This window comes from Zalophus californianus, chromosome 9 (genome assembly GCF_009762305.2).
Source record: "Zalophus californianus isolate mZalCal1 chromosome 9, mZalCal1.pri.v2, whole genome shotgun sequence".
Classification (NCBI taxonomy): domain Eukaryota; kingdom Metazoa; phylum Chordata; class Mammalia; order Carnivora; family Otariidae; genus Zalophus; species Zalophus californianus.
The window spans coordinates 58,097,664-58,164,292 of NC_045603.1; the positions used below are offsets into that span (position 1 = coordinate 58,097,664).

General features: G+C 50.2%; 6 protein-coding genes across 17 annotated transcripts in view; 3 read left to right on the forward strand and 3 right to left on the reverse strand.

Moving 5' to 3' along the window:
* Positions 1 to 231: 231 nt before the first annotated feature.
* CS (citrate synthase) lies at positions 232 to 25,349 on the forward strand. Of its 2 annotated transcripts, XM_027594090.2 has the most exons (12): positions 287 to 450; positions 12,772 to 12,857; positions 13,271 to 13,321; positions 14,514 to 14,621; positions 15,564 to 15,629; positions 15,988 to 16,119; positions 16,375 to 16,563; positions 21,903 to 22,102; positions 22,556 to 22,685; positions 22,804 to 22,905; positions 23,244 to 23,453; positions 23,768 to 25,349. In XM_027594090.2, the coding sequence occupies exons 4-12, from the start codon at positions 14,619 to 14,621 to the stop codon at positions 23,936 to 23,938; spliced, it is 1,203 nt and encodes a 400-aa protein (XP_027449891.1). In that variant the 5' UTR covers positions 287 to 450; positions 12,772 to 12,857; positions 13,271 to 13,321; positions 14,514 to 14,618; the 3' UTR covers positions 23,939 to 25,349. The 2 variants fall into 2 exon arrangements, with proteins under 2 accessions (XP_027449890.1, XP_027449891.1); XM_027594089.1 differs by lacking the exon at positions 12,772 to 12,857 and having other exon boundaries at positions 232 to 450.
* A 733-nt stretch (positions 25,350 to 26,082) lies between these two features.
* Positions 26,083 to 29,938, reverse strand: COQ10A (coenzyme Q10A). Of its 2 annotated transcripts, none has more exons than XM_027594091.2 (5): positions 29,593 to 29,938; positions 28,891 to 29,037; positions 27,905 to 28,097; positions 27,185 to 27,286; positions 26,083 to 26,888 (listed from the first exon to the last, which is right to left on the reverse strand). In XM_027594091.2, the coding sequence occupies exons 1-5, from the start codon at positions 29,724 to 29,726 to the stop codon at positions 26,721 to 26,723; spliced, it is 744 nt and encodes a 247-aa protein (XP_027449892.1). In that variant the 5' UTR covers positions 29,727 to 29,938; the 3' UTR covers positions 26,083 to 26,720. The 2 variants fall into 2 exon arrangements, with proteins under 2 accessions (XP_027449892.1, XP_027449894.1); XM_027594093.1 differs by lacking the exon at positions 29,593 to 29,938 and adding an exon at positions 29,458 to 29,574 and having other exon boundaries at positions 26,353 to 26,888.
* Positions 29,939 to 35,245: 5,307 nt separating this feature from the next.
* On the forward strand, positions 35,246 to 47,445 carry ANKRD52 (ankyrin repeat domain 52). Of its 4 annotated transcripts, none has more exons than XM_027593077.2 (28): positions 35,246 to 35,371; positions 35,696 to 35,779; positions 36,266 to 36,344; positions 36,555 to 36,625; positions 37,670 to 37,870; positions 38,420 to 38,507; positions 38,645 to 38,787; positions 39,067 to 39,279; positions 39,555 to 39,633; positions 39,936 to 40,050; positions 40,235 to 40,317; positions 40,426 to 40,543; positions 40,750 to 40,818; positions 40,959 to 41,099; positions 41,181 to 41,261; positions 42,827 to 42,938; positions 43,141 to 43,212; positions 43,500 to 43,701; positions 43,967 to 44,054; positions 44,131 to 44,248; positions 44,847 to 45,066; positions 45,271 to 45,358; positions 45,470 to 45,553; positions 45,666 to 45,811; positions 46,038 to 46,120; positions 46,290 to 46,411; positions 46,593 to 46,684; positions 47,159 to 47,445. In XM_027593077.2, exons 1-28 carry the CDS (start codon positions 35,345 to 35,347, stop codon positions 47,407 to 47,409), a joined length of 3,270 nt encoding a protein of 1,089 aa, XP_027448878.1. In that variant the 5' UTR covers positions 35,246 to 35,344; the 3' UTR covers positions 47,410 to 47,445. The 4 variants fall into 4 exon arrangements, with proteins under 4 accessions (XP_027448878.1, XP_027448879.1, XP_027448881.1 ...); XM_027593078.2 differs by having other exon boundaries at positions 46,329 to 46,411; XM_027593080.1 differs by having other exon boundaries at positions 46,593 to 46,746; positions 47,159 to 47,359.
* An 81-nt stretch (positions 47,446 to 47,526) lies between these two features.
* On the reverse strand, positions 47,527 to 58,836 carry SLC39A5 (solute carrier family 39 member 5). 2 transcript variants are annotated; one of them, XM_027593081.2, is made up of 12 exons: positions 58,777 to 58,836; positions 57,999 to 58,067; positions 57,337 to 57,698; positions 56,437 to 56,620; positions 55,278 to 55,440; positions 54,937 to 55,106; positions 54,538 to 54,681; positions 54,048 to 54,144; positions 53,786 to 53,956; positions 53,569 to 53,649; positions 53,262 to 53,452; positions 47,527 to 53,000 (listed from the first exon to the last, which is right to left on the reverse strand). In XM_027593081.2, the coding sequence occupies exons 3-12, from the start codon at positions 57,621 to 57,623 to the stop codon at positions 52,857 to 52,859; spliced, it is 1,632 nt and encodes a 543-aa protein (XP_027448882.1). In that variant the 5' UTR covers positions 57,624 to 57,698; positions 57,999 to 58,067; positions 58,777 to 58,836; the 3' UTR covers positions 47,527 to 52,856. The 2 variants fall into 2 exon arrangements, with proteins under 2 accessions (XP_027448882.1, XP_027448883.1); XM_027593082.2 differs by having other exon boundaries at positions 58,709 to 58,836.
* A 198-nt stretch (positions 58,837 to 59,034) lies between these two features.
* The window catches only part of NABP2 (nucleic acid binding protein 2), an 8,620-nt gene continuing 1,025 nt past the window's right edge, over positions 59,035 to 66,629 (reverse strand). Inside the window, exons 1-8 of one of the 5 annotated variants that reach the window (XM_027593556.1) lie at positions 64,305 to 64,889; positions 63,004 to 63,184; positions 62,824 to 62,925; positions 62,332 to 62,470; positions 62,138 to 62,209; positions 61,881 to 61,962; positions 61,723 to 61,786; positions 59,035 to 59,572 (exon numbers count right to left, since the gene is read on the reverse strand). In XM_027593556.1, coding sequence (XP_027449357.1) covers positions 59,373 to 59,572; positions 61,723 to 61,786; positions 61,881 to 61,962; positions 62,138 to 62,209; positions 62,332 to 62,470; positions 62,824 to 62,902 — 636 coding nt within the window. In that variant the 5' untranslated portion in view covers positions 62,903 to 62,925; positions 63,004 to 63,184; positions 64,305 to 64,889 and the 3' untranslated portion in view covers positions 59,035 to 59,372. Of the gene's footprint in view, positions 59,573 to 61,722; positions 61,787 to 61,880; positions 61,963 to 62,137; positions 62,210 to 62,331; positions 62,471 to 62,823; positions 62,926 to 63,003; positions 63,185 to 63,330; positions 63,451 to 64,304; positions 64,890 to 66,629 lie in introns of those variants that run through there. The other 4 variants (XM_027593558.1, XM_027593557.2, XM_027593560.1 and 1 more) reach the window with 4 other exon arrangements.
* Positions 65,026 to 66,629, forward strand: part of RNF41 (ring finger protein 41) — a 34,108-nt gene continuing 32,504 nt past the window's right edge. Inside the window, exon 1 of one of the 2 annotated variants that reach the window (XM_027593553.1) lies at positions 65,026 to 65,198. The gene's annotated coding sequence lies outside the window, so the exon portion shown is untranslated. Of the gene's footprint in view, positions 65,199 to 65,237; positions 65,366 to 66,629 lie in introns of those variants that run through there. The other variant, XM_027593554.1, reaches the window with a different exon arrangement.

Genomic DNA, 66,629 nt, shown 5'->3' on the forward strand with positions numbered 1-66,629 from the left:
AGAAGGGAAGCCTAAGAAGGAAGTTAACTGAGTTATCAGGCACATATTTAGTCACCTACACGTCCCCCCCATCCGCCCATCCTTAATTAGCCTAACCCAGGCGATCCAATCCCGCCCTCCACAACTGCTGTCAACGGCTCAGGTCCCGCCCCCACATACACCGGACCAATGGCCGAGCCCGAGGCGGGTCCCCTGAGAGGGGCAGGAACGGTTCGGGCAGTGGGCGGGTCCTCACTGAGGACCCCGGGCTGGGCGCCGCCGCCGGTTTGTCTACCCAGTCCCTCAGCCACCTCCTTTCAACCTTGTCCACCCGTCGGCGCGGCCTTTGGTGCAGCGGCGGCGGCTCCCGTTCCTGCCGCAGCTTTCTCCCCTCCTTCCCTCCCCACCAGATCCCCGAGTTCGCCCGTCATGGCTTTACTCACTGCGGCCGCCCGGTTCTTCGGAGCCAAGGTGAGCAACTCTGGGAGGGAGCGCGCGGCCCCAGGGTGGGGCCGAGGCGACTGCAGGCCCTCCAGCGCCAGGGTCTCCCTCCCATACCCATACGCACCCCCGTGAGCCTTAAAGGGGCCCTGCGCTTGGCTGGCCGCCAGCTCTCTGTGGGACTCTCAGGACCATGTGCTACGCTGGCCTTCTGCCCCTGTGGGTGAAGAGAGCGCTGCCCGCCCCCGGCATGCGATCTTGGGCGGGTGGAGAGCTCGGACCCTACTGTCACCCGCATGTCTAGGGTGGAAGAACCCTGGAAGAAGGAGCTGCCAGTGGAGAACATAGGTGTTGTGTTCCATTGGAGTTACGGAAGAGGCCTGTTTGGAGGAGGGGGTGCGGGGGGTAGGAGAAGTGGCAGGGGTGAGTAGATGTGCTCACCGTCCCAGGGCCAGAGCCGGAGCGCTGGCTAATTTCGGCTTCTGCTTTGTAGGGAAGGCCTTGTTGGTTCCTAAATTGCCTTTTCCATTTCACCAACCCAATTTTTGAAGCTTTTAGTGACCGAGCTTTAGCAGTTCCTGCTGGTGGAGTGGGACTCAGGTCCTCTTTGTCCTTGGGACTCTTGCACTTACTCTTCATATAGGAGGAGCTTGGGTGGGGTGGAGCCCTCTGTAAAACCTTCTGCATGATTATCAAATATGATTGGAGAAAGAACCAGAAAGGTTGTTCTTCCAAACTGCAGGCCAGTTCTGCCAAAGTCACATGACCAACCCTAGTACTTGCTCACTTAGGTTTAGCTACTGCTCTTAAGTCTACCCAGGAGAGAGTCCTCTCATTCTTTGAGGCCCTAATTTACTTGAATTTTGTTGCCTTTGGATCATAGGAATCTTGTTGCAGTAATGGTGCTTTCAATTTAAAATTGCCAGGACATTTGTCTCTGGGTAACTTAGCTCTTTAAATAGAGAAACTGCTGTGTTGGGGGGGGGTCCCAGTCCTCTGATCCAGGCAGGGACAGTCCCACAAGTGACCTTGACTTCTGCAAAGAATTTATACTTTCTCTTCTGCAGATTAAAGCTGCTGGCACCTGAAGGAAAGGAAAATCTTAGGATGGTTTTGCTGTGTTATCTTGCATGGTTGGCAGATGAGGTGAAGCCTGTAGAATTTACACTCAGGTTCTTCCAGGTACCCAGCAGCAAGGTGGAGGCTGATCATTTGGGAGGCACTTGTCTTGACTGTTGTTTCTTCTGCTGCCAGGGAACAGGGTAAGGAAGCCTCTTGGGAAATGAAGCAAGTTCTAGATAGTGTTTTGGCAGAATAGGGGACAGGACACTATAATTAGCTCATTCCAGAGCTCCTAACCCGGACCAGATAAATAATCTAACCCTCAGTGAATTTGAAAAAGCTTTTAGAATTTACCCTTTGAATTTATTTTGTCTTTTAAGCCTCTGGGGAAGCCCAGAAAGCTTTTGGGATGACAGTGCCTCATAATTGTAGAATCATTGTTTTGTTTACTTTACTGTCAGGAATGAACCTGAGGATCCCAGAAACCTGTAACTTGGAAGTGATTTGAAGGCTTTTGACCCTTAAAACTAGCAAAGCCCAAGAAACGCGGGAGTGGAAATTTCCTGAGATCTAAGTAGAATGACCAGGATACCAGGAAGCCTGCTCAGTTTGTCCTCATTGCTAGCACCTGCCTAAATTTTCCAGATTAGCCTGCAGCTTAACTGGTACTCAGTTGTACTTTTGCTATTAAGGTAGGGTTTAAAAGGCAAAAATAGTTTTCTGATTTGGGAAAACTGACCCCTACCACTTTGATTCTCAAGGTCAGATGTAGTTTCACTTTTCTCAGAAGAGATTTTTTTTTTTAACCTTGCTAGGTGACACAAATGCCAGTCATTGTTGTATTGTTCCACCTTACCCACTTTCAGGTAATTTAATGAACACCTGAGTTGGAGAGAGTTGAATTCGGAGCCTCCAGATTATTTGACTTCTTGTTTACCCTGATGAACTTAACACTAAGCAGTGGCCTTAGTATCAGTTGTGGGTGCCTTAGCTTTGTGATGTATTATCTTTTCACTTGTGATCTGGGTCTGGGTTCGGGTTGGAAGTTAGGGTATGGCCACCGATTCACTTCTTGACTATTAACACCAAGTGTGACTTAACAAATCCTAGTTACTTCTTGTACCATTGAGAGTTGCTCTTCCAAGCTAGGATGTTCAATGACTTTGAGAAAATCAAGCCAAAAGTGTTTTTTTTTATGTTATTTCTAGACCTTTCAGGACATTTAAATGAATACCCATAATTCCTTTACAGTAGACCTACACCACTGAACATCTTTATAAATCCTAGTCTGAAATTGGGTTCAACAAAACTAAGTCAGTTTTTTCGGTGCAATATTACTTAGGCTTACAGCCCAGAACTTTTATTTTTATTTTTTTAAACATTTTTTTAAGTTTATTTATTCAGGTAATCTCTACACCCAACATAGGGCTTGAACCCACGACTCCAAGAGTCACATGCTCTTCCAGCTGAGCCAGCCAGGCACCCTTTATAGCCTAGAACTTTTAGAGGCAAGTGCCCAAATCTATGTGCCTTCACTTTATCAGCCTACCCAAAGTGATGTCAGTTCCTCATTGCTTACTAGGTGGGCTAAAGATGAAAAATGGAAAGCAAAGCCTCCTCATGTGCTAATAGTGGGATGACTGCATTTGTCCTTCCTAGTGGCCTTTAAATTGGTAACAGATGAATGCATGGGTGTGAGGAAGCAGTGAGGTGAGCAGTGCTAAAGTGGATCATTAGAAGGGAAGGCTGGTATTCCTTTCTTAGAATCTAAGTGGGCGGGGGCACCTGGGTGGCTCAGTCAGTTAAGCGTCTGCCTTCGGCTCAGGTCATGATCCCAGGGTCCTGGGATCGAGCCCCGCATTGGGCTCCCTGCTCAGCAGGAAGCCTGCTTCACCCTCTCCCACTCTCCCTGCTTGTGTTTCCTCTCTCGCTGTTTCTCTCTCTCTCAAATAAATAAATAAAATCTTAAAAAAAAAAAAAAAACCAAGTGGGCAGAAGGCAGGAAGACAGATGTGGTGGATCTCTCTAAAGCTACACCGTAATCCTTTCTGCCCTGTTTCAATGCTTTAGGTGATAAGAGTTGAGTAGGGCATGAAATTTCAAACAGTAGTGAAGCAAAGCTAGCAATAGGTCTTTCTGAGTATTTGACTTTCAGTTTTTCCCTCAACTGCCCAAATTCCTTTTTTTTTTAAGATTTTATTTATTTGTCAGAGAGAGAGCACAAGCAGGGGGAAGCGGCAGGCAGAGGAAGAGGGGGAAGCAGACTCCCCGCTGAGCAGGGAGCCCGATGTGGGACTCGATCCCGGGACTCCAGGATCATGACCCGAGCCGAAGGTAGACGCTTAACCTACTGAGCCACCCAGGCGTCCCACCTTTTTTTTTTTAAAGATTTTGTTTTTAGGAAATCTCTGCACCCAACATGGGGCTTGAACTCATGACCCCAAGATCAAGAGTCGCATGCCCTCGACTGAGCCAGTGCTCCTGAACTGCCCAGATTCTTTAGGTCCTTGTCTTTCTTTCTCTTTCTTTCTTTTTCTTTCTGTCTTTCTTTCTCTTTCTTTCTTTCTTTCTTTCTTTCTTTCTTTCTTTCTTTCTTTCTTTCTTTCTTTTTAAGATTTTATTTATTTGAGAGAGAGAGCTTGAGAGAGCAGGGTGAGGGGCAGAGGGAGAAGCAGACTCCCCGCTGAGCAAAGAGCCCAATGTGGGGCCCAATCAGGGACTCCAGGATCATGACTGGAGCTGAAGGCAGGCGCCCAACCAACTGAGCCACCCAGGTGCCCCTAGGTCCCTGTATTTCTTTCTTTCTTTCTTTAAGATTTTATTTATTTATTTGAGAGACAGAGAGAGAGAACACATGAGGGGGGGAGGGTCAGAGGGAGAAGCCGACTCCCTGCTGAGCAGGGAGCCTGTTGGGGGACCCCATCCTGGGACTCCAGGATCATGATCTGAGCCAAAGGCGGTCGCTTAACCAACTGAGCCACCCAGGCACCCTGTATTTCTTTTAACACGTTATTTTGAAAAGTTCTTGGGGTGCCTGGGTGGCTCAGTTGTTTAAGCATCTGACTCTTGATTTTGGCTCAGGTCATGATCTCAGAATTGTGAGATTAAGTCCCGAGTTGGGCTCAGTGCTGGGCATGGAGCCTGGTTGAGATTCTCTCCCTCTCTCTCTCCTTCTGCCCATCCACCCCTAAAAAAAAGAAATGAAAAATAATAAATAGGGGCACCTGGGTGGCTCAGTTGGTTGAGAGTCTCCCTTGGGCTCAGGTCATGATCCTGGGATCCCAGAATTGAGCCCTGCGTTGGGCTCCCTGCTCAGCGGGGAGTCTGCTTCTCCCTCTGCCCTTCATCCTGCTCATGCTCTCTCTCTCTCTCTGTCCCTCTCTCAAATACATTGAAAAATCTAAAAAATATATATTTAAAAATGAAAAATAATAAATAATAAAAAATGTAAGTTCACAGTGGGCATCATCATGTGGGTTGCTTGTTCACATTGCACATTCATGAATCCTGTCTTCAGATTCTGATTCAGCAAAGGTGGGATGGGATCTGGAAACTTGTTTTGTTTTTTGTTTTTTAAAGATTTTATTTATTTGACAGAGAGAGACACAACAAGAGAGGGAACACAAGCAGGGGGAGTGGGAGAGGGAGAAGCAGGCTTCCCATGGAGCAGGGAGCCCGATGCGCGGGGCTCGATCCCAGGACCCTGGGATCCTGACCTGAGCCGAAGGCAGACGCTTAACGACTGAGCCACCCAGGTGCCCCTGGAAACTTGTTTTGTTTTTTTTAAGATTTATTTATTTATTTGAAACAGAAAGATGGAGAGAGCAAGCACAAGCAGGGGGAATGGCAGGCAGGGGAGAAGCAAGCTCCCCTCTGAGCAAGGAGTCCAACATGGGACACCATCCCAGGACCCCAGGACCATGACCTGAGCCGAAGGCAGACACTTAACCAACTGAGCCACCCAGGCACCCCAGGAAACTTGTTTTTCTTTTTTTTTTCCAAGTACTTCTGTTGACTGATGATGCCTGGTGGTCCCTTTCTGTTGGGCCAGTAAAGCTACATGTAGGTCTTTTTATTCACAACTTTATTGAATGTATATATGAAATTTTTGAGTATTTGGGTTTTGTTTTTTTTTTTTAGTGATTATTTTAAAAATGGACTTCAAGTGACTGTTCTAAGCAATAGTTCATTTAGGCTATTTTCTCTAGGTTTGTCTTCCTAGGCCTTTTTTTCAAATGCCTTTAGAAAAGTTTCTTGGGGGGGTGCCTGGGTGGCTCAGTTGTTAAGCATCTGCCTTTGGCTCAGGTCAAGATCTCAGGGTCCTGGGATCGAGCCCCGCATCGGGCTCCCTGCTCCTCGGGAAGCCTGCTTCTCCCTCTTCCACTCCCCCTGCTTGTGTTCCCTCTCTCTCTGTCAAATAAATAAATAAAATCTTAAAAAAAAAAAAAAAAAAAGTTTCTTGGGACACCTGGATGGCTCAGTCAGTTCATGTCCGACTCGGGTCATGATCCCAGAGTCCTGGGATCGAGTCCCGCATCAGGCTCCTTGCTCATCGAAGAGCCCTGCTTCTCTCTCTGCCTGCCACTCCCCCTGCTTGTGCGCTCTCTTTCTCATAAATACTAAAAAAAAAAAAAAAGTTTTTTGTAAATTTCTGGACCAAAGTGTTAGGCACTAAAACTTGTAAGTACTCCTAGTGGAAGTGAGAGCAGTTTCTAGTTCCCCAAAACTAGTAGGACAGCAGATCCTTTATACTTTATTCACTAGTGTACACGTAATGTGTATAGAGTAAGTAGGTATTCAGAAAATACTTGTTAAAGAACTGTAAGGATTTCTATTGAAAGGAAAATTAGGACTCTTGATTCTTTTCTGAGGTCTTTGGTGGTCTTCCTTGGAGTGAATCTTTAGGGAAGAAAAGACTGTTAGAAAATGACAATTAGGTAGAATTATTAAGGAAACTCCTATGAGTATGGAGGGCGTCAAAATAGGAAATCTGAAGATTACTGTGCTCAGGCTATTAAGTGGCCTGACCACGTGGTGCAGGCCGGCTTCCAATACCACCATTGTGAAACACCGATGTTAAAAGGCTTTTAGTTCTCTGACCTGGTTTTGGGGAGAGAGAAGTCTTTGTCTTATGCGTGTTCTTTTCCCCTTAATGCAAGTTGTTCCTTCTGCATTGGAAGCCTTTGCAACACAAGATTTTTCCTACCAGTTATTAGTGCATTATGTTTGCTTCATCAACTAAGCCAGTTCTGCTGGCTTGGCAAGCTCTGATCTTTTTTTGATGAAGGACAAGGCCTCTTAAAATCAGGAGCATCTCTCTCAGGCTTTTAATATTCGAGCTCTTGGATATGTTGCAGGACATGTTCTAAATGTGCCTGGGATGGAAGATCAAAGAAAATTTGGCTTTTCCCCTTTGGAGTATAGGTCCTAGGTGTGGATCAATGATGATAATAGGCTAAGAGAAGTAAGAAGGAAAGAACCACTTTTTTAAGTGCTTATTCACATAGGATTCTTTTGTTCGTAGAATTTTAGGGAAGAGGGAGTAGTTTCAGATGATTTTTGGTGATTCGGCCAATACCCTATTCCAAAAAGTATTATAGGCAAGGCAAATCTTTGGCATGGCAGAATTTCCTGCATGTACTATTAGTCCTTTTCCTCTCTCGGCCCTTTAAGGTAATGGTTCTTTTAATTATATTTTTCTCTTCTAGCACATTTGAGAACTACAGTGCACTTTCATCAATAATAGCAAACTCACTAGGAGAGTTCTTGCAAGGGATGGCAGCGTTTGAGGTTTGAAAGAGCCTCTTAGTGATTGTAATACCCCCACCCCCACCCTGCAGAGAATCCCAAGCTGTCAGAAACGTTGAGCCAGGCCTTTGTCTTTGGAAGCAGCTCTCCATCTCTCCCCTTGAAGGAGCTGACCTGTTGAATGAGGTAACTCCCTGATTCACCTGACAGCTACTGTTCCAGTAGGGTGACTCTACACGTGGCATGCTACCAGAAGGCAAAAGCTTACTTGCCACACCTCGGGAGTTAGGGGGAGGAGCTGGTGGGTGAAATGATCTCAGGGTCATCTCAGGGATGACTCAGAGGTTTGTAATCTGCCTGTCCCATCAGTGAGTGTGTAGTCTGAACGTACTGTACAAAGCTATTCAGCAGGTTTCTTTGGCAGCTAGGAGGTAGGTGAACTGAGCTGTATAGCCTTATGTATGATAGTCCTCCAGTATCTCCTTCTAGTCCCATGTTCTGCTGGGTAGTCAAATTTGTTTCCTCTGCTTGAGACGCCTCCCCTCTTGATTGGGAGGCCCTAAAAACGGAAATCAGGGCTTTATTTCCTGTTCTACCAGTAGAGGGAATTATCCGTTCACCCGTTCCTCAGGCTTGACTGCCTCTTTCCTGGAATCCAACTCCAGGAGAGAGCAGTGACACTTGACATGGTAGGTAATAGGCCAACACTTTCTAAGAAACACATTTATTGAACTCACTTACGTAGAAGGCACTGTTCTAGATGCTTTCATGCAGATATTTTGTGCAGTCTACTTGTCTATACCCCAAAGTTGGCTTTATTATTATCTATTTAGAGATATGAAACCTGAGACTTAGAAGTTATTTCATATAGCCAAGGTAACAGAGCAAGATAGTGGCAGAATCTGGACTTAAGACTTGATTCTTAATAATTGTACATCCCAGGGTCTACATTCTATCCTTCTGTTCCCTTGCTTAACACTTTAGACCATGTATGTGTCTCAAACTTTATTCTTCAAACAAGCTAGTGAGCTTGTTAAACTGCAGATTTGAATGCAGTAGGTCTGAGGTGTGGCCCAGGATTCTGCATTTCTGACAAGCTCCAAATAATGCGAATGCTGCTGGCTAGGCAGTTATATTTTAAATAGCAAGGCTTTTGAATACCTTTACATATGTCCTTATTAGAGTTACCAGACTTGGAACTAAGTAGCTTGAGTGTTATCCTAAACATGGAGAAGGAAAGGGAAACAATACAGTTGACCCTTGAGCAACATAGTTTGAACTGTACTGGTCCACTTATATGTGAGTTTTTTATGTTACTGTACTGCAAATATATTTTCTTTTCCTTAGGATTTTCTTAGTAACATTTTCTCTAGCTTTTTTGTAAGAATACAGTATGTAATATATATGACATACAAGGATAGGAATGAATAGACTTAATGTTATCAGTAAAGCTTCTGGTCAACAATAGGTTATTAGTAGTTAAGTTTTGGGAGAGCCAAGAGTTATATCCAGATTTTTGACTGCATTGGGGGAGGGGGATCCTGCATCCCTAATTCCTGTATTGTTCAAGAGTTCAGCTGTAGTTAGTTGTTTTGCTTTGGATGTCTGTTATTTACTGATGGAGCTGGGGCTAGAACCCAGATTTCCTTTCCAAATTCCAAGTTATGTGCTCTGTCTTCTACATCATTAGGTAAAATTGTTCTAACTTGAATTTTTCCTATTCTACCCTTTCGAGTGGTTATATCAATGAATTGCTGCCTTTAAAATCCTTCTGATGGGGCACCTGGGTGGCTCAGTGGTTAAGTGTCTGCCTTCGGCTCAGGTCATGATCCCAGGGTTCTGGGATCGAGCCCCGCATTGGGCTCCCATCTCTGCGGGAAGCCTGCTTCTCCCTCTCCCACTCCCCCCGCTTGTGTTCCCTCTCTCTCTGTCTGTCTCTGTCAAAAAGAAAAAAAATCTTAAATAAATAAATAAATAAATAAAATCCTTCTGATTTCTTCAGTCATCTTTTAAGCTTCAGGGTTAGCCAAAAATATGACTAATCCTGATGCTGAAGGGTATGAGAAAATGGCTATACTGTTTAATTTTATATATTTATTATATAGCAAATGCAAAGTATTTGCTTTAGGCCAGACGTCATTTTAAGTGCTTTGAAAGTGTTGACTTAATTAATCCTCCCAGCAATCCTTTGAAATAGGTACTATTGTTCCCATTTTCAAGGCATAGAAACATTAAATGACTTGGCTGGAATCACACAGGTGATAAGTGGCAAACAAGAGCAGTAGAAACAGAATATACTAGCTTTATCATATAGCTACTTAGCTATGCTGTCCACAAACTAGTGTTGCTTTGCAAATTGGAGATCTGGCTAAGAAGTGTTGCTGATGGAGATCAGGGACAGTTGAGATCAGCCCTCTAAGTTACTCCTGAGGCTCCTCTCATGAAATGGCAAAGATGCTCAGTACAAAGTTAATGAAGACTTCGCTGACGTCGGAAGTGGGGTGATAGTTTAGTTCTAAGTTTCTCTTCCTATGCATGCTCTTAAAGTAGTAGTCATGTAAATAGATCTGAGAAATGATTATAACAAAGCAGCAGTTATGACCCATCTGATTCCTCTAAGTGATGTCTCAGTCTCACATCCCTATTAGCTGTTCAGTCATCCTTTTCATTCTGATTTCTCCTCTTTTTGGTTGTGTTTTGTCTTATTTTGAAGTAAAAGAAGAGGGCAGCTCGTTAATTCTAGCAGTTCCCTCTCACAATGAGGAAAGAAGCTATTTGTTTTGTTTTGTTTTATGGTCATATTTGTGGAAGAAAGGCCTCCAACCTGAGGGAATTCCATTTTCATCTTTTTTTTTTTTTAAGATTTTATTTGAGAGAGAGAGAGCCTGAGCAGGGGGGAGGGGCAGAGGGAGAGGGACAAGCTGACTCCCCGCTGAGCGCAGAGTCCAATGTGGGGCTCAATCCCAGGACCCTGAGATCATGACCTGAGCTGAAGTCAGACACTTAATGCCCGAGCCACCCAGGCGCCCCTCCATTTTCATCTTCATTAAGATCTGGACACTCACTCTTTGTTGAGCTTGGATAGATTTTTTTTTTTCCTGTAAGATTTAACCTTAAACTACAGCCAGCCATTGTAGAAACTTTTTTTTTTTTTTAAAGATTTTATCTTTGGGGCGCCTGGGTGGCTCAGTGGTTAAGCGTCTACCTTCAGCTCAGGTCATGATCCCAGGGTCCTGGGATTGAGCCCTGCATCAGGCTCTGCGCTCAGCCGGGAGTCTGCTTGTCCCTCTCCCACTCCCCTTGTGTTCCCTCTCTCCCTGTGTCTCTCTGTGTCAAATAAATAAATAAAATCTTTAAAAAAAAAGATTTTATTTTTAAGTAATCTCTACACCCAACGTGGGGCTTGAACTTACAACCCCAAGATCAAGCGTTGCATGCTCTTCTGACTAAGCCAGCAGGGTCCCCCTGCCATTATAGAAACTTAAAGATGATTTAAAAGTGGAAAAATGATCATTATGAAGAGATTTTAACATCTTTTTGACATCTTTCTTCTCTCAGATGATATGCTCCCCTATAGCCTTTTTAGAAACCAAACTGCCACAACAACCAACCACCCACAATTAAAAGGTCTGCTGCGGGGCTGATGTAGTCTCTGGGAGGTGGCCTTTCTGTAACGGGATTGGTGGGATCATGGAGCATGGAATAGAGCTTATTCTCTTGTTTTCTCTTGTTCACTTTTTGGTGACTAGTAAGAAAAGGTAAAATTATTTCTTAGGTGCTAGGTCAAGTTCCCATTTGCCTCATGTAGGGTGAAGAGACTAAAGGCCTGTTTGTGCTACCTACTTTTGCCCAAATGTTCCTCATTGAGCCAGAAGAGACTCTTTAGAAAGTTAGTGAAAGGAGTTAAAGACAGTCCTGGTTAACAAGCAGAGGCAGTACCCCTTTGCTTTAAGGACATAGTAGCTTACCTTGTACTATCTGAATTTAGCTTTGAATTGATTTTTTTTTTAAGGTTTTATTTATTTGACAGAGAGAGACACAGCGAGAGAGAGAGGGAACACAAGCAGGGGGAGTGGGAGAGGGAGAAGCAGGCCCCCTGCCAAGCAGGGAGCCCGATGCGGGGCTCCATCCCAGGACCCTGGGATCATGACCGGAGCCGAAGGCAGACGCTTAATGACTGAGCCATCCAGGCGCCCCTGAATTGATTTTTTTTTAAATTTTTTTAATCTTTTTAGTTTTTAAAGATTTTATTTATTTTATTTATTTTTTTAAAGATTTTATTTATTTGACAGAGACACAGCAAGAGAGTGAACACAAGCAGGGAGAGTGGGAGAGGGAGAAGCAGGCTCCCTGCTCTGCAGGGAGCCCAATGTGGGGCTCGATCCCAGGACACTGGGATCATGACCTGAGCCAAAGGCAGACGCTTAACAACTGAGCCACCCAGGAGCCCCCAGATTTTATTTATTTTAGAGAGAGTGTGTGTGCGTGCACATGGGAGATGGGAGGGGACAGAGGGAGAGACAGAATCTCAAGCAGTCTCCACACTTAATTTTGGATCAGGTCATGATTTCAGGGTCATGGGATCAAGCCCCAGTTGACTCTGTGCTTGGCGCAGAACCTCAAGATTCTCTCTCCCTCTCCCATTGCCCCTCCCCCTTCTATAAAAAACAACAACAAAAAAACCTTTTCTGAAGTATCTCTTCCCTTTTCAGTTCTCCCTGATGCCCCACCAGAAGGAGTACGAAATTTTAAAAAATCTCCAGCCTTACTGAACTGTCACCTTAGGCATGTAGTGTTTTGGAATTTATACAGTACTGCTTCAAAGGATTTTCAGTGCAATCAGACAGCAATGCAGTAGTTACAAGAAAAGGTGTATCTGGCCTTTTGGCAAAAAGAGGAAAGGTTTGGTCTTGCTCCTGGATTAGTTTGTGTGTATATGTAATCTTTTTAGTTTGCAGAGTGCTTTCACATCATTGTGATTTATCACAAGGCAACCTGTGAGATATGCGGTGGGTATTTAACACCAGTTTTATAGGTGAGAAAAATGAGGCTTACTTTGACTATCTCATTTTATCTTCAAAATAATCTTGTGCAGAAAAGTTAAACTTGTTCAAAAGTCAAAAAGTTCAAAGGCAGTGTTGAACTTTCTGTTGCAACTCAGCAGTCTTTTCATAGAAAGTAGCTTTTCTCTCTAAACATAGAAAACATAGAAAACATAGGCTAATTACACTATTCATCTTTGTAGTGAAGAATAGCCTTGAATCTCAAACTTGTCTTTATAGTTCTGAAGTATATCTTTAAAAATTCCTTTAGTACAGTTGTGTTGGTGATAAACTCAGCTTTTGTTTATCTGAAATGTCTTTATTTCACCCCCTTTGTGAAGACTTTTTCCTCACCTGGTTATACAACTTTAGCTTAATAATTATTTTCTCTCAGCCCTTGAAAGGTAATTTTCCAGTTTTCTAGTTTCCCAATGCTGTTGTTGAGTAGTCTCTCAGTTGTTACATTGTAGGTATTCTGTCTTCTCTGTGCTTTTTCCAGGAACCTTTGAAGTAGTGTGGTGAAAGGCTGCCTCTGCCTGTGGGCTCTCCTAGACGGGAGAGGTTGAAGTGCTGCCAAAAGACTAGGTGCTGGAGAGATCTTACCAGCAGGGTTAAGTAGTTGATCGGTTTCCTCACTTGCTTTTCCAAGGGCCACTCAGAACTATTACAGCTAGATGGGGATGGTCTGGGTACTCTAACAACTGCCTTTCTGACCTTTTCTGTGCCTAACAAAGCCCAGCCCTGAAACCCAGATGATGGGATAGAGCCTCTCCTCAGGGAATGCTATTAAAGCTCTTGGATGCAAGACACAGAGTTAAATCTGCTATTGCCTCCAGACTGGGAATGCCTTCAAAGCTGTTCAGGGCCTTCGACAGCTTTTTTATGTCAGACTGTCTTTGGAGGCTAAGGTGGAGACAAAGAGGATGAGTCACTGTAACTCCTTGTTAATATATAGAAGGGAAGAGTAACTGTTGAATAAGGTTTTGTTTTCTTTGCAGAATGCATCTTGTCTAGTTCTTGCTGCTCGGCATGCCAGTGCTTCCCCTACGGTAAGGTTTGGAAAAGAGGGCTGAGAATCACTGAGGCAGTTTGATCCTGGGATTGTAGGGTGGGGAGCAGTGGTTGGTTACCACTAGCTAGCCTCTCATCATTATCCTAAGTAACTCCGAGAGGTGTCCATTGTATCAATATTAAAATAGTATTACTATTCTTTTAAGAAATAATTCAATAATGTAGTGAGATGGGAATATCAAATATTTTTTTTAAAGATTTTATTTATTTATTTGACAGAGAAAGACACAGCGAGAGAGGGAACACAAGCAGGGGGAGTGGGAGAGGGAGAAGCAGGCTTCCCGCCGAGCAGGGAGCCCGATGCGGGGCTCGATCCCAGGACCCTGGGATCATGACCTGAGCTGAAGGCAGACGCTTAACGACTGAGCCACCCAGGCACCCCGAGAGTATCAAATATTTTTGCCTAATTTTTAAAGTTGTGGTAAAATATGCATAACATAAAATTTTCCATCTTAACGTGTATAGTTTGGTGACAGTAAATACATTCACATTATACAACTATCACCACTATCCATCTCCAACTTTTTTATCTTCCCAAATTGAAACTTTGTACCTATTAATAATAATAATAATATTAATAAATAATCCATTCCCCTCCCTCTCTGCCTAATTCTTTTACCCTCATCTGTGCAGAGTAGTTGACCAATTTCTCTGGCAGATAGAGAAAGCCAAATTTTATTTATTATTATTATTTTTTAAGATTTTATTTATTTATTTGGCAGAAAGAGGGAACACAAGCAGGGGAGAGGGAGAAGCAGGCTTCCTGCCAAGCAGGGAGCCCGATGTGGGGTTCAATCCCAGGACCCTGGGATCATGACTTGAGCTGAAGGTAGACGCTTAATGACTGAGCCACTCAGGTGCCCCAAGAAAGCCAAATTTTAAAAAGCAGTCTTAACGTGCCTGGGTGGCTCAGATGGTTGGGCGTCTGCCTTCGGCTCGGGTCGTGATCCCGGAGTCCTGGGATCGAGTCCCGCATCGGGCTCCCTGCTCCTTGGGAGCCTGCTTCTCCCTCTGCCTCTCTCTCTCTCTCTCTCTCTCTCTCTCTGTCTCTCATGAATAAATAAGTAAAGTCTTTAAAAAAAAAAAAAGGCAGTCTTAACATACCTACTTTGTAGGAAAAATCTAATCGACATTTTGACCATCACTTAACCTCTCTACTTCTCTTTTTAGAATTTGAAAGACATATTGGCCGACCTGATACCTAAGGAGCAGGCCAGAATAAAGACCTTCAGGCAGCAACATGGCAAGACAGTAGTGGGCCAGATCACTGTGGACATGGTAAAGATTGTGGGGTTTGGGCTGGAAAAAGTAGCTCTGTAATGTGCTTCCACAAAAATACCATTCTCTTCACCGACTCTTCAGAAGCATCCTGTCCCATACATGGAAACGTTGGCACTTATGTTCATTAAAAATTAGACTGTTCTTTCTTGTAAATTTAATAGTTGAGCCTAACCTATTTTACCTATAGGAGGGATGAATGAAGTTTCTATTCTTCTTCCCAACCCCTCAGCTTTTGGGGCCAGGACTGTTAGAATTAATGCTGTGCTGATCATCCATTTACACCACAGCTCTAGCAGGCTGACTAGAACAGTTTTAGGATGGCTTCTTCTCCAGCCTGAAGAGTCTGAGCAGCTCAAATGATAATTCCACAGCAGTGTTTAGCTTTTGATCTCTATTTCCTTTCCCTGTTGTAGAGCCCATTCTTTTTTTTTTTCCTCTTTTTTGATTTTTACTTACTTATTTGACGGAGAACACAAGCAGAGGAGTGGCATGCAGAGGGAGAGGGAGAAACAGGCTCCCTGCTGAGCAGAGAGCCCAAAATAGGGCTCGATCCCAGGACTCTGGGATCATGACCTGAGCCAGAGGCAAATGGTTAACCGTCTGAGCCACCCAGGCGCCCCTGTAGATCCCATTCTGTTGACTTTGGTTGGTGTGAATGAGGGGGTAAGAGTGGGTAGAAGAAAAAATAAAATACAAGAAGAAAAGCAAGCAAACAGAGGCAGACACATTAAATAAAGACAGCGATTTTCAACTTAAAATTTTCATTTCCAATGTTATCAGTCTTCCTTGCAAAGTTTTAAGTTAACTCCTCAGAAATCTTTCTACAAATGAAGTCTTGCAAGTCAAAGAATACATTTCCTCTCTCAGATCCCATGAAACACTAACAAGCTCTAGCTTGAATTATTCTGACTACTGGTTACATCCTGTCTTTTTCTTTAGATGTACGGTGGCATGAGAGGCATGAAGGGATTAGTATATGAAACATCAGTTCTTGATCCTGATGAGGTAAGAGACCCTCATGTCAACATTAATAATCACGGAGTTTACTGACTGTTGTGCACACCATGGATTAGACTGGTGAGGGTAAGGAAAACAAAGCATCTGCCTTCATGTTTTGGAAGATGGAAAATAGGTACATATGGAATAACTGAAGAACAAGTCTACCTTTTCAATATATCAACGAGTAAAACTAAAAGTACCAAACAGAATTAAGTTATGTGAAGATTTAAGCTTTAAAAAAACTTTTTTTTAAGCTTTAGAAATTCTAATTTGTTGAAAGGTCTGATAAGAATGAGACTAGTCAATTTTGTGACATCCAGGCTGATAAATTTAAGATTTGCACCTCTTATTCTTCTCCCTCAAGGGTATCCGTTTCCGAGGCTACAGTATCCCTGAATGCCAGAAACTGCTGCCCAAGGCTAAGGGGGGTGAAGAACCCCTGCCAGAGGGCTTATTTTGGTTGCTGATAACTGGACAAATCCCAACAGAGGAACAGGTAAAGCAGAAGGTTATTAGCCCTTCTCATTCTTCCCCTTCTTTGCCTTTCTCTAATCTCAGATACTTAATCCTGATCTGGCTCTGGGTGGTAGTTTATAGGGATGTGTAGTGAGGGCAAGGAATCAGAGCAGAGTTCTGCTGTATAAGTGGCCTGGGTTGAATTCTCTTGGATTTTCTTTACTCAGATGTCACTGTCTTTACTTCTTTTCGTTTCCCTTGCCTAGTGTTGTGAGCAATGTCTCCCTCTCCACAGGTGTCTTGGCTCTCAAAAGAGTGGGCAAAGAGAGCAGCTCTACCTTCCCATGTGGTCACCATGCTGGACAACTTTCCCACCAATCTACACCCCATGTCTCAGCTCAGTGCAGCCATTACAGCCCTCAACAGTGAGAGTAACTTTGCCCGAGCATATGCGGAGGGTATCAACCGAACCAAGTACTGGGAGGTAGGAAATTTTGATGGCAATGATTGATGTGTGATGAGGATACAGCAGACTTGCATGTGAAGGAAGAAAAAGGAATGTAGAATCTTTAGGAGAACTACTTCTCTGAGTTACGCCAAAAGCTCATTAAACACATTTTATTTTAGGCTTGCTTTCTTTCAGTCCTTGGGATTACATAGATAAATGGAACATGCTTTCTATCACCAAGGTTATTGGTTTAGTTAGGGTGATATACATGTAAAAAATTACAATTCAGTATCTTGCTGTAATAGAGGTATTACACAGGGCTTTTGGGACATTGGAAATTATGTGGCTTAACTGCAAGGTCCCTGAGGAAGATTTTGCAGGGTAGTCTCACCCTAACCCCAAAAAGTCCCTTCTTGTTCTTCAAATAAGGAGAACCTTGAGATGTTAGGTGAATGGCAGCTAAGGCAGTTCTAGAGTTCTAGAGTCCTAGGAGAACTAATGCCAATCAGCCAAATGGGGTTAGTATCCTGGAAGTAGGATCCACACACAAATGAGCTTTATTTTCTGAAAATGAAATGTGACCCTTGAACTGGTTGGAGTATGTGAAGACTGTTGTGCCTTGTCCCAGTGCATAGTACATAATTCCTTCCATCCTCTTTCCAGTGCCCCACATGGGACTCACAAACACTGGGTAGAGGACAAGTTACCTGGCTGGGTTTACAGCAAGACATCTCATTTTCTTTTCTTGTTTGGAGTCAGATAATATGGGAACAGAATGGTTCCTTTTTGCAAAGCAGGTATACTAGATGATTTGACCAGGAGAAAGCCTCCAAAGAGTTCACTTGATGCACGGCACAGAAGAGCACACGTGGCCCACTGGTCTGATGCAATCCTCTTGGGGTTTTGGCAAACCCTGCTTCATTTGTTTGGTCAATATTTACTCAATGCCAACTGTGTATAAAGAATTGTGTTTGCTGTTGGGGGAAGAGGGAGAGTGAGTTTGAAATTATTCTGGTTGGCATTGAGAAGGAAGGTATAGGAATGATGGAAAATATACACATTCACAAGCACTTAAAGCATATATAAAGCCATACATCAGCAGGTTCAGAAGTTTGTATAATCTGAATGTATTGCTTTCCATTTTCTTTTTTTAAATGCTATTCAAGCAATTGTTACTTGTATGGGTCACCATAATAGAAAAGTTTAAATTGAGATCAGCAGTTCTCCTATTTTAAAACCTGTCTTTTAGAAATTGACCGCTCAGATGTGCCTGTTACTGCTTACAATGCTGTTGTCTTGACTGTCAGGAGAGGGGGAGAAAACAGCTTCTTCATGCTTTACAGTAGATGCCCATAAGATATTTCCCGGGCATCCAAACATGCTTCATTGCTTCATACTGTCCTTCATTGAATTGTTAAAATGAATCTTGTTTTAACATATAGTCATTGATTGTTCTGCCATTATTTCTTCGTGAGATGTCATGTGAGTGCAGTTGTCTTGAGGTGAATGTGTTATATTCCAGGACTTTGCCGATCTTTTGGCGAGTGTTTATAAGCAGTACTGATGTTATTTGTCAGCCTTAGGATGTGTGTCTAAGTTCACACTGCACAAATATTAGCACCAGTAAGTGCTTTAGTAGAGCTTCATGCTCTTTTGCTGTTATATCTTGTTTCTTTCTCAAAAGTCAGACACTATTTCTATTAGTTCTCTGCCTTGGTTAATTTAACCATAGGCTACTTAAGTAGAAATGCATGACATCATTAGGCTGCTTATTTCTGTTTAAAAATTTATGTTGAGGGGGTACCTGGGTGGCTCAGTACTTAAGCGTCTGCCTTCGGCTCAGGTCATGATCCCGGGGTCCTGGGATCAATCCCCGCATCGGGCTCCCTGCTTGGTGGGAGGCCTGCTTCTCCCTCTCCCACTCCCCCTGCTTGTGTTCCTGCTCTTGCTCTCTCTATGTCAAATAAATAAATAAAATCTTTAAAAAAAAATTTATGTTGAGGAGTTTATGTATGACCTGAGTTTTTACTTAGAGCATCAATTCATACTTTTTTTTTTTTTCACATATACCTCAAGAGGATGATCTTCTGCATGCAACATTTCTTCCATAACAGAGATTAATAGTATAATCTATTGAGTTGAAAAAGTTAGGGCTCCTGCTGAATGACCTCACTTCACTCATGACCAGGAGATTGCTGTGATGCAACCAGCTGTTTAACTGTGAAATAGCCTTAAGATGTTGAATTCAGTAAAATTTGCTAAGTAGCTGACAGATCAGGTTTTTGCTGATAATGCCACTTTTGTAAAGCCTATGAATGGTATGCATAGATTTTGAAGTTTTTATAATAAAATCATCATCCAAACACCTGAAAACTCTTGAAAACATGCCAGATATTATGCTTAAATGCTTTATAATCATCTGATTTAATCCTCAGAACAACTCTGTGAGGTAGATGTTATTTGTTATTCTCATTTTACTGAATGGGAAAACTGAAGATTAGAGAAGTTAAGTAGCTTGCCCAAGGTCATGCAGCTAAAAATTGATAGAGACCAGATTCAAACTTGAGTTTCCTTTACTCCGGGGCCTCTTCACAATTAATATTAGCTTTCTTCTTTTCTGTGTCTCCTTAATTATGATTGAAAGCTAACTACCTGGCCCAGGATTTTACTAGCCGTAGAGATGGTGGCTCACGTTAATGATTATAGTCAGTTTTGTAACCTTTATTCAAGATAGTTGTGATGTTGGCATGTCTTAATTGTCTTTTTATTCCCAAGGCTTTATCAGTGAAGAATGTGTTGGTACAAATAGCTAATAGCACCTCAGTCTTAGCTTATTAAAGAAGAAATAACAGGAGTTCTCTATCAGTTTTTGTTTTGTTTTGTTCTCTTCTTGACTCTACAGCACTGACCATGACAAAAGGCAGGGTAAGGATCCCACATGGTCATACCTGGTCTGATGCGTGTTGGTTTATAAACTTCATTCTCAGTAGTGGAAATTGACACAATCTCCTTTATGTGTTTTCTTTTTGATGTGGCCATTCATACTTTCCAAATAGTTTTGCAAGTTAGTATATATTCCATAGATAACAATTTGTCTAGCCCAGGATCCCGTTCGTCCTGGCATTATTCTAATCAACCCAGGTCTCTTAGAACTGCATATACTTGATGCAGGCTTCTGGAAGTAACCTACTTCATTGGGGGATATAAAGGAGGCATAGTTAATAGTATGATTGTCATGTAAGTAATCTCCTGAGAATTTGCAGGTGTTAGGCTATTTCTTCCTTCAAGTAGCTTTTTAATTTTGGCAGTATTCTTATTGAATCCAGCAGCATTGACAAAATTCACTGACTAAATGATACTTTTTAAAGTTACTGTAAAAAAGAAAGCAAAACCAAAACCCTGTCTGGTCCCTAAGGAACTTAAAATCCCTTTGAGAAGATAAGAGTTGAGCAAGCTATTAATATCACAGGCAACTAGATTATATGTTTCTCTCTTTTTTAAAAAGATTTTAAGTAATCGCTACACCCAATGTGGGGCTTGAACTTAAAACAGTGCTATTTATCAGGTAGTCTTTTTTGCTTTAAGTTTAAATTCCAGTTAGTTAACATACAGTGTAATTAATATTAGTTTCAGCTTATAATATAGTGGTTCAATACTTCCATATATCACCGGGTGCTCTTTTGGATAGTCTTTCTTTAAAAAAAAAAAAACTGAACCTGAATCTACTCAAGCCTTTATTTATTTATTTGTTCGTTAAAGATTTTATTTATTTATTTCACAGAGAGAGAGACAGCAAGAGAGGGAACACAAGCAAGGGGAATGGGAGAGGGAGAAGCAGGCTTCCCACTGAGCAGGGAGCCTGATGTGGGGCTCGATCCCAGGACCCTGGGATCATGACCTGAGCTGAAGGCAGACGCTTAACGACTGAGCCACCCAGGCGCCCCTCTACTCAAGCCTTTAGATCTCTCAGTTTATAGAAAATGCAGTAGACAGAGGAAAGCATTAAATGATATCACAGGTATATAACCCACAAAATCTAAACTGGGAAATTCTCCAGAATGAATGATCCAATTTTCCACGAATAAATTGCAAAGTTAAAAGAGAACAAGAGGGAGCTTAACATTGATTGAAAGAGACTTCAGAGACTATGAGATGATTGCAGTGTGGGTTATTTTCAGTCCTGAATCAAACAAATGAGGTGGAGGGCTTTATAATCAGGGAAATTTGAATACTGAGTAGATACTTAATGATATTGAAGATTTGATTTTTTTCCTGTGGGATAATGGTTTTGTGATTTTTATTTATCAATAGACTTTATCTTTTAGAGATATATGCTTAAATATTTATATATGGGGGAAAAATGTCTGGAATTCACTTCAATAATTTGGGAAGAGAAAATAAGGGTGTGATGAAACAAGAATGTCCATGAGTTAATTGTTTAAGCTACATGATGCTTATTAGCTGAGTGGGTAACTTTGGGCAAGTTACTTGACCTGGCCAAGCCCCAGTTTCTTCATTTATAAAATGAGGGATATATTACCTTACAGAACTCTTGTGAGAAAAGAAAAAAAAAATGCAAATAACATATCACAGTGCCTGTTATATAATAAATGCTTAAAAAATGGAAGCCTTTGTTATTAACTAACAGTTGAATGCCACTGTTTGACCCTTGGCATATATGGTGAATTTTCTTTGAAAGATGGAACATAGAATTGTTAAAACCTAGTGTCTTAGCATATTCATTGAGTCATGTACTGGGAAAGATCATGATTAAACATAAAAGGCTTCAAAATCTGACTTTGGGGGCACCTGGGTGGCTTAGTCAGTTAAGCATCTGACTCTTGATTTTGGCTCAGGTGTCATGATCTCAGGGTCTCGTGAGATCGACCCCTGTATGGGATTCCATGCTCAGTGGGGAGTCTGCTTGAGATTCTCTCCCCCAATAAATAAATAATTTTTTTTTAAGATTTTATTCATTTATTTGACAGAGAGAGCACAAGCAGGGGGAGCAGCAGAGGGAGAGGGGGAAGCAAGCTCTGTGCTGAGCAGGGAGCCCGATGTAGGGCTTAACCCCAGGACTCTGGGATCATGACCTGAGTTGAAGGCACTTAACCGACTGAGCCACCCAGGTGCCCCAGAAATAATGTTTTAATATACACAAGATACATGAGATATGTGTGAATCACTTAGTGCAGAGCCTGGGTCATAAAATTATTTAGTTCAATAGTTATTGTTGTTAGCCTCCTTATATAACCACTGAGCATAAAACCATCAACCAAATAGCCCAATCCATGGAGGACAAACAGCATCCTTGCCTAATTCTTTTTTGTTGATAAATCCTTTTCTTTTTTTCTCCATTTTCCTCCTCTCATCAGTTGATTTACGAAGATTGTATGGATCTGATCGCAAAGCTACCTTGTGTTGCAGCAAAGATATACCGGAATCTCTACCGGGAGGGCAGCAGTATTGGGGCCATTGACTCTAAGCTGGACTGGTCCCACAATTTTACCAACATGTTAGGCTATACCGATGCTCAGTTCACTGAGCTCATGCGCTTATACCTCACCATCCACAGGTAAGCTAGACCCAGCAACCATAGCCACCAGATTCCTGGATTGGTAGAAAATTTTAAGAAAAGCTCCTTAACATTTTCATCTTCCGGGAACAGGTGGTAGGCAATAGGAGATGGAAACATGGCATAAGGGATCACACAAGGCAAGAAAGGAGTCTAGTAAAGGAAGTCCAAAGGTGTAGGGAAATTACCATAACCACACTAAGAACGAAGTAATGCTTCTAAGAAGCTAAGGAGAGGTACTAGGTGCCTCACCTAGTAGGTGATCTTTCAGCTTTCCAGGAGCTCCCTCTTCTGGCCATTGCTATTAAAGCTGGAGTGAGAGTCGGGGAGCTTGGCACACAGGCATCATCAACCAGTGACCTCTCCAGCCCTGTGGATTAGTGAACAAAGACTGGTAATGAGATTGGGACATCTCTTACCAGAGCTTTTCTCCCTTCTTATTTCCCCCCACAGTGACCATGAGGGAGGCAATGTAAGTGCCCATACCAGCCACCTGGTGGGCAGTGCCCTTTCAGACCCCTACCTGTCCTTTGCAGCAGCCATGAATGGGCTAGCAGGGCCCCTGCATGGTTTGGCAAATCAGGTAAGACTCTTCTTTTCCTGCTCCATGTTTTTCTTACTCCCTTGTTTTTCTTCTGATCTTGGCATTCTCTCTTGGCATATGTGTTGATACTGTCTTATTCCCCAAACCGTACCCATAGGAAGTACTTGTTTGGTTGACACAACTACAGAAAGAAGTTGGCAAAGATGTGTCAGATGAGAAGTTACGAGACTACATTTGGAACACACTGAACTCAGGACGGGTAAGCAGAAATGTTTAGCAGGTAGGAAGGAAGCCAAGACCCAGGGTTGTGCAATTTGGTAGAATTGAGAATAGAATGAAAGAGGCCCCCTAAGGGGGCACCTGGGTGGCTCAGTCGTCAAGCGTCTGCCTTTGGCTCAGGTCATGATCCCAGGGTCCTGGGATCAAGCCCCGTGTCAGGCTCCCTGCTCAGCGGGGAGCCCGCTTCTCCCTCTCACTCCCCCTGCTTGTGTTCCCTTTCTCACTGTGTCTCTTTTCTGTCAAATAAATAAATAAAATCTTAAAAAAAAAAAAAGAACTTGAGAATACAGCTGGCTTTTTTACCCTCACTCTTTGCAGGTTGTCCCAGGCTATGGCCATGCAGTACTAAGGAAGACTGATCCACGATATACCTGTCAGCGAGAGTTTGCTCTGAAACACCTGCCTCATGACTCCATGTTTAAGCTGGTTGCTCAGCTGTACAAGATTGTGCCCAATGTCCTATTAGAGCAGGGCAAGGCCAAGAATCCTTGGCCCAATGTAGATGCTCACAGTGGAGTGCTGCTCCAGGTGAGTCTTCCCTTCCCTGCTTTCCCTTTAATTTGTGCCAAACCCTAATGTTCTCTGCCATGCAGAAAATCAACTTCCTAGTCAGAGCAAGGACTCATGCCTCCTTCCTTACCCTTTTGATAAAGTTGCCTATGGTGGAGGGCAGGTGCAGGCAGGAGGAAAGGGGTGTCCTCTTTTCAGAATCCCAGTTACTGTACTTTTCCTAGTGTCATTTCCATTTAAGGCTGACTCGGTTAAGGTTTCTGTCATCCTGGACTTGGGCATGCCATTACCTTGGGGCCTTTACCAAAACTTTTTTCTCTTTTATCTTACAGTACTACGGCATGACAGAGATGAATTACTACACAGTCCTGTTTGGGGTGTCACGGGCACTGGGTGTGCTGGCACAGCTCATCTGGAGCCGAGCCCTAGGTTTCCCACTAGAGAGGCCCAAGTCCATGAGCACGGATGGTCTGATGAAGTTTGTGGACTCTAAGTCAGGGTAAAACTGAAGACTGGGGGAAACGAACTACCAGAAAGCGAGGGAGCTTTAAAAAAATGTATAATTTTGTTTTGTTTCAGGGGGCTTTTTAAGACTTAAGATTAAATTGTATCTGAGGCACTGATAATAAGTTTGAGGTTAAAATATAAATTAAGACTTAAAAGATAAAAAGTAACCCCTTCTTCCCCAACCAGTTCCTTTCTCCTGCCTGGTGAGTTGCCCATCAACTGTAGGGTGACCAGGACTAGTGCATGTGGTATGGGTTAGGTTTGGGCCCCCCACCATCTCTAGAGTGAGAATCTGGCTTTCCTTTGCCTTGGTCAAAGCTGTTGCAGAGAATCTGCAGTCACTTCAGAACTTTTGGTTCTTCTCTCCAGCCCTCCATAGGCCAGCAAATCAGGACTCTGGCCTCTTCTGTTTCCATAGGAATCATGTTGGATTGTCAGCTGTATCAAGCCCCATTGTTCTCTCCCATGCACATGGACACTTCCTAGCAAAGACCTATGTGGTTAGTTGGAAATCTTTGGCATTTTTTTTTGTAATGCTACCAGGTGACCATAAAGGCCATGGCATTTGTTGTGACTGGCAACCCAGTATTTGATTTATTTTTTTAATTATCCCATGAAAATTAAGATCTGGAGTGTTCTAATTCCCCACTACTTTAATACTCCCCTCCTTGCAGATTTTCTATACCTGCTGCACCTCAGGCTGAGGGTGCTCTGGACCTCCCCTTCTTGGTCCTTACTAGAGACCTCTTTCAGCAGGTTGTATATGCCACTGTCTAAGCTGTGGTCCCTCCCAGTCATTTGGCTTTATCAGTGCTTAACATGAACTGAGTTTTCACTTCTGAGGAACACAAGCCACTACCCTCTTGACTCCCCCCACCCCTTATTTTAATATGCTATGGGCCAGTGAATAAGGACTTGGGAATGACCAGCATGGTATCTTCATAGTCTGGTTCCAGGGATATAGGTACTTCTTTCTGAGCAGGGAAATTATTTAAGATTGGTTGTGGTTTCCTTTGAATATCAGGTCCTGGGGCTGAGAACATTAAAAATAGTAGGCTTCCCTCCTCTTTCCCTGCTACCAGGAAATATCCCTTTATTTATCAAGGTCCTTATCCAGCCCCTTCCCCAAGAGCTCACAGTACAGTGTTTGTTTTTTAGAAGCCCCATTTGCACAGGTTTTCAGTGACTCAGAATGCTCTACTGCCTTTTCTTTAAGAAAGGATTGAAATACACTCCTTCTGTGCCCCCTTCCTCCCTTGCAACTCCTGCCTGTGTTTGTGTGGATCCCTAATCCCTAGAACCACGCCGAGATGGACACATTGTAAACCCCTGGGTAACTGTCAAGTCATGATCCAGATTTCAGGTTGTTCTGTATAAAATGCAAAATAAATGTTTTTATTAACAACGCTTGAGCCTGCTATTATATAAGGCCTGGGAGGATCTCTATTATAAAGCAAGGAATCTGGCTAGCAAGACCCTGGACTAAGTGGGTTCTAAATTATCCTGTACATCCCTTTATCTTTAGGTGGGTTTGACATTCATTTACCCTAGTAAGGTAAATGGTCCCTGTGAAATTTCCAAAGGAGAGTTCTGATTTTGCTCAGGGTTAGAAGTCCTTGACCTTTAGCCCCCCATCCTTTCTAATTTTGTTGTAGGATAGAACGCTCAAGGACCATAGCTGAGACCTCACAACTGCTTATGTGACTAATCCGAGGAAACTGGTGCATGCAGCCCACTGGGTGAAAAGAACAAACCATACCAAGGACAAACAGGAGGACAGCTAGCTCTGGACCTGAGCCACTAGAGGGCTCTAGTACTGCGTGGAATGCCTCTTTGCAGTCTCTTTCAAGGAAGTCCTCAAAATAAAGAGGGGGTCCTAAGACCATCAGCTATATGGTAGATGTGAGGCCAGATTATTCTGTCCTGAGACTGCTGCTGCAACTGACCTTCTGAAAAAGTCTATAAATAGGCAAGGGAGTGGGTACTAGGTCCTGGCTTGTAGAATGTGCTACTATAGTTAGCAGGGACACTATGTCCAAGAGGCCTTGCACCTTTACTCCCCTGAGGAAGGAAGCCATGACTTTCTTCTACTCTGCTATATCCACATCATTCCCCCAAGACACAGTATAAAAAAGCCAAATTCACACTGTCACAATTAATTTATTGAAATTTTATAAAAACTCAGCCAAGTAGAAGAAAAAGGTACAACCCAAGAGTACAGTTCTCTTCAGTGCTTTTTTTCTCCTTGCTCCTGTGGCACTGATGTTAAAACAGCTCCTTGCTCTCCACTAACCAGGCAGCATGGAAATATTCTTAAAGTGAGGTCATATGGATTTCAAGCTGGGGCCAGATCTCAGGCATTTCCTGAGGCATCTCAGGCAGGCAACAGTTACCCACCGCCCAATACCTCTGTCAGAGAAAAAAGCTCAGCTTATTCAGTCCCTAGAAAAGTTGCTATCTTCCCCTGGTCAGACACTAATAAGGAACCTTGACAGGGTCCAAAGACAACCAACAGTCCTGATTATAATTCACTGTAAGAAGGCTGCAGACATCAGGCATGTGGGACTCTCAAGATGAGCCTGACCATTTCCTAGCCTTTCCATAACCTCCTGCCTTTCCACCCCGCATTTCCAGCCAGCTTATAACCCAATTTCTGGGGAAGTGAGAGGGAGAACATCATTATGAACACAGACTCTTAGATTGGCGCAGGAGCCAAATGAAATAAATAAGAGAATTGGGTTGGGAGGGAGAGTAGAGAGGCCAGGGAACAGTCCTGCCTCAAGTCTGGTGCACCTCATGGAACATCAGTTCACGGGGGATGGCTGTTTCTGGACCAAACTTGGTAGCTGCCCGACGCTCAAAGGCAGCGACATTCTGCTTGACAACCTCGTCAAAAAACATGGTGGCCAGCTGGGAGTGCAGCAGAGAACGAAATTCAAAGGAAATCTGGGAATAGGTAAGAGACAGAAACTATTCAAGACCATGTTGGATCGTCCCTGGCCAAACACAAGGATACTTACTATTCCATGTCTTTTCTTCCCCTCCCCCTCCAGTTCCTTAGATTCCCTCAAAAGCCCTTACTTCGGACTGAGCACAGAGTACAAGTCTGATGTAAGCTCAGACTTGTGGAGAGTGTCATTGACTTGGGAAATACTAAGTGCTAGCTATACTTAACTTCCATAGTACCTCCGCTCAACCCTCAACCCATTTGTAGCTCTATGCTACACAGCCTCCTGACTCACCGAAAAGTCCACAGTGCAAGTTCGGGGGTAGGCAGGAATACCAGGGCTGAATCGCCAAATGGTCTCTAAGTGGTTGAAGAGCTTACCATCAGTGCAAACAGCCTAGAAGAGGGCAGTCAGTTAGTTAAATAATATTACAATGGGATAAAACCTAATCTGCCTTCCACTCAGGTCATTCTCCCAGAGTCCTGGTATGGAGCCCTGCATTGGGCTCCCTGCTCAGCGGGGAATCTGCCTCTCCCTCTGCCCCTGGCCCTCCTTGTGCTCTCTGACTCTTGCTCTGTGCGCTCTCTCAAATAAGTGAATAAAATCTTTAAAAAAAACAAAAAACAAACGGGTGCCTGGGTGGCTCAGTCGTTAAGCGTCTGCCTTCGGCTCAGGTCATGATCCCAGGGTCCTGGGATTGAGCCCCACATCGGGCTCCCTGCTCGGCGGGAAGCCTGTTTCTCCCTCTCCCACTCCCCCTGCTTGTGTCCCTCTCTCGCTGTCTCTCTGTCAAATAAATAAATAAAATCTTAAAAAAAAAAAAAAAACTATAGTAGGTATAGAACGGTATAAGAAAAAATTGAAAAATGTTTTTCCTTTCCTTCTAATGTTTTATTAGGGAAGTATTTCACACATGGAGGTAAAATCATTACAAAGAAGGCCAAAATAGCCTTTAAAAGTAAAAACGCTGGAGAATACAAAAACTTTGCTAATTAATCCCTCCCAGCGCCTCACCTTGACCATGTGAGGTTTGACCATGGAAACAGCAGAGGTGTAACGTTCCACAATAGGTGGAAAGCCAACCTCTAACTGGGCCTTCAGGTGACCTTTGCGGCTAGATACCACCAAGGACTTCTTACACCAGGGCACAAACTCACGATACTCCTGGACATTGGACACCACTTCATACATCTCCTGCATTGAGTACCTAAGGGAAGGAATCACAGAGAAAGGCCAAGGAACTGCCAGCTGGGTCAGGTTCCTCCTTGCCCTAGGTGCCCTCCCCGCCCCCATGCCTTTGCCCACAAACTATTCGCCTTCAAGAACTAGAGATCCCAAAGAAGCCTGGATGAATGACTTCCCAAAAGCAAACACGGAAATTTCCATGATGTTAAAGTTATGTTTTGTAGTTCACAGAACGTTTTTGCATTTACTATCTATTTTGATCCTGAGAGGGAACATCTAAGGGGAACAAAGGCTATCAGTTTTACTGGTGATCACACAAGAACTCAGATCCTAGCTCTACAACTTTCTAACAATGTAGTCCTAAGTAAATTACCTGTACCTCCGTTTTCTCATCTGTAAATCAGAGTTAATAATAGTATTTGATTCATAGGTCTGTTGAGAGGATCAAATGAGAACACCTACCTAAAACACTTAAATAGCCTAACTACTAGCAGTAGCAAGTGCTCAGTGTTAGTATTATATCTTGCCCACAAATACATTTAAAAGGTCAGCAAAGAAATAATACCCTGTTGTCTTATATTGTCCAATTCTAATCACGGTTCACTTAATGCACATGCAGGGCAACCAAAAAGGGGGAAATTAAGGTTGGAAGACTGGCAAGGAAGGATAAAGGATCAATAATAATAGCTGGGGAGAGGGATGGCCAGGGATGAATCTTGCCCACTATTGCTACCCTTACACTCTAGCCTGGATTTAGTCATTTGTTTGGAGAGGAAGGGAATGTGGAAGGATGCTGGACAGGGGAGGATGCTCACCCCATGATCCTACGCTCAGAGTAAGCTTTTCGCTTGTTGGTGAAAGGGGCAGCAAAGCCCATGAAGGAACGCGTGGGAGGTAAGCCAACCTCAGCCACCAAGACCTGGGCAGCCCGGGGCAAGAAAAGGCTGCAGGACATCAGAAATCTAAGGACAAAAGGAAAGGAGAGAGGACCTCATGATTCTTTGTATTCCTCAACCATTTCCAGGTAAAGCGGGGTGGTGCATCCCGGAGGAAGGTCATCCGTACAAGCGTTTCCCTCAGCACCTGCTGCAGCCCGCCAGGCTCCCTGGCCAGGCAGTCACGAGTGCGAAAGGTCGAGGGCGGTTGAGGACAGTGCCGGGGGAGGAGATGGGGAAAAGTGGGGTGCGTGCGAGGGGCTGTTGCCTTGGAGTGTGGGCTACGATACTGTTAAAAGCCAGGACTCTCGGAAAGTATCACAGTCTCTGGGTCCTTGCCAAGCCTGGCGTTGCCAGGGCGCCCGAGAGGGGCTAGCAGTGGTTTGGCACCCACCCCGGGGACTTCCCCTCGCGAATCACTTGCAAAAGCATTCCCCAAAGCTCTACCACGAGACCCGGAGGTAAGACCGCAGCCGCGCCACGCCGCGCCCGCATCCCAGAGTTGCAACCCTCCGCGGTGGAACTTCGCGGCCCTGGGCGACCCCCTTTCCAGCAACGCAGACGCTCGCACCTCCCTCTCACCTCATTGGTCGCGGCGGTCGCGGAGGGCCCGGGGGCGGAGCCGGGCGAGCGCCCGGGCGGAGCGCGAAGCCGCAGCAACGCTGGGCCGCCGCGCACGTCCCGGCTGGGAGCCGCCGCGCGCCCGCCGAGGCCATGCGCGGGACCGACCCTCCCTTGCCCTCTGGGTTCTGACACCCGCTGCGCCCTCCTCACTCCCGAGGAAAAGCGGCAGGAAGCGGCCGCCGGGCGGGTTCAGGGTCCCCGAGAACAGGAGCGGCTCGGGGCTGCGGCTCCTCTCGCCCTCCTCCCGCCCGGGCGGCGGGGTAGGCTAGAACTGAAGCCGCGACCGCTGCTCCCGCAGCTCCCAGTACCCCCACGTCACGCCGTTGCCATGGCTCGGAACCGGGAGAGGGAGGAAGGAAGGGGACAACGCGGCCTTTCGGGAGTTGTAGTCTCACACCTCTAGCGAGAAAGGGAGCAGGAGTGAACGTGTGAGAAGCTGCCGAGATGTCCAGGAGGAACGAAAACGCCTGGCAAACTACTTGGCGAGTCTGTGGTCACGGAATTGATACATAAGCACAGAGGCGTGTCGTGGGCGTGTCATCGGCAGACATATGTTGATCTTCTGAACGTCTCTTTTAGAGCCTTTTTATATTCTTCCTCGTTCATAGTTAGAAGTTCTATTAATCTTTGTAGCCTCTATAGTGCCTAGTACTATACATCTTTGAGAAAGGAAATTAATCTTCCAAGCTCTGGGCTAAGACTTTGCATAGTTTTCTCTTTTAATATTTATAGAAAGAAGGGGTGGAGGAGAGGGAAGAATCAGGCTTAATTTTAGGGGAGAAAACCGTCTTTGTCTGGAAGTGTGCACTTGATGAAGGGTGAGATCTGAGGGCAGGAACCCAGGCAAAGAAATATCACTGTACTGCTTTCCATCGTGATACAAGTAGGGGGAATAATGCTCTTGATAAAAGTGGGAAGAACAATAGGAAAATAAAAAGAGAGATGGATCTAGATGGGTACCAAAGTCATTGAAATTCTCTCTCAGTGGAGTAGAGGAAGGCCATTTTAAGAATGGTGGTGCCTCAGGTGCCTGGGTGGCTCAGTCGGTAAAGAGTCTGCCTTCGGTTTAGGTCATGATCCCAGGGTCCTGGGATAGAGCCCCTCCAGAAGTCGGGGCTCAGCTTACCCTCGCCCCCTCACCCCCCCACCCACCGTGTGTGCTCTCTTTCTATCTCTCAAATAAAGAAAAAATTTAAGATTTTATTTTTATTTCATTCATGAGAGACAAAGAGGCAGAGGCGGAGGGAGAAGTGGCTCCCCTCTGAGCTTCCATTCTTGGACTCCATTCTAGGACCCTGGGATCATGACCGGAGCCCAAGGCAGATGCTTAACCGACTAAGCCACCCAGGCGTCCCTGAACAAAATGTTAAAAACAAAACAAAACAAAAACAAACAGTGGCACCTGCTGTTGCATTGAGAGATGTTTATGCTATTATAGTGTGAGCCCTTCCTCTGCTTTTGTTCTAAATCTGTGGTCTCATTTCCACACTCAGGAAAGTTTTGTCCCAGTAATGTGTGGAAGGGGAAGGAGGATAAAGTAATTCAAGACTGTGTCGCCTTTGGGGTCTAATTGGTGTAGAAGAGAAACAGCTTCCCTAGAAACGGGGCCCTGGAAACAGAAATCCTCCATTTCCCCACTCCTCCTTGAGATTGGCATTAATTTTGGGATTTCCATTGGATATGATTGATTTAATTTTTTAAGATTTTATTTATTTATTTGAGAGAGAGAGTGAGAGCATGAGTGGGGGGAGGAGGAGCAGAGGGAGAGGGAGAAGCAGACTCCTCACCACAGGGAGCTTCACACGGGGCTTAATCCCGTGACTCTGGAATCATGACCTGAGCTGAAGGCAGACGCTTAACCGACTGAGCCACCCAGGCCCGCCGATTTAATTTTTTTTTTTTTTTTGAGATTTTATTTTTTAGGGATGCCTGGATGGCTCAGTCGGTTAAGCGTCTGCCTTCAGGTCCTGGGACTGAGTCCCGCATCGGGCTCCTTGCTCAGCGGGGAGCCTGCTTCTCCCTCTGTCCGTTGTTGCCCCTGCTTGTGCACGCTCTCTCTCTCTCTCTCTCTCTCTGATAAATAAATAAATAAAATATTTTTAGAAATTATTTTTTAAAGTAATCTCTTACACTCAACATGGGGCTCGAATTCACAACCTTGAGATTCTCTACTGACTGAGCCAGTCAGGTGCACCTGGATTGCTTTAAATTTTGAGCCTATTTTATTTGAATGTCAAAGAGCAAGAGCCCTCCCTTGAACTCTGCCTTGCATTCAACATTTTTAAGGAAGGCATTTTTGGTGAATGCCTGGGGAGCTCAGTTGGTTAAGCATCTTTCTTCCGCTTGGGTCCTGATCCCAGCCTCCTGGGATCCAGTCCCACATCGGGCTCCTTGCTCAGCGGGGAGCCTGCTCCTCCCTCTGCCTGCCGCTCCCCCTGCTTGTGCTTGCGTTCTCTCTCTGACAAATTAATTAATTAATTAATTAATTAAAATCTTTTAAAATTTTTTAAAAAGGAAGGCATTTTAATCCTTATTTTATATTTGTATTATATATACATGAAGCCCCAAATTGGGGAATGATCTTACCTCTTTTTCTCTCCTAACATTTCTTCTTTTTCCCTCAGCACCCCTGCCCCCACCACCAGGATACAGTATCGCTTTCCGGTTCAAAGATGGTAATCTGGAGCCACTCTCAGATGGGCATGTGACCTTGAGGGACAGATTTACTCTTTCCAACTCTGCTTTCTTGTCCAGACCCACTCCCTCTGACTAAGGGCTTACACATGTGAGACAGCTGCTTAGAGTGAGAAGAAAGGATCTGGCTGGATAAAAGACAGAAATTACCCGGAATACATGACTGAACTGTGACCTCATTAACACTATGCCTTAACCGAGTTAACTGCTGCAGAATCCCCAAGGTACAATAGGCTGGCCAAGCCAATTTGCTTGTTGTCCCCTTACTAATTAGATTAGCTAATTACTGCCATTTAAACTTTTCCTAGTTCATTCCTCGTACTTGAACAACCAATTTCCTGCCATTTCCCTGTCATTCTACATCAATAACTTCCTTCAGGTACTAACTCAAAACACATCTACTCGAGGAAGACCCTCTTTTGACTGAACCCATCCCTGAACATTATCCCAAACACATAATGCCGTGTAAAATAGCATGTAACCTATATTCTCTAGTTGTTTGATATGTATATGTATGTTCTTCTAAGTTCCATAAAAACAGACACTATTACTTCTAAGTTTCTACTTCCATACCAATTAGTATAGTGCTGTACCATGCATTCTATAATGGTTGAGTCCTCAATCAGCATTTGTTAAAAGAATGAAAACTGAGGCTTAAAAATAGGCAGGTATTTGCGTAGAGTTACCCAAATGTGAATTCAGTAGTTGACTCACAGGACGGTCTTCATAGAAGGGCTTTGCGACCACTTCCAGCCTAAATACTCCCCCATCCCCCCACCCCTGTGCATCTCCCTGAACCTTGGAATTATCTGTGTTACCTACATCATATCCCTTTTTTTCCCTACTGGGAAATCCTCTTTCTGTGCTCTGAATAATATTAAAAATAACTCTTTAGCCCTTCCTCCTTCTTCCAACTGCCCAGAGAACCCGGCTGGCAACCTTTGCTTGTTCACCTCTACTCCCACGCCAGAACCAGGCACGTGACCCCAGCTCAACCCCTGACTCCAATTCCTCAGGTTACCAAGAGCTATTTCAGGCAATGAAGGCCATGTAGGCCCCGCCTCCCCATCCTCTGGGCCATATCCTAGCTCAGCCCTTCCTGGAAGGTCCAATAGTCAAGTCAACATGTCCCAACACCCATACCCATCTGATCCCCAGCTACCTTCAGTTTCTACTTCTTCAGCCTCATCTTCCTCCTCCTCCTCAAATGTTAAATGCCTGTTCCTGCTCTGTGAGAGCTACAAAGAATAATGTATACCTTTGCCGTAGGAGGGCTCAAAATCCTTTTGTCATAGGAAAACAAAACCAAAGCAATGTACAGTCCTGTGTTGGAAGATTGGCGAAGAAGGAGTTTAAAATCTATTCTGAAATGTTGGACACTTGTATGTCAAAGATGTAAGGTGAAACAAGCCCCAAAGGTGTGCAATTTAAAACTGACTGCTAACAGGAGCCCCTGGGTGGCTCCGTCATTAAGTGTCTGCTTTCAGCTCAGGTCATGGTCCCAGGGTCCTGGGATGGAGCCCCGCATCGGGCGCCCTGCTCCGCGGGAAGCCTGCTTCTCCCTCTCCTGCTCCCCCTGCTTGTGTTCCCTCTCTCGCTGCCTCTCTCTGTGAAATAAGTAAATTTGAAAAAATAAATAAAACTGACTGCTACCGTGTAAACTAATTTGTAAGGGTTAGGGAAGCCTAACAAAAGGGAAAGAACCCATTAACCAGGGTAAGACTCCTTGGAAGAGGTTAAATTTTAAGTAATACTGTAAATTTTATTTTCAATATGGTAAAAGTTAAAAAATTATTAAAGGTATGTAGTGATAGGTATTTTTCCCTCTCATTCCTCATTCCCTGGTTCCCAGTTTCTCTCTCCAGGAAAAAGCACAGGTATCAGTGTCTTGTGTATCTATTCTGGTGGGAATCAAGATACCAAAGGCAATGAAGGGCATAGATTGTTAGAGAGCAAAGGAGAGCTTTTATTATATCTGTGCCTTGACAGGGGGCCAACTTGCTACGCTTCTTCTAAATGTGCTCCCTCTTAGAACACTCATATTGAGTTGCTGAGCTCTAAACAGGACCCTGAATCACCTTATATAAATTGCACCAAGTTTTCAACATCCAGTTTTCTTCCCTCTTTTCCTTTTCTGGGCTGGGATGACCTCCATCCAGATCTTGCCTGATTGGCTGCTCTCCGGCCTCGCCAATGGAGGAGGGAAAGCACCCCACCCTTTTCTGGGGAGAAGCCATTGAGCCTCTTAAAGTGTAGCCACCCTACTGCCTTAAGCTGGCAGTGGAGTAATTAGGAATTTGGGAAGGGCTCCTTGTGCTGGCCTTGGAGGCCTTCTTCAGCTGCCTGCTGTCCCAGCCTCTTTGTGGGGATTTTCTGCCGCTGGGGAGTCCTTTTCGGGATTTCTCTCAGCAGTTTGAGCACTTTCGCTATTTCCTTCCTACCCAATTCATGTCACCGCCAGTGGAGATACGCGTCTTCCTTCTCTCTGGCGCTATTGCCACATGCAGCCCCCAGATCTCCACGCCCCTGTTCCCCCAAGTCTGAGGCGGATTTGGGGGTATGTAATAGCAGACGGGAGGAGTTAGCTCCGGCGGAGGCATTGTGGTGGGCTGGGTGGTGGGAGGCGCCGTGGGGCCAAGGCCCGAGTTGCCGCTTGCGTCTTTTGAGAAAACCGCCCCCCTCCGAGCCTCCAGACTGGAGCAGAGAGCACAGCGCGGCCGGCTTGGGGAGCCGGGGAACCAGCGCGCGAGGTGGGGGGCGCCGGGGCCGTTCCGGGCGCTAGGGTGGGGCCGAGGGCGCCAGGCCCGGGGCCGTCAGCGCGGTAAGCGCCCCGCGGCCCGGCTCAGGACCGCCGCCAGGGAGCGCTGCGGGCTCCCGCTCGCCCGCCCCCCGGTAGGCGGGGCCGCGCTCTCCCCGCAGCCGCCGCCGCAGCCGCCGCCTGGGCCGCCCCGTGTCCCCGGTGGAGCCGCCGCCGCCGCCGCCGGGAGCTCGATGCGGACGGAGCCCGGGCCGGGCCATGGGGATCCTCAGCATCACGGACCAGGTCAGCCCTCCTGTCCTTGCCCGCTTCCTCCTTCCAGGGTCCGGCGCCGCCGCCACGCGAGCCCGGGGATGTGAGGCCTAGGCTGGGCCCGAGCCCGGGGCTCCCGCGGCTCCCGCCCCGCCCCACGCCGTGCTCCCCTCAACCGAGCCGGTGTCCTTGGGGGCCTGGCGACCGGCCAAAATGCCGCGGGAGTCCCCTGCAGCCAGGACCCCAGAGCGGAGCCCCTCCAGCGACGCCCCTCATCAAACCAGGTGTCCCCCCCGCCTCGCCCCCCTCCCCTGGTTCCGCTCCGGCCCGCTCTCTGAACGCCGGTTCTTCCTGCAGCCGCCCCTGGTCCAGGCCATCTTTAGCCGAGATGTGGAGGAAGTGCGTTCCCTCCTCTCACAGAAGGAGAACATCAATGTACTGGTAAGTTGGGATCAGGGAGGATGGGGAGCCAGTAATCTGGGCCCTGGTGTTCTGGACCCCTCCCAACCAGTGGGGCGGCTCCGTGGCTCCTTGGCTCGGATGAGGCCGCAGCTCCTTCTGCCCAGGGATGGGCGCCTGCTCTACATTTGGAGATGCAGAGCAGGTCAGGCTTGAAGCATAGACCAGTGGAGCTGAGGATGCCCAGAAACGGTGTTCTCTTCTGAACCATCAGTGTCTGCAGCGCCCCCGCCCCTCCTGGAAGAAGGAGACTGCCTCACAGCCCCTTGGCCCTGACCCCGACTCCCTGACTCCCTGACTCCACGACTCCACCCTCCCTCGGTGCTTGTTTTGACCTAGGATAGGGATTTAGGAGGCTGCAGAACCTATCGGAAGAGGTGGGGAAAGGCCTGGAGCTCTAAGACTTGGGCTGGGGTCCTTGATAGTTCACCCTCCACCACAACTGCTGCTCTTTTCTGCCTTCCCCAGGACCAAGAGAGGCGGACCCCATTGCATGCTGCTGCCTACGTAGGTGATGTCCCCATCCTCCAGTTGCTACTGATGTCAGGTGAAAGTGGGGAGCTGGAAGGTGTGGCACCTAGGGAGGGGACCTGAGGGAAGAGCCTTTTTTCTTTTTTTTTTCATATCCAAGAATTGTTCTCTGGTACTTGGTCTGGGAGAGCCTTCATCTCTATCTGTATTCCTTGGCCTGATTACTGGCTTCCTTCCCCACTTGCTGTCCACCTCCCACCAAAAAGAGGAAATTATATCCCCACAGGTGCTAATGTCAATGCTAAGGACACACTGTGGCTGACCCCTCTTCATCGCGCTGCTGCTTCCCGAAATGAGGTACCGGCCTCCTCTGTCCTTTCACCCTTTCAAAGAGGATGAGTTGGATAAAGGTGGAAGTTAAGGATGGGAGAGCCTCAGCTGTCTGCTTACAAGCTGGTCTACCCCTAGGTCAGGAGACTAGACCTTGGCCCCTCCCTCCTACCCCTAGAACTGGCTGGTAAGGGGGGCTGAGTGTTGCCAGCTGATGTGACGTCAGGGGAGAGCTTAACACTGGGCTGGCAGACTGCAGGGGGCCCTGCTGCCAGGCCTGAGTGACTCATCCGTCCCTGGGGGGCCACCTTGGAGTCTGATCCCCCTCTGGGCACTGAGATTTCTTACCTTGTGATGGAGGGATTGAGGGTAGTGATCTGTTGCGTCCCTGCCCCTCAAGCAGCATGAAAGTTGACACACAGAGGTCGAACATGCCTCATCAGTTGGGTTCATCAACCCTGGGGGGGTGGGGGAAGGCGGGGAAGGAGACCTCTCTCTAGGTTCCATGGTCAGTTCCCTGGCTCCAACCACCAGGGGGAGGGACTAAGGCCAATGGGAATGGGGTGGGTTGTGATTAGGATGGACCTTTTAGCCTGAGTTTTAGAGAGGAACCAGCATCTGTTTGCTTACTGAGGTAATGGAAGTGATTTTGCTGCCTATGGAAGGACTGTAGGAGAGTATTAAGGGTAGCAGGAGTCTGTATTTTTCTAGTGAAAAGTAGTGAGGGATTGGGATCCTCTATATATGTGGATTTGCTTGGTCAGAGCTGTATATGTGGGTGAAAATTTTCAGGGTCGAGGTTGGGGAGTGATACCAAGTGGCTTGAGGAGAAGAGGAAGGGACCATGCTTTCCTCAGCAACGTAGGCAAGATTTTAAACTCTCAGAAGATCCAGAAGATGGGAAGTAGGCATTGAGAGGCTACGTATGTTGGAAAAATGAGAAGAGACTCTGTGCTGGGGGCTTGGGGGGATGGGGCTACATGTGCCATGCTGACCGGTTCTTCCCTCCACTATCTGTTTTACCTCCTACTTCCCCCTCTGTCTTCTCTCCTGTCCCCTGCTCCATAACAGAAGGTGCTGGGACTGCTGCTGGCACATTCAGCAGATGTGAATGCCCGGGACAAGCTGTGGCAGACCCCACTGCACGTGGCTGCCGCCAACCGGGCCACCAAGTGTGCTGAGGCTCTGGCACCCCTGTTGAGTAGCCTCAACGTGGCTGACAGGAGTGGGCGCAGTGCCCTGCACCACGCAGTGCATAGTGGGCATCTAGAGGTGAGGACTGCTCTAGTCCATACCCAGCCCAGTCCTGTGCCTTCCTTCCCTTCCCACTCCACCCCACCCCACCCCACCCACCTTCCTCTGCTTCTGGGCCCTCAGGTCTGGGGAGCAGCGGTCTGGATGACTATATAGACACTTGGGCTCAAGCACCAAGGGAATGGTTGGGTTAGATTGAAATTCTTGACTTGGACTTTAAGTCCAAGGTAAACTGTCTGAAGTTGCCTGGAAAATGTTTGTGTACCTGCCTTTTTCTGAAGCGAGTGTCCATGTTTTTCAAACGTGTTAGAAGATTTTTCAAAAGAATTTAAGAACCACCAGATCATATGAAGAGACTCCCTTGAGTTTCCCTCAAACTTACAAATCTATATGGGATCTGCTTCTTACTCTCTGCTTCCTCTGTTCCCTCTAGTTCTCCAGATTGTTCTGTTCAAGAACAAAGACATGTGGCTGCCTCAGCCTTTTCAGGAACTGAGGCTTCTGCCCTTAGGTACATTGAAAGCATGAACCTGGCTCTGAACAGGTGTCTTTCATCTCCTGATACAGACGGTGAACCTGCTCCTGAACAAGGGAGCCAGCCTGAATGTCTGTGACAAAAAGGAGCGGCAGCCTCTGCACTGGGCAGCTTTTCTAGGTGAGGAAGGGTTCGTGGAAAGAGGAAGAATTTGACAGGATTTCTAAGGCAGGGATGGGGGTTGCAGCCTTTGGAGAGAGGCGCTTGGGGTCTTAGTTCACCCTCCACCCCCTTGAGAGCCTTCTCGCTCTTCCTAGGGCATTTGGAGGTCCTAAAACTGCTGGTGGCACGGGGCGCGGACCTCGGCTGCAAGGACCGCAAAGGCTACGGGCTACTCCATACAGCGGCTGCCAGTGGTCAGATTGAAGTGGTGAAGTACCTGCTCCGGATGGGGGCTGAGGTCAGGGGGCCGGGCACTACGGGCAGGGAGGTGGAGGTCAGAGTCTGTGGGTGGAGACAGAAGCGTGCTGGAATGGTTGGAGTGGTTTGGGGAGGTCGGCAGGATACGGTGAGACGTGGTGAATAACACTGGCTATAGGGAATAGGCTCAGTCTGTTGAGTCAGGAACCTGAGGTGTCTCGGGTGGTTGTTGGAATTCTGGGAATCTGTGCTGGCTTCCATTTTATTTAAACCGATACCTCCCTATGCCTGCACCCTCCCTGCACCCCTGGAAATCCAGATCGACGAGCCCAACGCTTTTGGAAACACAGCTTTGCACATCGCCTGCTACCTGGGCCAGGATGCTGTGGCTATTGAGCTGGTGAATGCAGGAGCCAATGTCAACCAGCCGAATGACAAGGGCTTCACGCCACTGCATGTGGCTGCAGTCTCCACCAACGGCGCTCTCTGCTTGGAGCTGTTGGTCAATAATGGGGCCGATGTCAACTACCAGGTGCCTAAAGGGATGAGGCTGCAGCCTGGCCCTGGGGGTCCTGGGAGAGAAACCCGGCCCTGGGGGTCCTGACCATATCTTCTCCTCTGGATAACTCTGGGGAATTGTCCATTTGCTTTCTGGGTTGATCAGACCTTGCCAGGGACCCAGGAGAGTGTGGGCTGAGCAGATGTCCCCAAGACCAGTCCATCCTCAGAGATGTGTCCTTTCGAAGGGGGAACAGGGCCTTCTCAGTGCCTTGCACTGAAAAAAAAAAATTTGCCATATTTTAACAGAGCAAGGAAGGGAAAAGTCCTCTGCACATGGCTGCCATCCATGGTCGTTTCACCCGCTCCCAGATCCTCATCCAGAATGGTATGGACTCTGGAGACTTTGTGCTCTCTTCTCCCCCAGAGAACTCATCCCTAGAAGCCCCTTTGTGTCTTGATTCCACTTCCCACACGACCTTCCAGTGAGGATGGGCACCTAGAGCTCTGAGCAAGGCACCTGTGGAAATGGCCCTGGTCTGCCTGGCCCATCCCCTAAGACTTACAAACAAGATAACACACGTGGAAAGCTTAGCCTGGGGCATGACACATAACAAGCACTCCCATGGTAGCTAGTGTGAGTGGTCTGGAGCCTAAGGTTGGCCTGAGTTCGTGTGCCTCCCCTCTCAGGCAGCGAGATCGATTGTGCTGACAAATTTGGGAACACGCCACTGCACGTGGCTGCTCGCTACGGACACGAGCTGCTCATCAGCACCCTCATGACCAATGGCGCGGATACCGCCCGGTGAGTCGGGACCCCTCGGGTCTGTACAGGCTGCTCATGTCAAACGTGGAGGCACGAAGAAGCTTGCAGAAAGGAAGCTTGCAAAACCTCGCTGTCTCCTGGGCTGGGGGTGGGGGGCACAGAAAAGAGGTCTATAACTGGTCTCTCCTGGACCTAAGGACTGAGTGCCTCAACTTCTCCCCAGGCGCGGCATTCACGACATGTTCCCTCTGCACTTAGCTGTTCTCTTTGGATTCTCTGACTGTTGTCGTAAGCTTCTTTCCTCAGGTATGTGCTGACTGGTTGGGGGTTGGGCAGGTGTGCAGGCGGGTTGGGGCCTCTCCCCACTCTGCTCAGGGCCCTCAGACGGGATCTGTGGCTGTTCTGGCCCTGCAGGTCAGCTGTACAGCATTGTGTCCTCACTCAGCAATGAGCACGTGCTTTCCGCTGGGTTTGACATCAACACGCCTGACAACCTTGGCCGCACCTGTCTTCATGCTGCTGCTTCTGGAGGGTAAGTTCTCCCTCTCCCAGGTGCTGAGAAGAGATCTGGCCAAGGGTCTGGGCCCTCCTCTGCTGCCCAGGTGTGTCCCCCTGTCACAGTGACAACAGTCACAGCAGAAAGGGCTGTCCGGCGCCATCCTTCCTCTGCCCCTCCCTGTGCCTGTGGCTTCTCCTTGAGGCTCTCGCTTTATCAACCCTCATCCTCTTTCCTTATAGGAACGTTGAATGTCTTAATTTGCTGTTGAGCAGTGGAGCTGACTTGAGGAGGAGAGACAAGTTTGGAAGGTGGGTCGGTACGCAGGAGTAGACGTGGGGAAGGTCGGATAAGAGAGACGGACGATGGCGGGGACTAAGCGGGGAGAGGATTACAGAGCAGCTTCGGGGCGCCCCGGCTCTTCCACCCACGCTCCTCGCCTTCACCGCAGGACTGCGCTGCACTATGCAGCCGCCAACGGCAGCTACCAGTGTGCGGTCACGCTGGTGACGGCGGGCGCGGGCGTCAACGAGGCCGACTGCAAAGGCTGCTCTCCCCTGCACTACGCCGCTGCCTCTGACACCTACAGGAGGTGAGAGCCCCCCCCCAACTCTGCCTTCTCCGCCCCACTCACTCCCCTGGGCCTCCCCCGACCTCACTGTCTGTGCTCCAGAGCGGAACCCCACTCACCTTCCAGCCACGACGCTGAAGAGGACGAGCCACTGAAGGAGTCCCGCAGGAAGGAGGCCTTCTTGTGAGTAGCCTGGCCCCGGGCTGCGCTTTCCCAGCAGTGTGCGCTCCGGGCCTGGCCCTCGCTGCCGAGGCTCCGCAGCTGGCCCGCCGGCAGGGCGATTGGAGCCCTCGGGGCCTAGTCCTAGACCGAGTACTGTGGGTCAAAACAGAAGTATGAGACCTAGTTCCTTCCTCAGGGAACGGATGGTCTTCCTGAGGGAATCAGAAGAGCTAAACGCTCCAAATCATTTATCTATTCCGTAAGGATTAAGTGAGGATTTACTTACTAGGTACTAAGTACTGTGCTAGGTACCGAAGATAAAAGATGAATTAACCCTTGGGGTGCCTGCGTGACTCAGTCAGTTAAGCATCTGACTTGTGAATTCGGGGCTCAGGTCAGAATCTCAGGGTCACGAGAGCGAGCCCCACATCGGGCTCCGTGCTGGGCTTGGAGCCTACTTGAGAATCTCTCTCTTCCTTTCCCACTGCTCCTCCCCCTTTCCTCTCTAAAAAAAAAAAAAAAGATGAATTACCCCAAATTTCTGCCCTATGAAATTCATAATCTGTTGGGAAATGTAAATAAAAGGGCACTTATGCGTTCTAACATAAGATGTTAACAACACGGAGAATGGTGCAGAGTACATGGGAACTCTAGACTATTTTCAGTCTTTCTGTAAATCTACAGGTGTTCTGAAATGAAAGGATTATTTTTTTTTTAAAGAAGGATAATTACAGGGCGCCTGGGTGGCTCAGTCGTTAAACGGCTGCCTTCGGCTCGGGTCATGATCCCAGGGTCCTGGGATCGGGTCCCACATCCGGCTCCCTGCTCGGCGGGAAGCCTGCTTCTCCCTCTCCCACTGCCCTTGCTCGTGTCCCTGCTCTTGCTGTGTCTCTCTCTGTCAAATAAATAGAATCTTAAAAAAAAAAAAAAGTATAACTACAATCAAAGAAACTCAACTGTGTGACCTTTGATAACAACCTCTCTGTGCCTCAATTTCCTTAACCATGGTAGGAATAAGATGAAACCATTTAGTTCATGGTTTCATACACATGAAGTGCTTAGAACAATGCTTGACAAGTAGTAAGTGCTAAGTATTACTATTACTGCTAGTACTTCTAGGCTGACCCTACTAAGAAGGGTGCCAAGGGAGTACAGAGGAAGAGGCACCTCAGGGAAGGTTGGGGAAGGCCCCATAGAGGGGAGGAGGCTGGGAGCGAGTTTGAGATGAGTAGGACTTCTTCAAATGGGTTGGAAGGAGAAGGTAGGAGGGGTCAGCATGTCTGGAGGTGGGTGGAAAATGTTGATCAGCAGATTGATAACTGGTAATTGTGCTCTAGGTTCTCTAGGAGAGTGTTCCAAAGATAAAGGAAGGCATTGAAGCCAGAGCAGTTCAGGGGTGATGTGAAGGAGGTGGTGGGTCTGGAGCCGGGGTCGAATGGGCAGGAGTTAGCCTCCATAGAGCAGAGGATGGGTGTTGGCCAGTGAGGCCTGGAGGGGCTCCCTTGCCCCTGTCCTCTGATCTTCCCACAACCGGGTCCTCCCCAGCTGGGCCTGTCCCTGCCTCACAGTCTGCCCCTGTCCCCCAGCTGTCTGGAGTTCTTACTGGATAACGGTGCAGACCCCTCCCTGCGGGACAGGCAGGGCTACACAGCTGTGCACTATGCAGCCGCCTACGGCAACAGACAGAACCTCGAACTGGTATGTGTGGGATCTGGCCTGGAGTAGAGGAAGCAGGGGCAGGGCATGCAGTCACCTTTGTGTTTGTGGATTCTGAAACCAAGGGGTGGTTGACTCAGATGTCTCTAGCTCCAGGAGCTTAGGGGATTACTGTGGGGAAGGATGGGGGATAACATCTTAGGAGTTTGAGAACCCTCAGCCCCTACTTTCCTGTCCATTGCAGCTCTTAGAAATGTCCTTTAACTGCCTGGAGGATGTGGAGAGCACCATTCCAGTCAGCCCTTTGCACTTAGCTGTGAGTCCTCAGTCCTTTCCCCCTGCCTTCCTTGTCCCTACCTGCCCCAGGCCCACACGCAGGCATGAGCACTGTGACTCTGTCCTGGCTTCTGCCTTCTTGTGGGGATGTGGCAAGCAAGCAGTGGTGTAGGGAGGGGTGGGCATGGTGCAGGTTGAGAGCCCGAGGGGCCCAAGAACTCCTGGGGAGGACTGCCGCTGGCGTTTCCCCATTGGGCCCAAGAGCAGAGTGGGGGCGGTGTCCCGAGCTGTACCCATTGGTTTTCTGCCCCCCCACCCCGCCTCCAGGCCTACAACGGTCACTGTGAAGCCCTGAAGACACTGGCCGAGACGCTGGTGAATCTGGATGTAAGGGACCACAAGGGCCGGACCGCGCTCTTCCTGGCCACTGAGCGAGGCTCTACTGAGTGTGTGGAGGTACTTACGGCCCATGGCGCCTCTGCACTCATCAAGGAGCGCAAACGCAAGTGGACCCCCCTGCACGCTGCTGGTTAGTACGCCCATCACGCTCTTCCCTCCCCTTGCCATACCAAGCCTTGGAGACTGGTCCCAGATCCCTCCTGAATGGGGTTAGGGTTGGGAGTGGAGCAGGGCGAGGAGAATGGAAACTTCACGTCCTGATTCATGCCTTCCTATCGCCCAAGACTTTGGCCTGCCCCCCCAGGTCTTCCCGTCATCACCCTTGAGTCCTTTATGCTTGACCTGGCTGCCTCCTTCCCCTTGACAGTACCCTGACACAGACCCTTTTCTCCTAGCTGCCTCTGGCCACACTGATTCCCTGCACTTGCTGATCGACAGTGGGGAACGAGCTGACATCACAGATGTCATGGATGCCTATGGACAGTGAGTGTGGGCCAGGGGCAGGATGCAGCTTTTACTGTCCCTGCGGGCCCTCACCTTTCTCCTGCCCCCTCTGTAGAACCCCACTGATGCTGGCCATCATGAATGGCCACGTGGATTGTGTCCATCTGCTGCTAGAGAAAGGATCCACAGCTGATGCTGCTGACCTCCGGGGCCGCACTGCCCTCCACCGTGGGGTGAGTGACTTCCTGGGTGGGGCTGCTCACAGACAGGCCTGGACATGGGAGCACAGGACCCATCAGCAGTAGGACAGCAGATTGTCTAGCAGGTGGGCCAGTATTTTGTGCCCAGGGTCTTATTGGGCCTTACTGTGTTTGCTCCAGGATGAGTACCTGACATCTGTAGCAGATCTCCCTGATTCCCTTGCTTTGTAATCTCATACAGCCACATGCTCACTACCCAGACCCTGCTCCAGGATACCCAGACCCTTATCCTGGCCCACTGGCTAATGATGCCACTGTCTCAGGCCTTCTCCACCATCACCTGGCCTCAAGCTGTCTCCTCATCCCCAGGGGATGCTTTGATCCCTTAGTCCTTTGACATTGCCATTTGTCCCCTACTCCATGGTGCCAGAATCAACTTTTGCCATTCTGGTTGTCTGTTGGCATAGAGAGGATGGAGGCAGGAGACGTTGATTCCTAAACACTTAGAGTTGTTGTAAAGACGAGGATGGGCACCCTGGAAATGGTTCTCATTCCGGGGGGAGCTCCAGCGACTGGCCATTGGGCAGGGAGTGGCCCTGCACCCTCCCTCACGCCATCGCGTCACCCACAGGCAGTGACTGGCTGCGAGGACTGCCTGGCCGCCCTGCTGGACCACGACGCATTTGTGCTGTGCCGAGACTTCAAGGGCCGCACCCCCATTCACCTGGCCTCCGCCTGCGGCCACACTGCTGTGCTGCGGACACTGCTGCAGGCTGCCCTCTCCACAGACCCCCTGGATGCTGGCGTGGATTACAGTGGATACTCGCCCATGCACTGGGCCTCCTACACTGGTGCGGGCCTGGGGCCTTGGCGGGCACGGGAGTGGGGGGTGCAGCGTGGGGGAGGGCAGAGCAGAACAGAGACTGAGGCCCCGTGGGTTTGAGGAAGGGACCCGGGTTAAGCCAGATCTGGAAGTGGAGTGTCCGGAGATGGCACCGGACAGAGGTGGTCATTGTCCCTCTCCACCCCCGCTGCTCTTGCTTTCTCCTGCTCAGGACATGAAGATTGTCTGGAGTTGTTACTTGAACACAGCCCGTTTTCATACCTGGAGGGAAACCCCTTCACTCCTTTGCACTGTGCAGTGTAAGTCCCTTCCTACGCCTCAGCCCCGCCCGAGGGTCTATCTGTGACCGGGGCTTAGGACAGGCATTCCATTTCCCTCGTCCTTCCTGCTGACCCTTCCTCTTCCCCCAGAATTAATAACCAGGACAGCACCACAGAGATGCTGCTGGGAGCTCTGGGTGCCAAGATTGTGAACAGCCGAGATGCCAAAGGACGGTGAGTGGCGGAAGGCTTAGGGAGAGGCCTCGATTGTCTCCGGCCTCTTTCTGCTCAGGAGAACGAGCCTTCCCTTTTCACTCTGCCCTGACACCCCGCTCCCCCTCCCCAGGACCCCTCTTCACGCCGCTGCCTTCGCGGACAACATATCTGGGCTCCGGATGCTGCTGCAGCATCAAGCCGAGGTGAACGCCACGGACCACACTGGCCGCACCGCGCTCATGACGGCGGCTGAGAACGGCCAGACCGCTGCTGTGGGTGTGTAGGGGCCGTGCGTGGGAGGGAGGACTGCCCTCTCCCCTTGGGTTTCTGCAGGATGGGGCAGCCCTGCCTGTGGCGGGGCTCAGGAAGCAGGAGGCATGTCTTTGGACAGCTCATCCTCTGCAGATGGCCTGCAAAGTGTACGCAGGCGGGAGGGCCAGCAGCCATGAGGATTGCTGCCCTGGAGGGCAGGCATTAGTCCTCTACCCCCTCTCTCTCGCAGAATTTCTGCTGTATCGAGGGAAGGCAGACCTTACTGTGCTGGATGAGAACAAGAACACTGCCCTCCACTTGGCTTGTAGCAAGGTATGATCTGGATCGGTGGTGGCGAGGACCGCGCAAGGAGCAGGGCTTGACGGGGGCGGTGGGTGGGGTGGCTGCCCAGCTGGAGGGCGGACTGGCGTGGCCATCAGCATTGTCCAGCCTGTACAGCTCTTTGTCCTCCCTACCCTCTTCCCCAACTCCCGCTCTGCAGCCTGTCTGCTTCCACTCCATCTCTGTTCCTCTCCCTCAGGGCCATGAGAAATGTGCCCTCATGATCCTGGCAGAAACCCAAGACCTTGGCCTTATCAATGCTACCAACAGTGCGCTGCAGATGTGAGTGCCTGGGGAAGGGGGCTCCTGGCTGGGGGAGGCAGGTGGGTGAGGAAAGAGCCACCTGCCTTCCAGGGGTTCTCTGGAACTCAAGAGTATTTGTTCAGCACTCGTGCTACTCCGGCTGGGTGTGGAAGGGCAGCGTACCCCGCTGACTTCTCGCTTCTTTTTCCTTTCTTCCAAGGCCACTCCACATTGCTGCCCGGAACGGTCTAGCTTCTGTGGTGCAGGCCCTGCTGAGTCGTGGGGCCACAGTGCTGGCTGTGGATGAAGAAGGTGGGTGGGGTCCAGAGCCCCCCGCCTCTCCCGGGTTTGGGGTCAGGGACATTCTTCAGGAGGTGACTTCTTAACCTTGCTATAAACTGGGGTTTTTTTTTTTTCCCCAGGGGAACTCTTCAGAGCAGAGACCCAATACCAATACGCTAGAGTCTCTGAGGGCAGTCTGACAGAACTAGCCGGAGCCAGCAGGCTCCTCAGGAAGACCTCCCACACACCTCAGCCTCCCATCCTGTGTCCCCTGTGCTCCGCCCTTTACCCCACACTCTGACAGTCTGCCTGTCACACACACACACACACCCTCCCCCCGCCGCCCGCCCCGCTGGGCCCTCATCATCCTTGAATTCTGACGGTGCTGGGTGCTTGCCTGCCTCGGCTCCCCTCCTCAGATGAGAGCTCAGGGCCTGGGGGAAGGTGGGTAGGGACCTGGGGATGCAGGACCCCGTGCCTCAGTTCTCCCCCTCTGCCCTGCAGGTCACACCCCAGCGCTGGCCTGCGCCCCCAACAAAGATGTGGCAGACTGCCTGGCCTTGATCCTCTCCACCATGAAGCCTTTCCCACCCAAGGACGCCGTCAGTCCTTTCAGCTTCAGCCTGCTCAAGAACTGCGGCATTGCAGCAGCCAAGACGGTGGGTGGCTGTGGCGCCCTGCCCCACGGGGCCTCCTGCCCCTACAGCCAGGAGCGGCACGGCGCCATTGGGTTAGACGGCTGCTACTCGGAGTAGCCCCTCTTCAGTGTCCCTTCCCCTGCCGGTGGCTTGATACCTTATTCTATTTATTTAGAAAAAGTCTATACATTTAGGGCACTTTAAAGGAGAACACGACTGGGTGGGGGGGATGGAGGGGGGGAAGCACTGGGGAGCAGCTGCTCACCCCTTTGCCACACCATCCTGGCCTGGCAGGGGTCTGGGACCGACAGGGAGCACCCCAGGCCCTTGGCACCCCCAGGGCAACCCCTTCTGCCAAGTGTCCCCAAATGATTGCTAAATGCCTGGCTACCCTCTCTTTTACCCCATCTCTCAGTTCCCCCTTTCTGCTGCCAACTCTCCCCACCCCTCCCTTTGCCTCTCCTCTCTGTGTCCCCCTCCCCCTGCCCCTATTGCCAGGCAGATCCCTCCTCTTCTTCCATACCCATCACTGCCTCCCTGCTCGGCTGGCCCCTCCATCCCCGCAGCAGTGAGAAGCCTTAATTTCTGGTACTGTGTGAGCACTCTGGGGGTGTCCCCCTCCCCCTTCAGGGGCAGCTAGTGGATGAGGGGGGAGGGTATTTAGCACTGGGGCCTGGAGCTTTTCCCCCACTTCTGTACCCCGTCACCCCTAAAGTTCAAATGCAGAACACTTGAAGCAGCAACTACTGTACCTGGGCCCCAATCCTGCACTCTCCCCTGGCTCCTCATATGCAAATCAAGGGCTGGTTCTGCCCCCACAGCCTGCTCTCCTCCCTGACTCCCTTCCACTGCTGGCCTGGCCCCCTAACCACGCACTTTAACCTTGCTTCTTTCTTTTAACTTCTTTTGGGAGGGCAGAGCCTGTGGCCTTTCCCTCCCTGGCTCCCCTCTCCCTTAACTTTGAGGCTTGTCATGAATTTTTAAGTAAGCATTTTATCCTTTAGGGGAAGAAACAAATTAATTTCCTGCCCATTTCAAAACCACAGCCCTAGTATGTCCTGTGTGTTTCAGGCATGTGTTTGCATGTGTGGGGAGGGAAGGACCATGTTCTTCCTCCTGTGCCCCCCCAAACCCATAGTTCCTCTGTGCCCCCACTGTCCGTTATGTCCAAGAGTACCCACTGCCCCCAGTCACTCCTGATCTGAAGCCAAAGATGGTGGGAGGGGCAGGGCAGACTAGGGACCGTGGCTACTCGGGACCCCAGCTTCCCCTCCAGTGTGAGGATGAAGCTCTGACCTAGGGAGTGATGAATACACACGCTGAGGCTTGGTCCCTGCCCTCCCGGTCGCGGGGAGAGATGGGATTGAGCTAGGGGCTGCACTGAGAAGATCCCCCAAAGCCAAACTGGGCCAGAGTGAGGAGGGGGCAGTTTTCTCTCTAAATGTAGCATTGAATTTGGCCCTGGTCCCTTCCGATGCCCTGTCCATCCATCTCCCAGCTAAGCCTCCTGGACAGTTGGACCCACTCCCATAGCCCAGTGTTCCTTTCCTCACACTCAATACCTCAGCCAGGGGCCAAGACACAGAACTTGAATAGAGGTCATGCCCCCTCCACCCCCACAGTGCATCCTTGCCCAGTTTGGCTGCCATCAGTATTGTCCCCTGAGAACTGGACAGGCTTCGTTTACACAGTACAGGGTTCCCCCCCGCCCCGGGAGCCCTCAGTCTCCTTCCCCCACCCACGCTTGCTTTGTTCACGACCTCACCCACTTTTCAGTTGTGTCCCCTGCAAGTCTTGCCGCCTTCGCCAAGGAGGGGCTGAGGGGAGGGGGGGCATCCCAGGGACCCCTCCCTCCCTGCCAGATACCCTTAACCATACCTCATGCTGGTTCCCTGAAGCCTGCGGTGTTTGCCCAAGTCCTTATTTTTTTTGTCGTGGTCTCTCTTTATCCCCTCTCTCTGTGTCTTGCTTCCCCCGACCCTCAGTTCCTAAACCATTTCAAAGCTTCCAAATGACCATTATTGGTGAGAAGGATTGTGCAGCTTTTAGTTTTTAGGTTTGTTTTCAAAGCCAAAGGGCCTTGTGACACCCCTCTTGCCCACCTCCCTTCACGCCCTGTCCTCCCCTATACGACAATCAATGTGACCTCTCTTAAGGGCTGCAGCCCCCCGCCCCCACCCCTGCTGGTTCTGCAAAGCTTGCCCCTGACTTCAGCTCTCCTGAAATCTTCCCATTCCACCCCCTCCCTCTCATTTTGGTGCTGGGAATTAGGTGACGGGGGGCAGGGGGAGCAGAGCGATGGGTCCTCCAGAGAAGACTCGGGGTATCAGTCGTGTTCTCCTTTATCAATGTTTGGCGATGACAGGAAGAACCTGAGTATTTGTCAGGAGCCCCATTGTTTTGCTAGATGAGATTTCTGGTGGCTGCCTCTTCCCCCACTGCCCCTTCAGCACCCCGTCAGCAGTGCTGGGGCAGGTCGGGGGGTCCTCTGCCCCTCCTCGTGTGGCTGTGAGGGGGCGTGGAGGACGAGCAGCCTCCTCTCCTTATGCCAAAGGAAATCCCACACCCCACCCCGGGCTCCCCAGCCCCTAGTGTTTTTTGAAGTGTTTTGACCATTCTCATGGCCACTGCATATTTATTTTAATGTTAAGATTTTTTTTTTTTTAAAACCTCTTTGACTTAAACGGGTGTGGAGAAGTAAAACAGGCAGAATGCCCCCCAAACTTCAGGGGGTAGGGTGGGGAGGAAACACCTTCCCTTCACCCTCCCTCTTCCCTCCCCCTCTCCCCACCGCAGCTCTAAAGCACTTGCTTCAAGTAATAAGCACTTTTGAGAAAAGGCCTATTTTACGTGAGGACCCTGGGAGCAGCCCCAGGTCCCAGCAAAGGAGACAGAGCGAGGGCTACATAGGAGACAGGGAAACAGGCTTGTGAATCAGAGGGCGAGTTGAAAAGAGCCAGTTTTTAGTTTCTGATTTTTGGGGAGACGTTTCTGATTGGGCGGTGGCTTTGGTAGGGTTGTGTACTATCCTTCAGAAAAACAAATGGCACAAACTGTGGGTCCCAGGATGGGCCAACAGACCCGGGTCACTGCCACTGTCCAACTGAGACTGATGGGCCACCTCCCCCGCTGTGGCCCCCTGAGCCATAGGACTGCTGAAAACCACTGAATGTACAGCCCAGGTTGGGGTGGGGAGCAGCCCCTGGGGGAGGGGGCTTCTCCTTCTGTTTGGTGCTGTGGGGGGTGGGAGAGATGAGACTGAGGGACTGCCACCCCACTTAGACATGTGTTCCTTGGGGTGGAGGGGCTGAGGAGGGCCTGCCTCCCTCTCCAACCCCAGCATGGCCCCTCTTCCTTCCTCATCCCTATCCGTTTTGACTGTAAGTCCAGCTCACCTTTGCCTTCAATATGTAACCAAAGGAAAACTCAATACTGTTTCCACCGCTGTCTGCCCACCCGAGCACCTTCTTACTCCCCGGACCTAGAAGGGGAGGAGAGGCTGGGGGTGGGGTGGGGGGCGTGGGGCCAGAGTGAACGGTTCTGCAGCTGTACTCCCGAAACCTCCTCTGGGGTCTTTGAAGGGACCCCAAGAGGTGAGGGTGGGGCCTGGCTGGAGGGGCTGGGAGCAGGCCCGCTCTGTATCTTATGCACAGGAGTGTTTCTTCGTCCGAATGACTCCAGCGACTGCGCTCCAGCAGGGAGGCCCCTTCCTCCATCCCTCTCCGCCATTTCTCCCCCTCTCCCCACACCCCGTGTTCATCCCCACCTCCCCTTCCCACCGCAAAGGAAAATAGCCTTACAGACCCTAGCCCAGAAGCCCTCCTCCTGGGGCAAACCAGTATGGGGCCCCATCCTGCCTAGTTTGAACCCTACCTTTTAAGAAGGAGGGATAAGGAGCAAAGCAGCCCCTTCCCTTCGAATTGTGGTGGCTCCAGCCCTCCGTGGCCTTGACCCAAGGTGGGCAAGGGGCGGAGGCAAGGAATCTTTGAGGACCAAGCCCAGTGGTCTGGGAAGAGGGAGGTGGAGAGGGAAGGGCCTGACTTGGGAACTCCCTCCTCCCCCGACCCAACCCTAGAGAAGCGACCAAATCCCAGAGATGGGAGGAAGCTGGGGTGGGGAGGGTCTGTTCTATGAATTACTTGAAGGTACTGACTCCGAGGCTGCTGTTGCCCATGTAGGTGTGAGGGGGACACTGTCACTGCATTTGGGAGGGCAGGGGGTGGCGGGTGACGAGAGCATCTGCCCTTGGCCCTCGCTCGCTCCTGCTAGGCCCTTTCCCTGGGGAGCCTGGCTTTGCCCCCCGCCCAGGGAAGTCGGGGCGAGCCTTCCCCTCCCATCCCCACCCCTCACTCTGGGCACCCTCTCCAATTGCACTAAAGTAGCTGTCGTGCCAGTCTTACCCCCACACCAGGGTGGGGTCTCTGCTTCCAGTCCTTTCTCCCGACTGCTCCGCTCCTGTCCTGGACAATCTCCTTGTTCCCCTGTATTCCTGGATAGCTCAGCTTTGTATGTGTGTGTTTCAGGGGGTGGGGGTGGGTTCTGGCTGGAGTGGGTTTGGTAGGGGTTTGGGAAGGGCTAGGGGCAGGATGGAGGACAAAGTCTCCTACCCCCTTCCTCAACTCCAAGCCACAGAAGCCTGGGAGGGAGGGTGCCTACTCTCGCTGCCGCGTGTCTTGCAGATGTGCCAAAATGGGGGTGGGGGGAGGGGAGGGGAGGGTGCCTGGCAGAGCGGCCCCCAGGGTGGCTCTCTCAAAGCAATACAGTTCCTCCGGCCTGGGGGACGGCAAGACAGGGGAGAGGGTTGGGTTGGGGACCTGGGGGTTCCCTGTGTACAGCTGTGTATATTCAGGGGTGTTCTCTGGTACCCGCTGTGGGCGTCTCTGTGTGTGTGAACCCCCCCTTCCCCGTGCCCTGCATGACCTGTGATGCTGCAGACACCACCATCCTGTGTGCAGGGGTGTGTTGGGGGCACCGAGGGGCATGTTTCATGTCCTGTCGCACCCTCCACCCCGTGACCCATGTACTCGGTTGTAGGAAGTAAAGAGAACTGAGCACAATTCACTGGATTCTAGTCGAATCTTTCTCTAAGCAATTTTCCCGTTCCCGCCCTTCTCCCTGCCCCGGATCCGCCTGTGGTGCTAGTGTTGGGGTCGGGGGTGTTTAATGCTGGTGGGCAGCAATAAAGGGCAGATCTGCCCAGATGCCTGTATCCCCAGGGTGCTGAGGGCAGCAGGAAAAAGTGGGGACCTTGCAGTGCATTTGCCCCACCCTTCCCCCACCTCCCTGGGCTAAAGCACAATGCTCTCCCTGCAGATGGATGCACCCTGCACCCTCCAGGCCCCTGCTCATGTCCTCTCCCCCCGCCCCCACCTGCTTTGAGCCCTCCTCCCACCACATCCTGGTTTTCTATGCTGTTTTGGTGCAAGTACAACTGTCGTAGTCATGGCTTTGGGATGGGTTCTGTTTATTAAAATCCTATTGCTCCTACTGGCCCTGTGTCCCGCCTCCATTCCTGTGGTTGGGGGGAAGGAAGGGCAACCTGGACGCCTTTCCACCGGCCCCCATCAGCCATCAGAGACTGGGGGCCATAGCTGCTCCTCCAGCAGGGCTATGGTGAGCATGAGGCTGCCCCCCAGCAGCATTCCCAGCCCCTGCAGAAGCACATGGAGCGTAGGGAGAGGCTCGGGAGGACGAAGCAGGGCTGGTAGCTGAAAGAAAGGAAGAACGTCAGGATCCTGGCCTTGTCTCTGCCCCCCCGCCCTGAAGCACAAGAGGGAGGCATCGGAAAGTACCAGTAGCCCCTCCGAACTCCTCCAGGCCCTTGTTTCTCAGACTCCCCCGGGCCTGGGCTCCAGCACCCTTCCAGGTGGCCGGGGGGGGGTGGAAGTGGAGAGACTGGTACTTCCCTCCCCGCCGAACCCACCTCCCCACTTCCCTTGCTTTTCTCCGCAGCGCCCCACACCTCTCACCATGTCCACAAGGGCCACATAGAGGAAGACCCCAGCAGTGACCCCAAACACCCAGGGAGTGAGGGGGACAGGGCCCAAACTGAGCCCCACCCCCAGGGCTGCACCCCCTAGTCCCAGGGCTCCAGACACCAGGCTCAGCAGCAGCAAGCGCCGGAAGGGCAGCCCTGCCTGGAGCAGCACTGCGAAGTCACCTGTGTGGAAGAGAGGACAGGGTGGGGGGGTATGAGCCAGGGCTGCCCCTCCCGCCCCCCCCCTCCCAGTCCTCTCCTTTCTGGAGTCCACCCCACCCCATTTCTGCCGTTCCTACCCAGTTCGTGGGGTAGCTCGTGGCAGAAGACTGCTAGGGTGGTGCTGAGGCCACTGGAGAAGCCATTGGAGAACGCAGCACCTGGGGTTGGCAGGGTTGGAGGTCGGCAGTCTGGGGGAAACCTCTCCCCAGGGGCACGGCCGTCGCTTCCTCCTCTCCCCCACTTCCTGGGAGCCCTCTCCTGGGCCCTGCCTTCCTCCTTCCGCTCCCCTCGCACCTATGGCCAGCCCATCAGTGAGGTTGTGCAGACCGTCTCCCAGGAGGACCATCCACGTGATGTTGGCGCCACCGCCACCCTGGTGCCCGTGACTGTGGCCTTGGTGCCCAGTGGGGGCTGGGGCTGGTGGGGGCTGGCTGGCCTGCTCCCTGCGGCCCTGAGCTTCTGGGTCTGCAGGAAGGACAAGGACAGTGCTGGTGGCTGCCGTGGCTGCAGGGGAGAGCTGGGAGCGGGGAGCCTACTCTTCATTTTCTCTGCTTACCTGGAGCTGCTTGTAGGGGCTGAAGGGCCGTCCCACTGCCATCCTCCAGGTCCAGGGCCGGTACTCTGAGATCCTTTCTTTTTCGCCCGCAGCATCTCTGAAATGGGAGGGTATCCCTCCTGGTGGAGGAGGCAGCAGAGCCGGGGGCTAAGGAGAGGCCAGGCTCCCAGCTGGGGAAATGAACACCTGGGCTCACCTCTAGCACTTGGGGGTGTTTTGGGGCCTCTCCACTCCCTTCCCGGGTTGGCACCTCCCTGTTTCTTGTTGACTTGGACTTGGGAGAGGAGGCCCTTCAGCCAGAAATCCTGGGTCTATGCTGAGGAGCCCCTACCCACTCCCTGTTAGTTGTCGGGTCCTGCCCCCTCAGGCAAACGGCAGAGCCCCCCGAGCCAGGAGCAGACTGTGGGCGCCTCACGTCCTGGCTTGTGTGGCCCTGCTCTTGGCCAGAATTCTGGTTTGGGCAGAAGGAGGAGAAAAGGGTATCACTCACTGGCCTGGGCCCTCGGCGCCGCCGCAAAAGCCCTAGCACGTTCTCCAGCACAAAGAGCAGGAAGAGACCTCCGAGTACCGACAGTCCCGGTCCCAGGTCCTCCTCTGGTGGTCCGCTAGGTCCAGCGTGCTGCCCTCCTTGTGCCTGCCAGAGAGGGGGTCAGGGCAGACCCCAGAAGCCCGTGCGCAGACCCCAGAAGCCCGCGCGCAGACCACAGCCCCCTCCTGTGGGGGAGGCGGCAAGCCTTCCTTCGCTCTCGACTAGAAGGCAGCTGTGGGCTGCAGCCAGGGCTGGGGAGTGCAGCGTGGGGGCTGACAGGAAGGGGGAGGGAATCCCTTGGGGACACGGAGGCTGTCCACCTCCGCGGGGCGGGCGGAGCGAGGAAGGGGCTTCACGTACATGTGGCAGCAGGTGGAGCAGCGCGTCCCCACAAAGCGTGCCCACGGCCAGGGCCCCCAGGAAGCCCAACAGGGGCCGCAACAGACGTGGTCCCAGGAGCCGCAGCAGTAGCAGGGAGAGGGGAGAAGGGAGGCTGAGCAGCAGGACTGCCAGGGCACTATGAACCAGGGCTGGGGAGAACCAGGGACTGAAGTTAGGCTAGGGATGGCCGGAGGGCCTCGGAAGCAAGGTGGGGCAGAGATACACTGCAAGGGGAGGCCCCAGTGAACCCCCTTGTTTGGCTAAGGGCCCACTCCCTACCAGGACTCAAGGCACCCTGCCACCCACTCTCACCCACTGACCAGACAGAAGATCCCCTGGGGGAGCTGGGGTTGCGGCCTGGATGCAGACACGGCTGTCGATCTGATAAAGCAGGGCTGGACACAGCAGAGCAAACTGATGAGGGGTCAGAGGAGCAGCGGGGCTCAGGCCGAAATTGACCAGCAGCTGGGAGCCATTCAGACACTAGGGGAGTTGAGTTGGAGGTCATACATTGGGGCATCGCTGAGAACTGTGACTCAGATCTTTAATGTCTGTCCTTCCATTGCATGGACTCCTGGGTCTCTCTCCTGGGTCCCCTTTGCTCGCCCCAGCAGGTGCATCAGGGATTAGGGATAGTTCTGTATGATCAGTGTGTGTTAATTATTAGTGAATATTCAATCCAGTGCAGATATTCAATTCAATACAGATTGGGGGCCAGTAAACAATGCCACCATCTCCCTCCCTCTCAAGCCCCTGATGATTTCATCGATTTGGTGAGGGAGTTGGTTGGACTAGAGCCCTCCATTGCAGAATCTTAGAAGGGAAAGAACTCGAAATGCCATCCAACCTTCCTTGCAACAGCCCTGTCACATGTTCATCCAGCCTTGGCTTGAATGCCCCCTGTGAAGGGGTGCTCACCCGCTCCAGGCCCGCTTCAGAGTTAGCTTTTGCTGCCCTCTGGTGTACATGGAACAAGCCCAGTTCCTGGCTGAAGATAGCCTTCCTTTCCCTGCAGGTTTCCTCTCCAGACAGCCAGCCCTAAATCCTACCGTGGGCTGTTTCTCTGGATTCTCTGCTTTGCCAAGTGTGGTCCCTAAACCAGGTCTTGGAGATTTAGGGGTGGGCTCATGTGCGCTGAGCCCAGAGGAACCGTATTCCACTACTGGAATAACATGCCCTAAGATCACACCTGGACTGGGTTTTTTAAATTAACTGTATTAAATTACTCTTTAGGGGCGCCTGGGTGGCTCAGTTGGTTAAGTGTCTGCCTTCAGCTCGGGGCATGATCCCAGGGTCCTGGGATCGAGCCTGTGTCGGGCTCCCTGCTCAGCGGGAAGCCTGCTTCTCCCTCTCCTCCTGCTCCTGCTCTCTCTCTAATAAATCAATAAAATCTTTTAAAAAAATAAATTACTCTTTAAACATTTCAGGCCATCCAAATCCCATGGTCCTTCCCCCGCACCTAGAGATCATCAGACTCACATCCTCATTCAGATGGTCAGCCAATGAATGGTCCAGCAGCAGGAGCCTGTGAAACAGGTCCAGGCCCGAGGGCGCTGGCCCATGGGGTGATGCTGGGGCCTTTGGCTCCTCTGGGTCACCCCACCCCGAGGGACCCAAAGGCAGTCCCGCCCAGACATCCACACTCAGCTCGGGGTCCTGTGATCTGGAATGGATAGGATAGCAAGTCAGCTGGCTCATGTTCTTTAAGAAACTCCCCTTGAGGGGCGCCTGGGTGGTGCAGTCTGTTAAGCAATGGACTCTTGGTTTCAGCACAGGTCATGATCTCAGGATCATGAGATCCAGTCCTGAGTCGGGCTCTGAGCTCAGCGTGGAGTCCGCTTAAGACTCCCTCTGCCCCTCCCCCCCTGCTGGCTCACGCACGCTCTCTCTCGAATAAATAAATCTTTAAAAAAGAAGAAAGACACTCCCCTTGAGGCTCCTAGGGCGCTTTGGGGGGAAAGGAAGGAACAGCCACTAGCTGGAGTTCCTGGGACCCAGAAACCGTGGAATGTCAGTTCTAGGAGGATCTGAGAATTGTCGATTTATAGGAGGGTCTAGGAATGGGGGGTGTGTGTGACAGTGAGAGAATTTGGGGGGGCGCAGCCAAAAGTGCTACAAATTGGGAGCCAAGTCAGCCTACAGACATTGAGCACTGGGACTAAGAGCAAGGAGTTGAAGGGCCCAGGGATTTGGAAGAGGGGAGAATTAAAAGGCAGAGAGGCAAAGGGGGCCGTGAAGGAATACAGGGAGTCAGATTTTGAAAAATTTGTAATTCCAGGAATCTGATTTTAGGAAGCCAGAGCTAGGCAACTGGAGACTGATGCAAGCCCTGAGAAGAGTGGGGCATGTGGCCTTTCGGGGTGGGGGAAGGGTCAGTACCTGTGCGTGGAATTGTCTCCCGCTGGGGCTGCAGCTCGACCAGCTGGAGGCCCGTGGTGGTGTCCCAGGCGGAGGGCCTGAACTCGGCCTAGCCCCAGGCTGTGGAGAAGCCGCGCTAGGCCCCCTGCAGTCAGTGTCCCGTTCTCCCCATACAGGCCAAACAGCTGGGCCAGGTAATGGTTCTGCTCCTGCTCAGCAGGGCCCAGGTTGGGGGCTGAGCCCCCTACCCAGCCCAAGGTCATCCACACACAAAAGCCAGCCAGCAGATGACTCACTGGGGACCCCATTACTGGGCGGGGGGGAATGGGATAGAGGCTCTGGTTCTGGCTTCTATTCCCCTTGGAGCATCCTGAGGATGTGCCCTGTAAGAACAAGGAGGAAGGGCCTGGGCTTCTGCTCTGCTGTCCAGCTCGGGCCCGGGGAATTCTCATTCCCTGGACCATCCCACCTTGAACCTAGCAGCAGCCCCTATTCTAGCCTCCTTTCTCCCTCCCCCTCGCCTCCTTCTGGAGCAGCCTCTTATTTGCCAGTTCCTGGACCACCTTCCTTGACCCGGAATGCCTCCCTCACCTGACCCAGAGCTGACTGCCCACCTGTCCCCAAGACCTCACCCCGCAATCCTGCCCCACCTCTCAGTCTCCCCTCAGACCACAGGGCCTCACCCTCACTGGCAGTCTGGGAGCTGTCGCTTCAGGTTCTGGGCAGGTCTTACTGTGGACGCCAAGGCGCTCCTGAGTCAGGAAAGGGGAGCAGGGCTCAGCCTCCAGGCAGTCAGGTGGAATGGAGGCCACGTCAGATAGAAGGCTGGGATGGACACCCCCCAACTCCTAGCCCACCTGCCTTGGGGCGGGGTTAGGGAGGGGAGGGGCCAGTGTGGGAAGGCTCACGTCAGAGAGGAGTTAATGGTTCACTGGTCTCTGGGGTGGGGGTCAAAGGTCAGTCTTGGCTGGGCCCCTGAGTAGGGAGGGGCCACCCTCTGCCCCTGGAAAAGCCACATGGCCAAGGAAAACCTGAGCCTGGTCTTTTCTTCTAAATAATTCACCCCTCTGACCCAGTTGGTACCATTTTAGCCTTTCCCTGCATATCCTCTCACCAACCCCCCCCTCCACCTTACATCTGGTACTGGGCTTCCTTCATTTCCAACCCCCATTCCCCACATTCCCTGGGAAAGTGGGATCCGGGGGTCCCTCTGCTGGAAAGGGGGTAAAGAGGCAGGTAAGTGGCAAGCCCAGCTGTATGGGGAAGAAACCGTTCTTAGCAACTCCTCGTCCCAGCCGAGTAAGAGCCAGAGCTCTGGGAACCAGTGGCCAAGAAAGGGGAAGCTCTGGTGGAAAGAGGAACGAAGTATCTGGGCTCCCCTCAGATGTCTGACCTGGCTTAAGATCAGGGGAGCACAGTCTGATTCAGGCAATCGTCCGGGGGGGTTGAGGTTGTCGTTACCTGACCGCCAGAGACTGGAAGGACGCCCAGAGGAAGGGGGACACAGCCTTCTTGGTTCCAGCTGTGGGGGGGGGGGGGTAGGTAGGCAGGCGGGCAAGGGTCACCTGCAGGGAGGAGGCAGGGGAGGGAACTACCTTAAAGGGGCAGGCCTGCTTTGACCTGTAACCTGTTTTCCTTCCACCTCCTAGGGATAGCCTACTTTCCCAAATGTCCGACTGCTAACCTCTTCATTTTCCCACAAAAAGCAAAGGAGTCCAGTACAGAGTGTTAACGTTTATTAGGAAGGAGGGATTCAATTCAACTTCCACATCACACACACTAGAAACAGACTGTGACTGTTGTTTCTAAGAGGAAGGAGGGTGGGCAGAGGGCCTTGAATCCCAGGGGATAGGCAGCTTCAGCTGGGCAAGGCAGGGAGTATGGGCTTAGGGTGGATAAGGCCACTGCTCACCACCCCTCCAGTGAAATTTAGTGGCTAAAATACTACTACCTACCCACCCCCACCCCCCCAAAAGCCAACAGCCTAGTAGAAGGCTGTGTGCCCTAGGAGATGCTGGGGCTATGGTGGGTGGCGGGAAGGGAGGAAGGACGTCTTGCTATCTCTTGCTGTTCCTCCGGGTTTCCTTGCCGTTACTGACAGCGTTGCTGGACGGGCCCGGAGGGCCGGCAGGTGTGTGGTTGGGCTGGCTTCGGGTAATTCGGGTGCTGGGGGGATGCGAGGGTGCGTGAGGGGGATGCGGGCCACCACCAGGGCCTGGTGGGGCACTCAGTCCATTCCCGTTCTGGTTCTCAGAGGCTAGCAGTGGGAAAAGGGGAAGAAACACAGGAATTAGAGAACTGAGGTAGGAGAGAGGTCCAGCCCCAAGGCCTCACTCCCGCTCCCAAAGAGGAACACAGTCTCCATCAAGCATAGCTGCACATTCCTGCCAACTGGACCAATTGCGAGGAGTGGAGGTTGTATGCACGGAGCCCCAGAGAAGCCTCAAACAATCATTTGGGAAGTTGCTACATGAGCCCTAGTGTGGTATTTTTCTCTTTTATTCAGCTTTGTATCAGAGAGATCAGACCTAGAATTCGCTGTTTAGTTCTACTCAAGGACCTCTGACAAAATGCCCCTTTATCAAAAGTCTTTGTAAAACCGGAGAAGCATGAGTAGGGGAAGGGCCCGAAATTTGTGTGTTAAAATGTAAGAAGGATCTTAAAAAAAGGAAAGGGTGGTGGGTATCACAATGATACACACATTTTCATTTTGGAAAATCCAGGTAAGAGTGAGCAAAACAATGATTACTCACACCCCCCAAATAATAAACATTTTTGTGGGTAGCTTACATGTTTGATGGGAGCCAGGTGTGTGAAATGATCTCCCTGAGTGCCCACAACGGTGCATATCACTAACCTTGCCACTCCCACAGTGTTACCGTATGTAGGACTATCTCCTTCATAGACTACCAGCTCCTAAAGGCAGGTGCTGTGTTTTATTCCTTGGCAATCCTCCTCTAGACATGCTTGCTAAGTGAAGATAGAAGCCTGCCTCTCATATGCAGAGGGCACTATGAACCCTAACTGGTGTAGAAGTCATAGGCTAGTGGTTCTCCAACCACATCCCTGCTTATACCCGGCTGCTCCAGACTAAGACACCTGAAGCCAAGAGGAAGAAATAATGCCTTTTCCTCAATTCACAGAAAATGTTAGGAGAGTATATAGAAAGTTAAGTTTTCCTGCCATCCATGTTTTTTGTTAAGCCTTTGTACCTGTCAGATAACCAAGTGAATAAACATCTGGCAGATGAATACGAGGGACCAACAGGCTTATACGTACCTTATTTAAAATGCTTTTTACAAATTACAGAGTTATGGAGACCCGAAAATATCTAAGTCATATTTTCCATTGAAACATGGATGTTGGGACACCTGGGTGGGTCAGTCGGTTAAGTGTCTGCCTTCAGCTCAGGTCATGATCCCGGGGTCCTGGGATCGAGTCCCACATCGGGCTCCTTGCTCAGCGGGGAGCCTGCTTCTCCCTCTGCCTGCCGTTCCCCCTGCTTGTGCTTTCTCCCCCTGCCCCCCAATAAATAAATAAATAAAATCTTAAATTAAAAAAAAAGAGAGAAGAAAACATGGATGCTGATTTTTCTGGTGGAATTAAATGTTATTTCATGATGTGTTCCCCCATGACTCTGGTGGTTCTGACACAAACAATTCTGAAAACCATGGCAACTGGGGGTGTAGACACAGACTGAGGAAGGGCAGAAGCAGCCCGGAGCCTAGTATCACAGGGAGAAATGTTAAGGCACGGATCAGAGGCAAGAGACAGCCAAATCCCAGGGAGTACGAGGGTCAGGTGGGAGAGGACCCAAAAGGAAAAAAAGAGCAGTAAAAACCCAGTTCCTAAGGAAAAGCGAGGGGATGAAGGAGATGATGTTGGTGAGTGATTCTAATCAAAAGCAAGAGATCAAAAAGCAGGGGCCTGAAGTATAGGAGATGAAAGAATCATAATCGTGAGGTCCAAGGTGTAGAAGAAGGGTCTTCAGTTTCAAGAAGAATAATGACCCTAAAAGGGAACCACTTGATGCTCTAAAGCTATACAGTGTGGACTCCATGTTAAGTCCTATCCATCCATAGCAGAACCGTGGAGTGAACTGAAAGGGCAAGGACCCTCCGAAGCAGCAGAGAGAAACAAGCTCGAAGGAAGGAGTGCAATCTTTGCAGAGAGACAGTTCTCATTTGTGTCCTTGAGTGGTAGTGGCACAAGAATACCAGAACTCTATCAGTGATCGAAACAGGTCCCTAAATCTTTCCCCCACAAGGACTTGCAAAAGAACTGGGAGAAGAACTGGGTGGATGGGGATACATTGAGAGAAGAGAAATTGGGATGAAGGCAATGCATCTTTCCAGGCTGGGGAGAGAAGGGGAGCTAGAACCAGCGGCTGGAAGGGAACAGGTGTACCTGGAGAAACGGCAGGGGTTCCGGTGGTAGGCTGGGGAGCCGCAGGGCTGCTGTCGTTCTGCAACTGAAGGCACAAATTAAATACTCAGACGTTGCTCCCCACCATGCTTCTTGGCCTGACCTGCCCTCCTTCCCCACATCGAGGCCATGGGACTCACCGTCTTGGTGGGTGCCTGCTGGGCGCTGTACTCTGGGTTTGGCTCACTGAAGTTAGGAACCTCAGAATAAACCATACAGAATCTGCAAGGGCAGAAATTGGCTAAAGCTTCAGACCCAGGCTCTGGGCCACTGCTGGAGGCCTCAGAAAGGTCCAGATACAAGACACAGACTGTGCACCCTTATGCTGCCTCCTTGCAAACCTTAAACTTACCCCCTTGGCCTGGTGCTTCTACATCCCCATCCCCAAGACACTTACTCTCCAATCTTCTGAAGATCACCCCCACGTCCAGTGTATAGTGTCAGACAACCTTTGAACACTGAAGCGTACCTGTGGGGGCACAAAAAAGTAGGATTCAGAATACTCAGAAGAGTTACAAGGGCTGTTAACTCTTAACTCTACCCTCCTTGGCGGTTACTGCCCTCGGATAACCAGGAGTAACCAGGAATTACCCTTTGGTGAGCCGAATAATGTCTCCAGGCTGGATCAGGTTGCCCACGTCGTCCCAGACAGAGATATTGATGCTGCCTGTTTTGTCTGCCACTTTGCAGGTCCGAACCTCGTGCCCGTCTTTTGTCTTGGTCACTCGGCCTGGAGGGAACAGATAAATGTTGGGGCGGGTGGGAGGAAGAAATGGTCAGAGGGATGAGATCTAGATACTGGTGGGGTGAGGGGGGGAGAAGGGACAGCACCATGGAGAGGGCCCTGAGTGGAAAGAGGCCCGAGTGGCGCTGGAGGCTTGGATCTGATGAGTTCCATCTACCCTACACTCGACCACAACTCTCTAGGCCAGGGTCTAGGAGAGATTGGGTGTGAACAGTTTCTTGGGGTGCGCCCTCACACCCCTGTAGCTAGTTAAGCGCGGAGGTGGTTTTCTCCCCCTCCGACCCCCTCCCCCAACCGGGAGAAGCCGCGCAGGGGGCCCACTCTCCCAGAATAGCCACCTGTCTCCAGCACAATGAAGATGAGGTTCAGATTCTTGAGCCCGGGCTTGATATCCTTCACGAAGGTCTCCGTCGTCATGCTGCCCGAGCCGCGGCACTACACTAGAAGGGGGAAAAGGGAATGAAGGCTCAAGGCTTGGAGTCTTCGCCCCCATACTCCACTTCCCAAGGCCTACCTACCACTCTAGGCTGGGGTCAGGCAGCCGCAAATCCTCTAATTCTTCTAAAAGGTTAGAAACGAACTTCCCCAGGAGCCTCCAACTTCAAGATCAGAATTTGAGGGTCTCTGGATAGGCTGCTTCGGGGCTGGAAGGCCCCGTCCCGGGATGCTCTTTCAATCTCAAGCCCCGAAGTCGGGGAGCTGACGGAGACGGGGGTAGGGAAACTGATGCAGATCCAAGGAATGGAATCTCACTCGCCAAACCTTCCCGAACCCTCATCCGGACAACCCAGGACTCGGTCCATCCCCTCCCCCACCCACAGCCCACCACCCACCCACCCACCCACCCAGCCAGCGGGCCGGACAGCGCACGCCGCAGAGCCGCCCGCAGGGGGAGCCACAGGCCCCGCCGCCGCCGGATGCGCCCGGTGGAACGCGGGAGTGCGGACATTCCCGGAAGTTTCCGGCTGGCCTCCTCCGACCAATCAGCACTGTCCCGACGCGCCCCGCCGCCGGCCCCCACTCAGCCAATCGGGACCCAAGATTCACGCGCCGCGAAAGGGGCGGATTTTAAGTATTAAAGGAGCCCCGCCGATGGTTGGCGCTGCGAGAAAGATTGACCGCCAGGGGGCGCCTCGGGCCCAATTTTCCTTACTTGACTGGGAGCCTACACCTAGGCTCCAAGATTTCATTCCTAAGACGCGACCCTGTAAAAGGGACCAGGGGTTTTGGAAGACGGTGGACAAAAGTCTGAAACACGCTCAGCACTTCACTTATTTTCTCGACAATTCTTAAATATGTAATTCCCTTTTGCAGACAAGAAAACGTAAGTTATATAAAAAGCAGTGCTTAGCACGCGGTAGGCACAGTTTCTTCTTTTCCCACTGCTATAACCCTTATCTTTATTCCTGATTTGGGGTCCTCATCTTTAATGCACTACCCAGCTTCGTCAGGGTTTTGGAAAAAGTAGCCTTCACACCAGAGGCCGACTCACCCTTTTTGGAAGAATGGAACCAGGGCACAGAGGACAGCATTTGCATTAGTCTCTCAGAGTGTGAAAGTCTTCCTAATGCAATCTATCTCCCTAGATCCCAGGGTCTCTCCCGCCCCCGGAGGATTTAACAGAGGAGGCCCGAACCTTTAGTTCCCCTGGGGACTTGTTAGGAACTCAACAAAAGGTTCTATCTCTGTAATGTGTGTAAACCAGTTACATATACACAAACCACAACCATTTGTTTGGCGAATATCCATAACAAATAGTATTTAATATCAGATTAGCCTAACAGGTTATATAATTGTAACGTCTTGATTATTTCCTTACCTTCCGGAGCGCTTTAGGCTCCGCCTTGACTTTCCTCGGATCCCAGCTTCTCTCCCGCCCACACCCCCAATTACGGTGCTGTACCCTAAGGAAATCAAAGCATAACGTAGGAAGAGGGACATTTTATCTCCCCTCCCCTTAGATGTTTCAGGGAACTCTGAAGGAGTGTCCGGAGAGCCAACGTAGGTACAGCAGGAGTGCCGCTAGGAGAGAGGCGAGCTACCCGTTGGGCACCCTAGATCAAAGCTTTGCGGCTAGACACTCCCCCATTTTCCACCCAGTGGCCGCCCTGTAGACTACAGTATCCACTCCCGTGACTATGAGTCATAGGGTCGGGAGGCTCCGGGATGCTGACCACCGCTCTGGAAACAGGAGATGGCAGGTCACACTGCAGGCCAGCCTCCTCGCAATGATCTCGCACTTCGCTGCATCAACCTTAGGAGTCGGGACTCCTACCCCCGTCTAAAGCCAAGTCTAGCCCTCCGGGGAGTCGGCCTCGGGCTCCGCCCCCTACACTCACGCTGGGAAGAACAGAGTTCTCCCTCCCAAATGGCTATATGGTCCTAGTTGGGATCATAAAGATTTCCGGTGTAGAGAGGAAGCCCGGGTAATCGTCCTCCCTCCTCGTTGGTCGCTCTTGGCTTCTAGTCTAGATCCGAGTTAAACAAAGAGGCGGAGTTTGGTGACGAGCTTCCGCCGGGTTGCGTAGCAGCGGTGGGCGGGGCAAGGGACCCGTCTCACAAGGCGACGAGTGGTTGGAACCTTCCCTCGCCTTCCCCTTCCCCTTCCCCTCCCAGGATAGGCTGGGACCCGGCACCGGAGCTATCCCGTGGCCGCTGCGGCCTCAGCTCCAGCCGGGCCGGGGTACGGAGAGTCCAGACCGCTTCCAGGGCGGTGCGTACTGCGCCTGCGCCGACTCCCACCTAAAAAAGGGTGTGGGACGGGAGGGCCGATGTCCCATGGGGATTGGGGCGGGGGTTCAAGATATTGGAGGTCAGGAGAAGAGATAGGAGTAAAGATGAAAATGGAGGAAGGGAGCAGGAATAGGGAGGGGTCCGGAGGTGAGAAAGGGGCGCTAGAAGGTGGGTTGTTGGGGAGGTGCGTTGGAGTAGGGGAGCCTTAAGTGCGGGAGGGGGTCTGGGCTGACTGGAGGACAGGGAGGAGGGGACCTGGGGCTACAACGTGGTGTTTAAATGGGCAGTGACGACGGGCTGGGAGGGGAGGGAGGGAACGTTCTGGGGGCTAGCCTGGGCAGGGGCGGCGGAATCCGAACCCCCGCCCTCGAAGCGCCATAGCTTGGCTCCTCTCCCGTGCCTTGTCTTTGGCAGCCTTGTCTTCCTCCTCCATTCCTTTCCCCCCTCCCCCTCTCACCCCTCCTTGAAGGAATCTCACATTCCTTACATCCCTTCCTTGGCGTTGCAGCCGGGCCCTTTTCGCAGGCTTCACACACCGGAAAGCCTTCCCCGACCCAGAACTCTGCGAAATTGGGGAAATGGGGAGGGAGGGGGCTGGAGAAGGAGCAGAAAGCTGAGAGAGGTGAGAGTGTTTTGCCTGGGGGACTGACAGACATCTTCCCCCTTCCGAAACTGACTTCATTCTCCGTAATAGCATCTGTGGCTGTTGAAGGAGCCACTGTTCATGGGGACTGGGCTGTGATAGTGATAGTTTAACCACTTCCTAAACAGGTGGTTTTAGAGTCTGACAGTAGGGCAAGAAGCTGATAGGGTTGCTGCTTGGTAGTTTTCCCCCAGATGGGAATGGGGTAGACTAGTGGTAGGGAATCTGAGTGATGTGATAATGTTACTACTCTCTGTGTCCACCTGACTGTGTCTGGGCCTGGTTCCTAGTAATCGAAAAGGAGCAAGCTCCTTTCAAGCATTTCCTCACTAGCCTTCAGTACTCTTAATTTATTTTGCATTTTATTACTACAAATATCTTACCTGAAACATAGCTGTATTCAGTATGTTTGCACATTTATTATGTTTTTTACTTTCCAGGGCAACATATAAGATAGATAAAGGCAGGTATCTTCCCTACTTGTCAGGTGAAGACATTGAAAACTGCAGAAGAGATACATGGCTTGTTTAAAGTCCTACAGTTGGCAGAGCTGGGACCAGAACCCAAGTCTCCTGACGCCTGGTCCTCCTCTCAGTTGAAAAATCCTGTTTTCTTCTGGCTAAGGGAACATCCCAGCATGGGCAAGATTCTGAGTCTGGAGCTTGTCACTAGAAGACTGAGCATAACCAGCAACAGTGGTTCCTGGAAGCATTTCATGAAATACAGGTGCATATGCCAGGCTGTTGGGAAATAGGGTGTTGTCAAAAT

Coding starts and splice junctions, on each gene's coding strand:
- CS (XM_027594089.1), top strand. CDS start 409: ATGGCTTTACTCACTGCGGCCGCCCGGTTCTTCGGAGCCAAG. Junction 14,622..15,563: donor GCCAGATCACTGTGGACATG/GTAAAGATTGTG, acceptor CTTTTTCTTTAG/ATGTACGGTGGCATGAGAGG. Junction 16,564..21,902: donor ACCGAACCAAGTACTGGGAG/GTAGGAAATTTT, acceptor TCCTCTCATCAG/TTGATTTACGAAGATTGTAT.
- COQ10A (XM_027594091.2), bottom strand. CDS start 29,726: ATGGCCTCGGCGGGCGCGCGGCGGCTCCCAGCCGGGACGTGCGCGGCG. Junction 29,038..29,592: donor CGACCGCCGCGACCAATGAG/GTGAGAGGGAGG, acceptor TTTTGTCCTTAG/ATTTCTGATGTCCTGCAGCC. Junction 26,889..27,184: donor CTTGCACTGTGGACTTTTCG/GTGAGTCAGGAG, acceptor ACCTATTCCCAG/ATTTCCTTTGAATTTCGTTC.
- ANKRD52 (XM_027593077.2), top strand. CDS start 35,345: ATGGGGATCCTCAGCATCACGGACCAG. Junction 43,702..43,966: donor GACCCCCCTGCACGCTGCTG/GTTAGTACGCCC, acceptor CTTTTCTCCTAG/CTGCCTCTGGCCACACTGAT. Junction 46,121..46,289: donor TCCACTTGGCTTGTAGCAAG/GTATGATCTGGA, acceptor CCCGCTCTGCAG/CCTGTCTGCTTCCACTCCAT.
- SLC39A5 (XM_027593081.2), bottom strand. CDS start 57,623: ATGGGGTCCCCAGTGAGTCATCTGCTGGCTGGCTTTTGTGTGTGGATG. Junction 55,107..55,277: donor CCCAGGGGATCTTCTGTCTG/GTCAGTGGGTGA, acceptor GGTTCTCCCCAG/CCCTGGTTCATAGTGCCCTG. Junction 54,682..54,936: donor TGCTCCACCTGCTGCCACAT/GTACGTGAAGCC, acceptor CCTCTCTGGCAG/GCACAAGGAGGGCAGCACGC.